The sequence below is a fragment of the Protopterus annectens genome, chromosome 9.part0, assembly GCF_019279795.1.
Source record: "Protopterus annectens isolate FY-2018-M chromosome 9.part0, PAN1.0, whole genome shotgun sequence".
In the NCBI taxonomy this organism is placed as follows: domain Eukaryota; kingdom Metazoa; phylum Chordata; order Ceratodontiformes; family Protopteridae; genus Protopterus; species Protopterus annectens.
In genome coordinates this window covers 1,489,678,230-1,489,750,318 of record NC_056743.1, presented here as the reverse complement: position 1 = coordinate 1,489,750,318, position 72,089 = coordinate 1,489,678,230, and positions in this window count along the sequence as shown.

Below are 72,089 nucleotides of genomic sequence, written 5' to 3'. Positions count from 1 at the left end.
TGCTCATATAGTGCTTTGGTGTAGTTTTAGATATTGGTGCCAGTTTCTATAGAGAGGGAGGGGGCTGTGAAGCTGTTTATACCATCCCTCATGAGGCTGTAATCAGTTTTGGAGAAGTTTTTATGTCTGTTCCTAGGCAGAGAGGCGGGTAGGGGGAGATGCTGACTACGAAAGTGATCACATTATGGTTGGATCTTACAAGGGAGGACGATACTATAGGGATGCTGCAGTGGTTACTCATGTTGGTTAATACCAAGTCCAAGATATTACCACCTCTTGTGGGGGGGTATCGATTAGCTGTTCAAAGGCATTTGCATTGACAAAATCGAGGAATCTCTGGGCATTTGTGTTCTGGCATGAGTAGTTTTCCCAATCCATGTTTGGGAAGTTAAAGTCACCGAGGATCAAGGTAAAGGGTTGAATCTTGATAGATTCGAACAGGTCCTAATAGGCAGATTGGATATATTGAGTCAGATTTGGGGGCCGGTAGCTAGCTATGATTTACAAAGGACTTATTTTGATTGCAACATGAAATTTGACATTCACATCTCTCAGACTATAAAAAAGTGTATAAAAAACTGGGAATGCTCTACAGAAAGAAACAATTCTTCACTACCCAGGCTAAGTCTACTATTGTACACACACACCTTATATCCATCCTCCTGTATGCCTCTCCAATTCTCACAAATATCAGAAAGTCTGAAATAGCAAAACTTGACTCTTGTTATACTAAAATAGCAAAATTTGCCTCTGATGCCCCTTTCAGGTCCCATCATTGTTCAGCTCTGAAAAAACTGAACTGGCTCAGACTTCCCAATCTCTTTCTCTATAACCAACTCACTTTTGCACACAAAGTCTTACAATAACCTGATAAAAACCCTGGCTCTACAAAATCTAATATTCCCACTCTCACATAACAGGCCCCTTCGCTCATGCAATAAATTACTATTACAGACCACAAATGCTACCAACATAGCTGGTGAATCACTTTTCTCTAACTACATAGCCAAAATATGCAACACACTACCCAACAATATAGTATCCCAGCTCTCCTTACCTTAGTTTAAACAAATGCTGACAGCGTATCTATTAAACTCATGGCTATGCTCCTGCTCTAGTCCAGGGTAATTCAACAAAACTATTGTGTCTACTCAACTTTTTCCTCAACCACACTCTCAGTAACAGATCTCCAGTCTCTTCTCTTCTCTTCTCTTAGCAAACAATAACAATATTAATTTCCTTCTGCTCTTCACCTTTTATTGACTCATGCTAACATTATCAACCATATTAAGGATTCAAATCATAGAAATTATAACTGATGTATCCATTTAATTGTTTTATTTAACATCCAAGGCTCATTCTTAAACATCTGAACCTTTGGACTTTGAAAAGTGGTCAGAACCCATGGACTTTTACTTTTGTATTGCTATTTCTGTCTACTGTGTATTATTCATTGCTTAAACCAAAACACAAGCACCCTGGTAGTCAGGCTCCTAGTCCGCTTATTGTATAAAAAATCAGTTAAGCGCTTTCATCAAACACAGTTGACTTCATCAGAACAAAGGACTTTTCTTAAAAAGCAATTTAAATAGGTTTAAAACAACCATGATTGGTAAAAAAAAAAACATCCAATAAAAGCCATTAAATTAACATAAACCATGAATATTAATGTTTAAAATAATCAGAGTAGGAAAAACCACTAGGTCAATATTGTTCACTGTCATAGTAATAAATAAAAAAATAAATGAAGGGACTTAGACTTGTCCTGCTTTTTCTTTTAATACTGGCAGGATAGTCAAATAATCATTTAACCCTGGATGTACATTTGCAGCCGACCTTAACTGCCACAACAACTCTTTTTTACACAATACATTTTGCCACCCCACCCTCTCTGGAATCTACTTGCACAATATCCAGAATAGCAAACTTAAACTCAGAAAAACCTTCACACTGTAAACTATGTCTAAACAGGGCATTATTTTTTCTTTTATTTTTTACATCATATAGATGCTCATATATTCTGGATTTGAGAAGCCTCTCAGTTTTTCCAACATAAAATGAAATGCATGCATTACATTTCGCAAGGTATACTAGTTTGCTGGAAAAACAATCACCTTTCTTGAAAAACAAGGTATTACCATTTTTATTAGCCAAGGTAATAGAGGTACCCTGTAGAATATAATGGCAATAAGAACATCTACCACAGAGTCTGGTACCATTTAGGTTGCTGTTAACTCCGCCATTACTAACTTTCTTAAGACCAATTATAAATTTGGTCCTATCTTGGTAGAAAAAGTGGGTTTTTCACCCAAATCTTGATACACCTCATTGTTGGTTTTAAAAATACTCCAGTTTTTATTAACAATATTTTTAACCCCATTGTGTAGGGGACTATATTGAATCACACAGGCTTGTTGAAAATCAATATTTGTCCTACCATCTACAGCTACACCTACCTAGGGGGGGGGGTTGTTAACCCCCTACCTAAAAGCAGTGTATATTTTTTACCCCATTCATCCAAAACTTCACTCAGAATGGCATCAATAAATTCACCAAGATAACCTTTATCTAAAAATATTATCTTCAGATGTACAAATTCCTTTGTTACATCCTCGTTTTGGGAAGTCATCCTGGCTATCCTGATAGTCTGACCTTTAATGATGCCTTTCTTCTGAAACAGTGGGTGATGGCTGTTATAATGTAAATAACTATTGCAGAAGGTTTTCTTATGATATACTCGAGAAATAAAACCTTCTTTTCCTTTTACTATCTTTGTCTCCAGATAATTTATTTCCTCATCATGACATTCAAAGGTAAATCTTAAAAAAGTGGTGGTGTTATTCAGGTAATCAATGAAAGCAGGTATATAATCTTTTTTACCTCTCGATAAAATAAAAATATCATCCAAAACCTATTATAAGAAAGAATCTCTGAAAAATGTTCACTTTTGAAAACATGTTCCCTTTCCCAACCCAATAAAACAAGGTTAGCATAAACGAGGGCTCAAGCGGCCCCCATAGCTGCACCATTTACCTGCTGAAAATATTGCCCCTCAAAAACAAATGTAGTTATTTTCAAGAATGAGGGCCAGGATTTCACATAGCATGGTAACTTGATCATGTTGTAGGTGGGAACAGGTAAAAAGTACATCCTCAAATATTGCTAAACCTTCTTGTTTAGGAATACAGGAAAAAAAATCCTGGACATCAATGGTCAAAAAAATAACTCCTGAGGTCCATAATTCAGGTTTTAATTGCCCCAGGAAGTCCCATGACTCTTTAACCAAATGTGGTACCCCTTCCACAATATGCTTGATCATTCTGTCTATATATACAGCTAAACTGTGTGTTTTAGAACCTCCAGCTGCCACTATTGGCTTAAATGGAGGGGCCACAATGCTTTTGTGTACTTTTGGTATCCCAAACATAACTGGTACATTGGGATGTGAATTAGAAAGAAAAATCATAATCCTTTGATCTAATACATATTCATATAAAAATCGATCAATAATTTGATAAGAAATGTGTATTTGGTTTTTGGAAACTTAAGAATAATTATCGACATTAAACAAAATTTCCTGCATGACAATGGTATAGTCCTCAGAACTGAAAACTATAATACCCCCACCTTTGCCTGGGGTCATAATTAGAACACTTTTGTTTTCTCTTAGTTCTTGAATAAGCCTCCTTTCCTTGGAGTTAAGGTTGAACCCCCCCCCCCCACATCTTGTAAAGATCATCTCTAACAACTTTCTCAAAAATGGCTACCAAGGGATGCAGGGGCAGATTGAATACACTACTTTTCTTAAAAACATTTTTCTTTTCTTTGGATTTGTTGCCCCCATCTTTTTTCCAAAATAAAACTTTCAAGTTTAATTTCCTTAAATACAGCTGTACATCTATTAATACCCCTGCAATGTCGGGACTTTTGGTGGGGTCAGACTTAAACCCTTTAGAAAATAATGTAAAAAATTAATCTGTGATAATCCTGTCAGTGTAGTTGTAAATAACACCATGACAGGTATGAAGAATATCCTGCCCTTCGTTCCCTAATATTGATACCTCCCTGTCTGCCACTTGGGGAAACCTTTCTGGTATTCTGGCACTTTGCTGTATGCAGTTTGTCTCCCTTGCTTCTTCTTTGCCATTCTTTTGGAGCACCTTAAAACTGGAAAATCCTGTTGCTCAGGACAATCCACCATCTCTTCTTCTGTTCTCATCGTCCCCTTCTACACCAGACATGGTCCTGTTATTACCGTCAAATTGGGAATGAAACCCACTTTGATTGGAATCTATATGTCTAAAAACAAGGTAAAAAAGAGTTGTTGTGGCAGTTAAGGTTGGCTGCAAATGTACACCCAGGGTTAAATGATTATTTGACTATCCTGCCAGTATTAAAAGAAAAAGCAGGACAAGTCTAAGTCCCTTCATTTATTTTATTATTTATTACTATGACAGTGAACAATATTGACCTAGTGGTTTTTCCTACTCTGATTATTTTAAACATTAATATTCATGACTTATGTTAATTTAATGGTTTATATTGGATTTTTTTTACCAATCATGGTTGTTTTAAATCTATTTAAATAGCTTTTTAAGAAAAGTCCTTTGTTCTGATGAAGTCAACTGTGTTTGATGAAAGCGCTTAACTGATTTTTTTATACAATAAATGGACTAGGTGACTGACTACCAGGGTGCTTATTTTTTGGTTTATTTGTTTTTTGGTAAGCACTTTTACACCACTCCATTGGTTTTATTATTCATTGTTTCCCAACACCTAAGGCTCTATTTTACAATACATCCAATCCTGTAATTTTTTTTATTTTTGTCAAAATAGAAGTTTTACAAGTATTTCTATTCTATACTTAGTTGTTGTGTCTTTCGGCTTTTCCCTGTTAGGGGTCGCCACAGCAGAACTCCGGTCCGCTAATGATTGGTAGTTGATTTTTACGTGCCGAGTTACCAGCCCTGATGCACAACTTTCAACAAAGGTACGCCCATTCATGCACGTCTCCACGCAGAAGATGCTCTAGCTGAGAATCGAACCGTACAGCGTCTTACTGTGAGGCGATAACGCTACCGCAGCACCACCACCGCGGGTCTATTCTTGGGAGCTTTTCTCTCTGGGCCTTAGCTGAAAAAGGACCTGTGTCCAGTCAGAGTTTCCCAGTTAACAAATATAAGTAGATAAAATAATAAATAATAAAAATTTTCAGTTTTACTTTTCTACTTATTTACAGATACATGTTGCTTAGAATCTTTAAGTATTAGACGTTTTTGTCTTACATTAACTGAAATTGGGTTAGAACTCTAACGAGACACTGTTTCTTGCTCTTTAACTACATTGGGAAAATCATTTCTTATTTCTGTATTTCTCCTTCTTAATACCCATTTGCAGATTAAAATTTTCTTTTTATAGGACTTTCTATTTTAGCTTGATAGAAAGTTTAAAATGTAGCTTATGTGGTTATTTCCATACTGACTCACTTTATTGCTGAGCAGCCAATTGCTCGAGATTATGCAAAACGCTCGACATTTGACCATAAGTGAACCCACTGTTGCACTGTTCTGCATTGAACAGCTTTGGCTCCACTACACAGCTTTTGATTGGTTTGTATACTGCAATTACTTCCAACTGGCATCACAGTATACAAACCAATCAAATAGCTATTCCGCTGTTCCGCATTGAACAGCATTGGCTGTGCTACACAGTTTTTGATTGGCTTGTGTTATGCAATTGCAGCCAATTGCCATTGCAGTATGCAAACCAATCAAATAACTGTTCCTGATGACCAGAGCCAATGACCACTCACAAGTACGTGACCATTCATGCAGAGAAATGGTTATGGAAAATCGTGTTTAAAGAGCGGGAGAAAAAATAATACAGAAGCAAAACAATACCAAAGTAAATAACTGCAATACCAGCATTTAAAAGGAATCCTTTTTACTGCTGGTATTGCAGTTATTTACTTTGATACTGTTTTGCTTCTATTTTATTTTTTTCACTCTTTAAATGGATACCTCTCAACCTCCTAGAGTAAGACATCTGGACAAAGCCAATAGCCAAACCACATAAATAGGGACAATTTTTAGATATTGCTCTTGTAAACTTAGCAAGGTGCTAGAATAGCAGGTTTTGTGTTACCATACATGATGTGAAGGATATGATGTCTGGAACTCAAATTTCTGTCATTATTTTATTTCCCTTCCTCTGTGATTTGCCAGAAAACTATGTATTTTATGAGGAACAGACCAAAATATGAGGCACAATTTTTGGGCATTCTGCAAAATTCTGGGCAGTTGAGGGTGAATGCATGTGTGTCCGTGCATACATTTTGGTTGAAAGGCCATGGTCAAGGCACGGTTTTTGCGCAGTGTGAATATAGGGTGTTCTACATTTTCACTGTTTGTCACACATTGCTATGGTCTGTGTTCCACTTTGGCCTCTTAGTAGCTTGAGACCTATGCTTTACTGCCTTAGAATACATCCTTTCAGTCAGTACTTTCTTCTCTTTAGTTTTGCAAGTTACTACAACTCTCTGCATTACAGCATCTTATGGCTGCAATGACACTTCTATTCTCAGTTTCTAAACTGCAATATTTTAATCTGCAAGTCAGTTCCTTCTGCTGGTTCTGTTATTGCATGCTGCTCTGTCAAGGGTGTACTGTAACGTATGTAACAACTTGAAGAACAGCAGCAAGAAGAAATCCACAACTGGCCACAGCACAAACACAGGTTTAATAAAAAAACTCAAAACTCTAGCACCTCGGCTTACAGCTTTCCAGGAGTAATCTCTGTATTGTAATGTATGTCTTTAACAGGTGTAAACTCTTTTTGCTTAGTATCATTAGCCATCTTTTTGTGCATTTAGCGCTTTCTAGTACTATGCTTTGGTCTTTGTTGGATTCATACAATTGAAAAAAAATGCATAAGGTAGTTTCTCCCCCTTATTTCTGGGTAAGGCAGAGGCACATCTGTAGGCGTATTCACCTAGTGCTTCCCCTCTCCACACTGCTAAAGTGGTCTGTCAAAAGAAGTTCCCTTCTTCTCATTGGCTCCACAACTCTGTGAAGTGGGAGATATTACCCTTTTATCATGTCATGCATTAAACTAGGAACAGCATAAATTAGATGAACTGCCTCTTTAAATCCAGTTTGTTATTCTACCTGATTAATAAGATACTTTTCCTTATTAACATGCATGCGTACAATTTCTACTGGTTTTGCTAGTAATGTTTTTTTCTTACGTATATATACTATCCTTTTATAAGCGTTACTATACTGCCTGAGCATTGGCTGTGCTACACAGTTTTTGATTGGCTTGTATTATGCAATTACAGCCAATTGCCATTGCAGTATGCAAACAATCAAATAACTGTTCCTGATGAGCGGAGCCAATGACCACTCACAAGTACGTGACCATTCATGTAAAGAAATGATTATGGAAAATCGTGTTTAAAGAGAGGGAGAAAAAATAATACAGAGGCAAAACAATACCAAAGTAAATAACTGCAATACCAGCAGTTAAAAGGAATCCTTTTCACTGCTGGTATTGCAGTTATTTACTTTGATACTATTTTGCTTCTATTTTATTTTTTTCACTCTTTAAACGGATACCTCTCAACCTCCTAGAGTAAGACATCTGGGCAAAGCCAATAGCCAAAGGTCATAAATAGGGACAATTTTTAGATATTGCTTTTGTAAACTTAGCAAGGTGCTAGAATAGCAGGTTTTTGTTACCATACATGATCTGAAGGATATGATGTCTGAAACTCAAATTTCTGACATTGTGTTATTTCATTCCTCTGTGATTTGCCAGAAAACTATGTATTTTATGAGGAACAGACCAAAATATGAGGCACAATTTTTGGGCATTCTGCAAAATTCTGGGCAGTTGAGGGTGAATGCATGTGTGTCCGTGCATATATTTTGGTTGAAAGGCCATGGTCAAGGCACGGTTTTTGCGCAGTGTGAAAATAGGGTGTTCTACATTTTCACTGTTTGTCACACATTGCTATGGTCTGTGTTCCACTTTGGCCTCTTAGGAGCTTGAGACCTATGCTTTACTGCCTTAGAATACATCCTTTCAGTCAGTACTTTCTTCTGTTTACTTTTGCTAGTTACTACATCTCTCTGCATTACAGCATTTTATGGCTGCAATGACACTTCTATTCTCAGTTTCTGCAATATTTTAATCTGTAAGTCAATTCCTTCTGCTGGTTCTGTTATTGCATGCTGCTCTGTCAAGGGTGTATTGTAACGTATGTAACAACTTGAATAACAGCAGCAAGAAGAAATCCACAACTGGCCACAGCACAAACACAGGTTTAAATAAAAAACTCAGAACTCTAGCACCTCAGCTTCCAGCTTCCAGGAGTAATCTCTGTATTGTAAGGCTTATTCACCTAGTGTTTCCCCTCCCCACACTGCTAGAATGGTCTGTCAAAAGAAGTTCCCTTCTTCTCATTGGCTCCATAACTCTGTGAAGTGGGAAATATTTTAGCAATAACCCACGCCTGGGTGTGGGTAATGCTGGATTTACCCACGGTTGGTGTGGTTTGGTCACGAGGGCGAAGCCCGAGTGGCCAAACAAAGACAACCGTGGGTAAAACCAGTATTACCCACACCCAGATGTGGGTTATTGCTATTATACAATGACATTATTTAAGGAAAAAAATACTTACTTTTCTTAAATAATGGCATTGTATAATGCCTCCGTGCTGCCCTTCCACAGCTGTCTGGTATTCTGCGGCAGTTCTGATGTACTGCACATGCGTACGCTTACGCAGTACATCAGAGCTGTGGGTGGAAGCAATGGAGAAAGCAAGATATCCATTGCTTTATTCCAAGTGTCTCGCTATGTTAAAGGAGTTTAACATAGCGAGACAGCTTTAAAAAAAAAGCAACGGAGAAAGGAAGATCTCTGTTACTTTTTTAAAGCTGTCTCGCTATGTTAAACTCCTTTAACATAGAGAGACAGTTTCTAAAAAGCAACAGAGATCTTGCATTCTCTGTTGCTGTAAAAAAAAAAGACTTATACAAATGGAAAAAAGTCTGGGACCTTTTTCCATTAGTATAAGTCTGATTTACAATGTGCACGCTGACCAATCAGCGTGCACGTTTTGGAATATTAATGGGAGGGTTGTTGTATAATTCCTTTTTATCATGTCATGTATTAAACTAGGAACAGTATAAATTAAATGAATTTCCTCTTTAAATCCAGTTTGTTATTCTGCCCGATTAATAATATACTTTTCCTTATTAACATACATGCATACAATTTCTACTGCTTTTGCTAGTAATGCTTTTTTTCTTATGTATATATACTGTCCTTTTATAAGCGTTACTATACTGCTTGAGTATATCTGCTATCAATGAAGTCATTGCTTTAATTAACTTGACAGTTGCACAGCAGCAGAATGCAGCCTTAATCATTCTAGAAGGTAATGTATCATATTCTAGACTCAGATATCACTATTATTAGCATCCTTTACAGAGGTTATGTTTTTTCACAGTTTGAGAGTGACACTTTTCTTGCGGTAGCCACCAAGTTAGTGACTGTGACTATCCCTTTGGCTGCAGAAAATATGATCTGTAGTAAGTGATCTACTGTCATAATCTTAGTGATCCATACAGAGATACACTCAAATAACTTGCTAGCATACCACAACACCATGACTATGTCTCTCCTTTTGAGGAAACTGCATTCACTTTGGCAGCAATATTTCTCATGTGTTTTGTATTAATAATAACAACGGGAGGCCAGCAGAAAAATGTGTCAGATAAGGAAGAAAAACACTAAGAATGATACATACATATCAGACTATAGATAACTTTATTATGCAGACCGGTTTCTGCAAAACAATGCCTTCTTCAGTGTAGAAAACAATTTAAAGTGCAACAGTAAACCACGTGAATATTTATAGACCACCCCCACCAATGAGATCCAAAGTATGTTCCCACAAGTGCTGATACATACAGGAAAATTAAAAGAAAAAAACACAAGACATGTATAAAATACAAAAATGATTATAAAATGACCATTTGGGAACAAGAATGCCAAATTACCCTCCTGTCTAGCCAAATACAAAAATGTTCTAGCACAACAGACAGATATAACCTGATCATGATACCAAAAGCAGACACTTAAGTAGAACAAAACCATAAAAACAGAGAGAAATAACTGTTCAAAGTAAAAATATCAACCCAGGAGAAAAACATATGTATATGCACTGCAAATGTATAAAAATATCCTCCAGAACAATGATTTCCCCAGGAATAACATGTATACAGTATTAATGGGCAAACAATAAATCAAGACATTGCCCAAATACTATGCCAAAAAATGAATAGGCAACAGAAAAATGTTCCATTCGTAATAAATTGTGGTTATAAATGGTCATTAAGACCTGATGAAAATAACAATATTACATGTATACACTATTAATGGGCAAGCAATAAATAAAACCGAATCAATCAAGACATAAATTAGCAACAGAAAAATGTTCCATTCATAATAAATTGTGGTTATAGATGGTCATTAAGACCTGGTGAAAATAATGCACCCAATGTGATGATCCAGTATTTTTCCTTGTGATTAAGTATATTGTGCCATCCCTGAGGATTGCTACGATCACCAATGATCCTGTCTATAACCATGAAGGTAAATTGTGCATAGGGATGTTTCAATGTATGGCGATACAATGCATCGGTTTCCTTCTGGGTTTTAATATCCGATCAGTGTTCATTAATTCGTGTTCTGAGTGGTCTAGAAGTTTGGCCTACATAAAAGGCTTGACACCGACAGGTTGCCAAATAGACCACCCAGCTACTACTGCAGTTAGCAAACATTTTACAGTGATATACTCTGCTAGTATTGCGACTAGTGAACTGTTTGAGTTTACTAACTTGTTTACATGAGCCACAATGACCACAGGGGAATGTACCCACTAGTTCATTACCAGACATGGTCAACTGTTTATATATGGCTCCCCCACTTTCTATGCATTTGAAATGAGAATATATGGAACTCAATGTTTTGCCTCTTCTAAATGAAAATCTACACTGTGGACCCAGTAAGGACCTCAAGTATTCATTGGCCATAAGAATGTTCCAATGTCTGTTGACAATTCCCCTAATGGCATTTAAATTTCTGCCAAAAGTGGTAACAAACCTGACCATAGAGTCCGGGGTGTCACTGTCCTGTATTTTATATTGTAGTAGAGTATTTCTGTCGATGTTGGTAGTCCAGGTCCAAGCCCTAGTAATATCCAAGTGTCTGTATCCTCTGTTAGCAAATCTATGATAAATATCTGAACTGGCACAATCATAATGCAATCGTGCGGAACTTAAACGTTTCATACGCATAAATTGTGACTTTGGGATGTTGCGGATGGTGTGGCGTGGGTGCATGCTAGAAGCATGCAATATGGTGTTATATTGAGGATATTTACAGTAAATCTTGGTGTTCAATGTATGATCCTGATTCCTAATGACTGTAACATCCAAAAAATTGATGCTTTCTAGATCAAATGTAACCATAAACTCAATCCTCCAGATATTATGATTGAGGTATTCAACAAATTCCCGCAGATCCCTAGCATCTGCCCGCCACACCATCCAACAATCATCCAGGTATCTGCGCCAAATATCAATTTCCACAAAATAGATATTGTGTAATGGATCATAGATCATGCATTCCTCAAAGAATGCCATAAACAGATCAGCATATATGGGGGCAAATGATGCTCCCATAGCCGTACCCTGGAGTTGCCAAAAACATTGTCCTTGGAAGTAAAAGACATTCTTGTTGAGAACGTGTTCCGTCATACAAATAAGTAGGGTATTGAACCCAGGTGAGTACAGGGCAGCTCTGTCTAACCAATACTTTAAGGCCTGTAAACTAGCCCAATGAGGAATGCTGGTGTACAAGGCCTTAACATCCAAAGAACACATAAGCCATCCAGGCTCAAGTTGGCTATCCTGAATAATCTGTACAAATTGGGTCGTGTCCTGCAGTCTGGCCCGGACCAAGCCCAAGAGGGGTTTAAGATATTATGTAAGGAAGGCAGATAATGGTTCTGTCAAGGAACCAATACCTGATACAATTGGTGTACCCAGAGGATTTGTAATAGATTTATGTATCTTTGGAAGCAAGTAGAGGATTTGTTTCTGAGGATCTTTGACAGTAAGTTGCGAGACACAATTCTTGCTTATGATACCTTCCTCAAGGGCCAGATTCAGGAACAAATCTATTTCTTGCTTGAAATTCTTAGTGGGATCAACGGCCATGTTCATATAACATCTGTTGTCAGACAGTTGTGAATTGCCCTCACTCAAATATGCACTCATATTCATAACCACCACCGCCCCACCCTTATCAGCAGGTAGGATAGCAATATTGTGATTGTCACGTAGTTCCTGCAGAGCTGAAATGTCTTGTGGTGTTAGATTATGTCTCAATATATCATACTCTCTGTGTTCAAAGTGTAAATCCCTAAGTACAGATTGCATGAAAATTGAAACGTGTCTGTTCATTGGAGGTGAAAAATCCGATTTGTAGAATCTGAAGTCATTGGATCTTTGAGACTCCCTATCTGCAAAAAACAGTTTCAGATTCAAATTGCGACAGAAATTCATGACATCAGTGACAATGTGATACTCATTGCAAAAAAACCCCGGTACAAAACTTAATCCTTTATTTAAAAGATGTTGTTGTGAAGTCAGAGTTAAATTAGACAAATTCAAAACATTCTGAAAAGCCTCATTATTATCATTGGTTATGTGAGAAAATTCTGAATCACTCCTTCCAAGGAGTTTGGCACATTGACCACGTTTGTGTTTGCATCCACCCCGACGCCTGGGGCCATATCTAAAGGGATTCTATTATTATATATTCTAGAAGATAATGTATCATATTCTAGACTCAGATATCACTATTATTAGCATCCTTTACAGAGGTTATGTTTTTTCACAGTTTGAGAGTGACACTTTTCTTGCAGTAGCCACCAAGTTAGTGACTGTGACTATCCCTTTGGCTGCAGAAGATATGATTTGTAGTAAGTGATCTACTGTCATAATCTTAGTGATCCATACAGAGACACACTAAAATAACTTGCTAGCATACCACAACACCATGACTATGTCTCTCCTTTTGAAGAAACTGCATTCACTTTGGCAGCAATATTTCTCATGTGTTTTGTATTAATAACCCTTGTCAAAATTCCCACATCAATATACCAGAGTGGAAGATTACAGCAGCTGAGACCATCACTGTTTCTAAACATAATGCAGTTTATTATTTACCAATGAAAACAGGTTGTTCCAAGCAAAACAAGTTTTGTGGTTTAACTAACTCCAAGATAAGTACCTCGAACTCGTTGCACTGCTGGAAAGCAGCTCTCCATGTAGCACTTCCTCTCTCTTGCTCTGTCTCTCTGCCTTTCTTTCAACGGATTCCTTTGATAGGAACAATTCACATCTTCTTCCCCTTGACATTAAAAAGTAAGAGAAAATTCTAGCCAAGCTAGAATTTCCACTGAGTGAACCCTCAGACCTCTTGTATTAGAGGCACATGGGATATATGCAAATAACCCTTATGAACATCAGGTGTTTCAGCTATATGGCAATTCTGAATGCCCATAATGTTTTTTTCTTTTTTAAGTCATTTGATGGACCAATTCAAGCCAAAAAAGCCAAACCCCTCTAGCTGTGGACATGCATGTTTTGGCCTTGTTATGGCCTCATGTCCACAGATAGTGGGGCTTGGCTTTATTGGCCTGAATTTGTCCATCAAACGACTTAAAAAGAAAAAAGTCATGGGCATTCAGATTTGCCATATAGCTGAAACACCCAATGTTCATAAGGGTAATTTCCTATATCCCATGTGCCTCTAATACAAAAGGTTTGAGGGGTCACTTAGTGGAAATTCTAGCTTCGCTAGAAGTTTCTCTTACTTTTTACTGATTGTTTTTCTGTGCGACCTTTTCACTCATTGTTTCCCCTTGACATTAAGGAAACATTACTTTATTTACAATGGGCCATTCCCTTCCTAACAGTGCTATAAACAGTATTCACTCAACTATAATTAGCATGTTTATTGTGTGTATTTAATGTAACACATTTTTGAGTCACTTACATTCTTCCATTCAGGCCGGCCTAAAGCTGATTGGGCCAGTTTGGATGTAATAGGGCCCTCTGGTGACAGGGTCCTTGAACATTTCACTGCTCTAACAAATTTATTCTACCTTCCAGCCCACCAAATTAGCATCTTGCATGTCTAGCAAGATATTTATTTAGTTCCAGTGGCAAAAAAATTGAAATTAGTGGAGCAAAGCTTTTTTGTATATGTAGTTTTGCTCCCCTATGTCGACATTAATCTCATTAGTGGAGGAAACTACATATCCCTAAATCTCTTGTGCCTCCTGTTACTTTTCTTATAGGCCTTTTAGTTTTTTTTTTCTTTTGTAGTATGTATTTATTTCAGGTGTTAGTGTATGTGTACAGTACTGAATGACTGGAGAGATGCTAGCTGCTACATGTGAGTGCAATGCAGATGTGAGATTAAAATCTTTTTTCTTCTGAAGAACCTGTCCTGGGACGTACTAGGTACTAGCTACCTCACAGCTTATTATAAGGTTAAAGTAATGGTGTCAATGACCTTTTTCAAAGAAAACTTTGAAAAAGTACTATCAAAATGTACTATCAGAATTGATATAATAATGTACCGATTTTTCCAGTACATTTTCAGGAAATCAATCGCACACTCTTTTTCTTTCTATGTGTTAGAGCAAAGACAAAAATAAGGGGAGTGGGAAAGGCAAGGTCCAGAAGCTGTGAACTGGCTCTAGTTTCACCTTTGGGAAGGGGCTGCTTCTTATAGAGGGTTGGGGGTGGGCTGCAGGTTTATCACAGTGCTACAGTATCTCACATCGCTCACAGCCACCCTCTCCAAATGAGGAACATGTCACTCACAAGTCATTACCTCTCATAATGTGGAGTAAACAGTCACAATGTACAATGCCCACCAACAATTTATAGGTTCATAGGTAGGTACTAGACTATCTGCCTGAGGGAATTTATAGGTTTAGCCAGAGTATGTCGGCTTTCGCTGCCCCATTGATTAATTAACTGATCCTCTGTCAAGCAGAGCCAATGAAGTGATCCCAGGGGTGTATTTTCTGCTACCCATCCACTCGTCAAGGTTTCTCTTGAAGAGTGTTAGTGAGGGGCTCTGCCTGATGTAATTTGAAATTTTGTTCCAAAGCATGGGGAGTCTCTGTGACAGGAATCTATCCCTCCAGCATGTTCTATTTATTGTTGTGGTAAGGTTTAGCTCACTAGAGCACTTGGCTTGCAGTGACTTGGATTTCTTTAGATGGAGCATGTCCATCAATTCTGAGTTGGACATGGCTTTGTAAGTCAGGCAGAGATCACCTCTGAGTAAGCGATGTGCCACTGAGTACAGCCGGAGTTTTTTCAGTTGGGCTGCATATGACATATGTTTGAGACCAATAATCCTCTTGGTGAGGTACTTTTGTGGTCTTTCCAGCTTTTGGAAGTGTTTTGTGAGGTACATCCTAAATGGGGCATTGTACTCTATGATGGGTCTAATGAGTGATGAGTAGAGGGGCACTATAACCTCTTTATTTCTAGATGTGAACCCTTTAGTAATTAGATGGGCCACATAGAAGGATTTCCTAACTACTTTGGCAATATGATTGTCAAAAGAGAGATTACTATCTACCTGGGTCTCCAGATCTCTTATTACCTCTTCTGTATTAAGGGGGCTGCCACCTATGTGGTAATTCGTGGGTGTTTTGTTTTTCCCAAATGGGATGACCATGCATTTTTTGGCATTTAGCTTGAGGCTGTGACTTTAACACCAGGTTTCTGTCTCAGTAAGGCCCTTTTGGAGGGTGTCCGTGTCAGCCGGAGAGTCAATTATGGGTCCCAGTTTGCAGTAATCGGCGAACTTGGTTGGCCATTGTCCTCCTGTGTTTGGCTGTACTTCTGAGAAGTATATGCCGGACAGTAGGGGTTCTAGAACCTAGCCTTGCGGGACACCACTTGTGACTGGTTTAGAGTCGGACCTGGAGCCCACTATTCTTACCGTGTGAGTTCTGTTTGTAAGCCAGTTGGCAACCCATCTCGTGATGTAGGAGTTTATGTTCAAACTGGAGAGTTTTTCTGTAATACCCGAGTGGGGAATGGTGTTGAAAGCCTTGGCAAGGTCAAGGTAGGCTGTGTGAACCACCTTTCCCTCGTCTATGGCCTTGGTGACTGGGAAGCACTGAACGGTACTTACTTAAAATGTTCTACTTTATACTTTAATGTCATTTTTTTCAGTCCTGGCACCAGTGCGCCTACCAGGATTGGGCAGATTTTTATCCTGGGTCTTGTGTGCTCAGCTATCTTTTATATTTTTTAACCTACTTCTGTCCATGATATATGTTATATAAAATACAAGCTATATATCAGTGCTGTCTTGGTGAGATTTTGTGAGAAACAGGGTCCACCTTGTGAAGGTACTCACCAAGACTTGAGGATGAATTAAATTCCAGCAATACTACTCTCCTTTGCTTGCTGATGTAATATCTCTCCATTTGGACCCCTTGAGAGATAACTGATGTTATTAAAGATTTAACAAATATTACATCATAGCAGATATATTATAGCAGATATATTATAGCAGATATGCTGTGCCACTTATTTGCTCTTAAGTGTAAGGATTTCTAATTGGTGTAATATATGTTCAGTCTTCAGGTAATTTATCTGCCAGTACATGCGTAGCTGTAGTGTATAATGACATTTTTGTACAGTTTGTGTTTTAAGAAAGATATTATGTTGACAAAATATCTTTGTCTCTGAGCAGACGAATACTGAATAGTTGTGTGTGTGTTTGTGTGTGTGTGTGTGTGTGTGTGTGTGTGTGTGTGTGTGTGTGTGTGTGTGTGTGTGTGTGTGTGTGTGTGTGTGTGTGTGTGTGTGTGTGTGTGTGTGTGTGTGTGTGTGTGTGTGTGTGTGTGTGTGTGTGTAATGTATGTAAATGTACAAGTGCATGATTTCTCTGATACTTTGAGCTACATTATTGGTAGTTTCCTAGTACAGTTGTGAAGCTGTTGTCTTTACATTTGCCATAAAATATTATAGTGTACATTTTAAAAGTTTGGTTTCGTTTTCTCAAGTTATATCTCTAACTTTTCTAAAACAACTATCATGTTATTTCAACAGATACTGCATCAGTGGCAAAGATTTCAGACTCACAGCTTTGGAGTTCAGACTTGACCTCCAGTCCCTGCCTGTGTGGAGTTTGCATATTTACGCTGTGTCTATATTTATGTGTGAGTGTCTGTGTTATTTAGGTATTCCAGTCCAAATTAAAAAGGATACATAATTACCAATTCACATACCCAGTTAAAAAAATAATAAATTAAAATTAAATATAGTTTGGAGTCATAAAAATTTCCTGATAATGAAGACCTGCAACTGTTTTCAGGATTACATCATCAAAATCACAAGGTAAAATGTAAAGCCTACTTTTAGCTAAGAACATGTACCTTATTTATGTGTTTATATTCGGTTGCTGAAAATCATTACTTAGAGTGTGGTAAGCAATTTCACCATATTTATCAGTAAAAGTTCTTCAAAGATAAAAACAGACATAGAAAGTATTCAGTGTCCGGAATGCTGAAGTATTTTTCAATACATTATACCATTAGACAAATGTTTAAAAAGTCCAAATGCACAAAAAAACAGCAAAGGTATGGCTCCAGATTCAGAAGTAGCAGCAGTAATAAAATCCAAAAAACCAAGAACTCAAGATAAATCCAGATAAATCCAGGTCAGCTCAGCTTTATTCACACAAGCTCTTTCACATATAGCTTCATCAGGTGTTTGAAATAAACCGAAATACTACACCTTTATATATATACCTTTACAATCATGTGATACTTATACAATACAAATTTAAAGACATAGATCACATAAAAAAACATGGTTTTCCACCTAAAACACATATGCATAAGAAATATACATTAAACTTCATTAATAAGACATAAACATAAAAAATGTATATGTAAAATAAGCATAAAAACAAGCATATCATTTTTTCCTTAAAGGTCTACTTTGTAACACTGGTTTAATTGGAATATGATCATTAAGTCCATGACCATAATTTGCCCTGAGCCTAGCTATCCAGCAAGCTTTGAGCTCTTCTGTTCTATGTCTGATATTACCACGTCTCACATTCTCATGGGTAATACCCAAAACTAAAAACTTGAACTCATGTCTTATATCTGTATTAACTACATGTTTAGCTAGTGCATTTGTGAGATTCTTTTTATTTATACTATACAGATGTTCCCTAATTCTCTCTTTCAAACAACGATCCGTTTTGCCCACATAATATTTGTTACATAATCTGCATACAGCTAAGTAAACTGCATGCATAGTGTTATATGTGGCTGTAACTTTAACATAAAAAAGTTGACCGTATCTGGATGCTTAAAGATAGTGTCAGTTAAAATATAAGCACAATAATTGTATTTGCCACATGGCTTAGTTCCAAAAACTGAAACAGTGGAATTACTAAATAATTGTTTGTCACATAACCTATTCCTGAGTGACCTCTTATTTTTAAAAGTAAACTGTGGTTTCATACCTACTAATGATTTAATATATTCATCTGTCATTAGAACATTCCAATGAGAACCAATGACATCTATATACTTACTAATATCCCTGGTATAATGTAAAGACATTCTTAATTTGTTATCATTTGTTCTCTTTCTCTTACTCAATGTGTCAGAAAAATATGGTTTAGCAGTGGTGGACCTTAAAACATCCACTTCATCTGAGATGTCTTGTACCATCTGATTATTATATCCTCTCTCAAGTAATTCATTCACTGTCATAGATCTACATCTTAAATAATCTTCTTCATTAACATTGAGCCTAGAGGCTCTAAAAAATTGATTTCTAGCTACACTCCCAAATACAAACTTTGGATGCATACTTTGTCTATTCAATAATTGGTTAGCATGACAATGCTTCCTATACATACTACCTTTCAAGCCACCATTTAAATCTCTACTCACAGTTGTGTCCAAAAAATTAATATGTGTAGTTGAAAAATTCAAAGTGAAGGACAAAGAAGGTGGTAGAGTTATTAATATAACTCATAAACTCATCCAATTGTTGTTTGCTACCTCTCCATATCAAAAAGAGGTCATCTACAAACCTTTTATAAAAGATAATATATGTTGAAAATGGACAATTGATTAAGTTTTCTGTTTCCCAAACACTCATAACTGCATTTGCATAACTATTAGAACAAGAGCTGCCCATAGCAACCCCGTTCTTTTGCCAATATATTTTCTGATTAAACACACATATATTATTATGCAAAACTAGGTTCAACAGTGTTTGTATCACATATAATTCATCTTCCCTATATTCGCTTGATTTTGTCAAAAGTTGCATGACTGAATCAATGCCTATATCATTCAGTATCTTGGTGAATAGTGAAACGACATCTAAAGTCACAAACATAAATTCATCAAAACTCAAAACATTTTTAGAGAATTCATATAGTTCAGATAGAAAATGTTCAGTGTCTCTCAAAATTATGTTTGACTTATCTACTATAGGTCTAATACGTTTCTCAATATATATAGACATTGGTTCTGTACACCAATTACTACCTGCAACTATAGGTCTCATAGGTGGCTTAACTCTATCCTTATATATTTTTGGAAGTCCATGTATTATGGGAATGGTGGGTTTAGAAATACACAAATACTTAGCTAAACCATGATCAATAACAGTAGAGAGTTCTAGCCATTCTATAGAATTCTGAACAGCCCTAATCATGGAATCTACACGTGTTGTGTTAATAGGTTCATAAAAGCTTATATCAGATAACATTACTAACATTGCCTTATCATAATCAGGTTTGTCCATCAAAACAATCTGTCCACCCTTATCAGCTTGTCGAATAACCAAATTCGAATTTCTTTGCATTGATAAAAAAGCTTCATGTTCCTGTCTTGTTAGATTATACCTTCTATTGCTTTTCTTGCCTAACTGCTCTTTATTATAAACTTCATATATACTAGATATACATAACTGTTCAAATGCACTCACTAACGAATCTAGTTTCGGAACAAAAATACTAGGTCTTCTAAATTCATTCATTCCATCTGTCTGAGCTTCATTGAACATACATTTAAGCGTGAGATTTCGTGTAAACATTTTAATATCAAATACAATATCAGTAATTTGCGTATCCGTAGTAGGTATAAAAGACAACCCCTTACTTAAAACATTAATTTCATGCTGAGTTAGACAATAAGTAGATAAATTATAGATCAATGTCTCACATTTTGAAAAGCCTTCTTTATCGTTAATGGGCTCATATGTCCTTCTCCCGTCTTTCATTTGTACCTTGTTATACTCCTTCCTCTTTGCTGTACATTCTGTTGACCTTTCCTTACCCGACTGACAGACCTCTCTCTTATCGGGAGCGGAAAGGTAAGGCCCTTCGTGTTTAAACAGCATGGAATATCATTATTATTAACAGCATTGTCAGTTAACACATTGCTTTGCTCATATGGGGATGCCAAAGATGGAAATGCAGCGTCCTCCGGTTTATGCACATCAGCCGTTGTAATTAAAACTGTTTTAGTTGAAGCAACATTGTCTGCTAATCTTGATACATCAAGAATTGTGTTAGACAAAGTATCTGTTAATAAATTTGTACTTACAGATGATAAATGGCTATTTGTTGCACTTTCACTCATAGTATCTATTCGCTCTTCAGCTCGCTTCAAATTCGTTGTAGTACGCTGCTGCAATTGCATGCTGCATGATTGGTCGATATTATCACGTGGCCATGTAAAGATACTGCCTGTTAAGAAATCTTTACGATCACGAATTACTTTATTCATTTTGGTCTGCAACAATTTCCTGCCATAAGCCAGAACATTGTCAAGTGTATCAGTTAATGGTTTGCTCAAAACTGATGAGCAATACTTAGAACAAAAAGATAACTATCTAGATTTAATTTTGTCTAACATATCAGTTTCATTCCTAGTCACTGAGGAAATTAAAAGTCTCAAATAGCTCATACTGGTGGATATATTCAGCTGTTGCCATTCAGTTAAAAAAATCGAATCACAGTCTGTCTGAGCTGGCATTTTCAAAATCCTCAGTCCACGAGGCACAATTTGTTCTTTCAAACAAAGCTGTAGATGAAACGTCTCATATTGTAGCCTTTTTAATTTACACAAATCTTTCTCCAACATTAAATGATCACTCTTCAGTGCTAAGAAATCAAGGGAAACTTCTTCATCACCCAGAACAGGTATAAACTCAGTCAAAAGAGGATTATCTTTAAGCATAATCCGAGAAATTAATGTATTCACATTCTTCTCTGTCCAATTAGATAGTTCTATAATTTCAGCCATTTCTATAACATCAGCAAATTCATTACTCGCAGCCATGACAATGTGATTGTTTGGTGTAAAAAAAGCACACCAGCAAAAACAACAAAAACACCAAACAAACTGCTATTACCTTTGCTATAAAATAATAGTCCAAATGCACAAAAAAACAGCAACCATAGTTTTCTGACACATTGAGTAGGAGAAAGAGAACACATGATAACAAATTAAGAGTGTCTTTACATTATACCAGGGATATTAGTAAGTATATAGATGTAATTGGTTCTCATTGGAATGTTCTAATGACAGATGAATATATTAAATCATTAGTAGGTATGAAACCACAGTTTACTTTTAAAAATAAGAGGTCACTCAGGAATAGGTTATGTGACAAACAATTATTTAGTAATTCCACTGTTTCAGTTTTTGGAACTAAGCCATGTGGCAAATGCAATTATTGTGCTTATATTTTAACTGACACTATCTTTAAGCATCCAGATACGGGTCAACTTTTTTATGTTAAGGTTACAGCCACATGTAACACTATGCATGCAGTTTACTTAGCTGTATGCAGATTATGTAACAAATATTATGTGGGCAAAACGGACCGTTGTTTGAAAGAGAGAATTAGGGAACATCTGTATGGTATAAATAGAAAGAATCTCACAAATGCACTAGCTAAACATGTAGTTAATACAGATATAAGACATGAGTTCAAGTTTTTAGTTTTGGGTATTACCCATGAGAATGTGAGACGTGGTAATATCAGACATAAAACAGAAGAGCTCGAAGCTTGCTGGATAGGTAGGCTCAGGGCAAATTATGGTCATGGACTTAATGATCATATTCCAATTAAACCAGTGTTACAAAGTAGACATTTAAGGAAGAAATGATATGCTTGTTTTTATGCTTATTTTACATATACATTTTTCATTTTTTATGTTTATGTCTTATTAATGAAGTTTAATGCATATTTCTTATGTATATGTGTTTTAGGTGGAAAACCATGTTTTTTTATGTGATCTATGTCTTTAAATTTGTATTGTATAAGTATCACATAATTGTAAAGGTATATATATATAAAGGTGTAGTATTTCCGTTTATTTCAAACACCTGATGAAGCTATATGTGAAAGCGCTTGTGTGAATAAAGCGGAGCTGACCTGGATTTATCTGGATTTATCTTGAGTTCTTGGTTTTTTGGATTTTATTACTGCTGCTACTTCTGAATCTGGAGCCATACCTTTGCTGGTTTTTTGTGCATTTGGACTATTATTTTATAGCAAAGGTAATAGTTTGTTTGGTGTTTTTGTTGTTTTTGCTGAAATGTTTAAAAAGCACAATTGCAGCATTTGTTTTAAAATTGCTTGCAGTATTAGTTATTCTGAATTTATAACCATGTTTTATGAGATTTTGTTCTTTTATTTTATATATAGATGGTTACATGAAAAGCATAGTAGGTCTGGCATTTCTTGACCTTGTATTTGTTATATGAAGTTGGATATAACTAGGATCTTTTTAGTTAAGATAAGATGTACTTAAAATAAAATTAAAAATAGTTTCTCCTGGTACAGGATTTATACCCTAGTCCATCCACTTTTACTATTTCAAGTTTATTGCATTGCACTTTCTAAGAGGTTTGCAATCAGTCTTCATTTGAAAATGTGAATCTCTGAGGAAACTCTATCCTGTCACATCCCTAGGGTCAGGTCTCAAGACTCTTTTCAGTCTTTGCATATCGATGCTTCATATCGCACAGTGACGCAGACGCATATGCAGCAGGATTCTACTGCTGCCCCTTTGTGTTTTGAAGTAGGATAACCCCAAGTCTATATCAGAATACATAGCCATTTTCAACTGATTATTTGAGTCATACAAATTCAGAATTGGAGTATATGAAACAGCCTACTTCAGTTGGGTCGAACAGTTTCTACTTTGTGCTACCCAGCACCAATGGTTCTTCTTAGATGGCAGGGCTCTCAGTGACTGGTCTTTTTGTAGTAACAGGGAATGTATTTCCCCAGCTGGTTAACTATTCCAAATAAGTTCCAAACTTCAGTAACACTCGATGGCTCATTTATCTTCAGGACTGCATTGTTTTTTTTTTTTTTTTGGGGGGGGGGGCTGGTTTTATACTGATAGCAGATAGGATGTGACCAAATCCTGTATTTTCTTGTGTTCACACGTTTTCAGGTTCAAGTGAGATACTTAATTACTTGACCCTGTTCAGCACACTGCATAGTCTAGCATAATGCTCTAACCTTATTTTTTTCAGATAAAAATATCATCGTATGGCAAATGCTACCAAGGCATCCAACTAAGATAACTGATCTGTACTTTTGGAAATACTCTGGAGTAGAAGTAATTCCAAAACATTAGCACTTTGAAGAGAAAATTCCAAAATTACTAAATTAAAGTGGTCTGTTTGCATGACTCTTTGTTGAACAGTTGTGCATCAATTAGCCTTCCCAGTGTTTGCACTACAGATGGCAAAATTTGTTTTGTCTGCAAGCAGCTTCATTACATATTGTTAGATCAACACAGTTATGCAAGTGTGCCATTTTTCTTGGATGTAGGTACCATACTCAAATCAGCAGGCTATGGGCTCTTTGGTTTAAGTTATGACTCCTGGGCAAAGCCTGTTTGATTTTACCTAGCAAAGTTATTGCATCTCACCTATGTATGGTAGTTTGGGTCTGAAGTTAAGTTTTCTAGTATCTTTCAAAGTAAAGTATCAGGTCATTTTGCCTTCTTCCAATTGTTGTACCGTCTTTTATGCCTCCTTTAAAGAGGCTGCTTTTCCTATTGAATATTCTAATTTTGGATTTCCGGAGCTATTCAGACTATTTCTGCAGCCCTTTCATACTTTCTTCTAATTTTGGATTTCCGGAGCTACTCAGACTGCTTCTGCAGCCCTTTCATGCTTTCTATATTTTTGTTAATCGTTCATTCTCTTTATACAGAGAGCCCAATTCCTGTTTTAACACAACTGCTGTTGTATGCTTATGCAGTCACTGTGCTAAGAATTTTCAAGATTAGTATTATGTTTTACTGTTCAAACTTGTACAAAAAGTTTAGAGAATATTTTGAGCAGCCCAACAAATTATTTTATTTCAATATTTCCTTTACTTGTCAGGGCCAGCCAACATTCTTTTTAAAACTTTCTGTCATTTTGTTTTCATGTTTAGAAAGCATCTGCTTCAATTTTGCAATAGTTTCTGTCCACTTAGGTACAGTGATGCTTGCCTGCTACCTTACTTCTAACCTCTCATGTAATGCCTTAACGTCTGTGCGCAGAGCTGTAAAACCTTAAGACAGCATTCTATTTTCTTTCTTTTGCTGAAGGTGGTCCTACGTTATATAGCTAGGTTTTGTAAAAAGCCTTCAGTTTTCAGTTATCTTTTCTATAAATCCTTGTTTCTTAATAACACTTTCTCCTCAAATATTTTTTTTATTTTCAATTAAAATAACATTTACATAATATTTTAAATATCATTTTAAACAACTATATATAATATTTACAATAGCCTGACTTTTCATTATATACAAGCTGTATGTTATTAAATATAAAATTAACAGATCAGTTACCAGAGATACAATATTAATTATTGCAGAGTGTTCAACAAAGGTATAACTTTCTTCCAAGGATTATTTACCAATGGCCTGGGATAGATTCGTAAATCTTTGATTTTTATTTCCATCAATGCAGTTGTCTTCAGTAAAGTGTAGAATTCTTCCAAGGTCTGGGATGTATTTGAATTCCACCTACTGGTTACGCATTTCCTAGATATAGCAAGTATTATCCATAACAAGTACATATTTGTCTTATTCAGGTAGGGACCTACATTTACATTTAGTATAATCAATACTTTAGTTAAGGTAAAGGATTCATTAAATAAAACATGTAAAAAAGTTTTGATTCCATTCCAATATGATTTAATTTTATTACATTCATAAAAATATGAATCCAGTCTGCTTTATTTGACTTTTCACACCTCCAGCAAAAAAACATTTGTAGGAGTACTGATCTTTTTGATTCTATCTGGTGTTAAAATGCTCTATGTAAGTATTTCCAGTTAAATATTTTCCAGTACTGTGTGTTAGAGGTGTAATTAACTGATAGTAAGATGTTAGTTTTAATTTCTTCTGTTAACTGCAATGGCTGACCTTTTGTTAAGAACTGTCAGTATGATGGTTTGGGAATTATTTTATATGTTATTAGCTCTTTATATAGATATGAAATGGAATTTTTCTTTTCACAACTATTATATATAAATTCATACAGAAAACTTATTAGATTTGGAATATATTTATATGAGGAATTATTAATTAATCTGCATAAATCTTGAGTGTACATTAGAATGCTTTGTAAGGTTAACCAGTCCTGTGTTGGAATATTGTAAGCAGTTTTTATCATATGTATATCTAAAACATTTAATTTATTTACACATTGAAACCATCATAAGAATCCATTTTGTTCCCAGGAGGTTATTGTTTCCTTATATATTTTGTGAGGAAAGTTCTTAGTGATGGTAAATGGGATTAAAAGGTCAAACCAAAGTTTAAGATCTATGTTTGCATTGATAAGTTTCCTAAAGGAATTGATGTAATGATTAATCAGTGTTGTTTTAGAAAGTTTTGGTATATTATATTGTATACTTACGCATAGTATGTACCAGGGTTTGTTTGATTTGTCTGCTATTAAAAATGTTTTAACATATTAAATTCATTTGTTAATATAGCCATTGTTAATTCTTTCCAGTTGGCAAAATAATTTGGGTTTATCCAGTCTATTGTAGTTTTAAGCAAAGATGCTTTTATATATGTTTCTATTTCAGGGAAGTTCAATCCTCCTTGTTTCCAGGGTCTAATGTGATGAGTTAGAGCTACTCTATTCTTTTTGGGATACCATAAAAATTTTATTAAACGTGAGTTTATTTCTTTAAGAATGCATCTTTCAGGAATTAACTGTATTGCTAATGCTACATATAGTATTTTTGGCAATAAGATCATTTTTATTAATTGCAATCTGTCTTCAAAAGTTAATATAATTTATTTCTACTTTTCTATATATATTTTTATTGTTTCAATAATGTTTTTATAAATTATTAATATTGTTTTGTTTATATATTTGCATAACACTATTCCTAAATAATTTAGCATGAGTTTTTGTTTTCCTATGATGGATTTATCTGTAACTTGTAGTTCTTTTTTCTTATTTAAAAATAGAAATTTTGATTTTGATCTATTAAAGTGTAGACCTGAAATCTTATAAAATTTCTCCATTACTACTTCTAGCTATCCTAATGACTCTCTGGAATTTGATAGGGTTAATAAAATATTTTCAGCAAAAATCATTATTTTAGATATGTACTGGTCATAGACTTCTATTCCTTTTATTCTTGGATTATTGCATATTATTTCTCAAGTATTTCTATAGCCAAAGCAAATAAAATAGGAGAAAGGGGGCATTCTTGTTTAGTACCTTTCGTTATATGGAAACATTTTGAAGTGAAAGGACCTAATTTAATGTTGGCTAAGTTATTAATATATATGTTTTTTAGTAATAAGAGAAGGGAAAAGGAAATTCAAATAATGCTAAAGTTTTAAATAGATATTCCCAGTTGAGGGAATCACAGGCGTTTTCTATGTCTAATCCGATTACAAGTGTTTCTCTATCTTCTTTATTCACATAATTTATAAGAGTAAGTATTCTTTTAATATTATCATATGTGTGCCTGTTATATAAAAATCCAATTTGATCATTATTAATTGTCTTTGAAAGTGGGATTTTTATTATGTTAGCTAGGATTGACATTAATATTTTGTAATCATTATTGAGTAATGATATAGGTCTGTATGAGGTACAAAGGTCTGATGGTTTATTATCTTTTAGAATTTGTGTGATTAGAGAATATTTCAAAGAGGGTGGTATTTTTGATTCTGACTGGACTTCTAGCAAAGTTTTATGAAAAAGGGAGATTACTGTTGAAGGGAAGAGTTTGTAAATTTCCATAATTATACCATATATACCTGGAGCTTTGTTAGATTTACTTTCATTTATCTTGTCAACAATTTCTTTGTAGGATATAGGTTTTTGTAGGTCTAGTTTTAAGTTTTCAGGATTTTTTTTTTATATTGATAAGGTTTCTACCTAAGTTTATTTGGTTGGTATCTAAATATTCTTTTTTGAGGTGTTCCATATAATGGAACCAAAGTGCTTCAAGGATGTCTCCTATATCTGATACTTTTTTCTTTTCTTTTCATGATATATACTACTAATGTTATTTGCTTTAGATTGTATTTTAATTCTTGTAGATAAGTTATGTAGATATCTGGAGGTGACTAATGAGTTTATTTTTAATGTTTCCAAGGCTAGACAAGTTTTGTGTTTTAGAATTTCATTATATTTTGTATTTAATTACTATATTTCTTTTTGGACTTCTGGACAATTCTGATTTTCTTTTAGATTTTGCTGTCAAGAGTCTGGTTTGCAAATCTAATGATTCAGATTCCCACTCTCTGACTTTGTTTTTGTACCAGCTAAGGGTCTTACCAAATAAATAAGCTTTTAATGAGTCCCAAACCATGACTCTACTGATTTCTGTTGTATTATTAATTTCAAGAAATAATTATAGCTTTGACAACATCCAGGGTCTGAATTATTTAATTTTTGTGATATATGATGGAATACTAGTTGAGAGGATTAAAGGTTTAAACTCTATTTGGAGCTTCATTATCAGGGCATGGAACTATTGAGAAGCTGAGGATTTTTCTTTGTAAATCTTGAACTATGAACAATTTTTCTATTCTGGTCTGTGTTCCAATTCTATGATCTTTATGGGAAAATAATAAAGATTTATCATCTTTTATTTTAAAAGTGTCTATTAAATGAAATGAATCAATCCATCTTTTTAAGAATTTTGAAATAGCTGCTATGTGAAAAGACTTCTTGGTGGTTTCAGAAGCTTCTAATGTACAACTAAAGTCTCCTCCCAGTATAAGATTTCCTTTATAATTGTTGGAAATAAAATCTAGGTGTTTTTAACCATTTCTGCACCAATTCATGGGGACCAATATAGATTAGCTAAGGTCCATATACTGTATTAAATTTAATTATAACAAATGCTAGTAGATCGTCTTTGTCTTCATATTTGTAAAAAACTTTTGGAGTGTTTGTGTTTTTCTTCCAGAGAACTGATACTCCTTTTGTCTTTGTTCTATTGGAGGATTGAGCTAAGACTGAATAGTCCCAAGGGTTCCAAATAAAGCTATCATTAGTCTTAAAATGCATTTCCTAAAGAAATACTACTTGTGCCTTATTTAGATTTAAATATTTAAGTAAGTTTGATCTTTTATTTGCATTATTTAAGCCATTAGTGTTTAATGATAAGAATGTTAAATCCATTTCAAGTTATTGTTGGAAGAAACTTTTTGCTTCTTTTTTTATTTTGATTATAGTAGTTATACTATATTCTCTGATAACATTGAATGTTATTTTGTGTGTGTGTAAACCTGGGAGTATAATTTAATGTTCTTTCTTCTTTAAATACAAGTAGGGTAAAATTCTGGTCAGGCTTTAAAAAAGTACTTCTATAAAACATTAATTCTAAAGTATCAAATACAAGTAAATATGAATTTCCCATTAAACATGGAATGAAAGTCATTCCTAATCCAGTAGATAAAGATAGATCTATTGGATTATCGCTCATACCTTTAACCAACAATATCAACTGAGCTCCACATGTTAAATTATTATATGGAGAATTTTCTTAAAAGCGATATGAAATTCTATATTATTCTGTTATTGTTCTCTAGTATTTTATATATCAGGATGGAATGTTAGTAGTGTAAACAATTATTAAGTTGACTTAGAAAGTATCCAGTATTTAGTTACCCTTAAGAGATCCAAAATATGTCAGATATGTCATTTTGGATAAATTAAATGCAACAGAGGAGCATACACTAAATAAGCCAACAACAAATAGATTATTACTGAAATAATTTGACTAAAAGGACTGTACAGGAGACAATGAGTGATTACCAATGAAATATGAATTTACTGTAGGTGTACTGTCTTCCTTTACTTTCCCAGTCTTCAGCTCACCAACTTCAACTTACGCTTATGAAAAGACATGGCTTATCAGTGGTATCCTGACTCTGAGTAGAGGCGCCCTACATTCTAGTGTGCAGTGCTTTTACATATAGATTTACAAAGCAGAGTCTAAGAATGAACTATGATCACCCTGACAGTTCCCATCCTGCATAGGGCACCTCCTGCTTCCAGAATGGGTAATCACATCAGGTCTATAATGAATGTGAAGGTACCTATATGGTAATCAAGACTTACTTTAGGTAAATATTAATCAAATAGTATTTAGAGCATCTTAGAGAGTTCTCGGGGCAGTTAGAATACTCTTAAGCCTCTCCTCCCTTGACCAAAAACAGATATTTCCCTTCCCTTTCTTTCCTTTGTTTTAAATCAGTACTAATAAAAGAAATTCAGCAAACATAGGTAAACAGAAGTAGCATTCAGTAGTCCGTCTTGTACATGACTCACAATCCATTAAACAAGTCAGTGGCTAACATCACTTTAGTAAACATTATAAAGATAATTTAAAAATAATTTCCTAGCTCTTTATATTTTCTGATAAAGCAAAAAGTTAACAATAAGCTATTTTAACTAGTATAAAGCATTTAAATTTTTCCTTGCATGTATACATTTCTACTTATATTGTAGTGTCAATAGCTGTCTTTGAAATCTGTACAATACTTCACTTCTTCAAATCATTCCTTTTTCAATTCAGGTTTTGTTTTGTCAAAATGGCAACGACATTTCAAGGGCACAATTAATATTTAGACTTATGTTTCAAATAAATAACTTGTCAGTTGCCAATTGAGTTATTTTAGAATGTATGGTTAGTGCAAATATAGCATGTTGCAAAAATATTATATATTTTTGGTACTTACGTATTATCACAACCACATTTGTAGCCCCGTGTACTTCCTGATGTTATCGGCAACCGACTTTATAGTGAAGTAAAAAGGGGTGTGTGAAGTCCCAAACAGCTTTACATCACCTTGTTTCTGAAAGAGGAACTGCAATAACAGGCACATTCCTCTTCACTGGTAGCATCGGTTACCACCGTAACTTCATGTAAAACGAAATGAACAGGGAATAACAAGTAATGCAACTGTTAGTACTTCAAGAAGCCCTGATTCTTCCACAGTAAAATCTAATTATTGTGATTAGTGTTACTGAATACTCATTTAAGGAAAGCGATTACCAGCCAAATACAAACCATTCAAAGGCATACTCTGTGTTGAGCCAAAGCATGTTACGCAGGCTCGCAGTGCTATACCTAACCAAATACAATTTAAAAAGAACATAACACTGCCAGTCCAAAAAATTACCAATTGCACAGCTATACATGACAAGACACAACTTAAAAAGAACACATGACTGCACGTCCAAAAAAAAGTAACCAATTGCACCCCTTACGTCAGTCCTCCATGAAGTCAGAGCAAAACAAAATGGTTAGAAATGTACATGTGAAAAAGCACCTTAATCAGAAGCCTGAATAGCTGCTGTGAGTGGCAGGCTGCTACTGTATGCCTTAACGAACTTTTCCATTCAGTCATGGCGCTAAATGACGGTACCCAGGAAGACAAATGTTCTCATTACTCCTTGTCCTGTTTCAGAAGCAATGGGATAAAAAAGCAATTTGAAGTTTACACATCCCATTTCACTGTAGCATCAAGTAGATTTGGTATGACTTTAACCAGTTAGAGTGACTTCCAAATGTGGTTGTGATAATACGTAAGTACCGTATTTTTTCATGTGCTCTAGAGCCTGTCATATGCAAGTGACATATATAATGTAGCATATATAGAGCAGATAGCTTATGGATTCAGGTTGTTAAAGTAAGTTATACTTATTAATCAGGCAGTTTCATTTAAATTCACAAGTAATTTGGGGACATTTCAGTTGAGAATTTGTAGTCCAATGTGAGTAATTGAGTCCAATTTTCCTCATAAACATATGTCCCAATTCATTAAACTAAGTAGAGTCTAACATCTGTCTAATAATCATTATAAAGACAAGGAATAGTAATTTCCTAGCTCTTCAAACTTTCTGATATCGCAAAATGTTGACAGTAAGCTATTTTAACTGGAAGACTAATACATTTCAGTACTTCCTTGTGAATATATATTTTTACTTTTACTGCAGTGTCAAGAACTGTCTTTGAACTCTATGCATTACTTCACTTCTTTCAAGTCATTCATTTTACAGTTCAGATTATATTTTGTCAAAATGTCAATAACATTTCAAGGGCACATTTAATATTTAAACTGATATTTTAAATGCATAGCTATCAGTTACCAAGTTAGTTTGTACAGAGTGTGAGGTAACTGCAAAGATAACATGTTGCAAAAAGTAATATGTATATTTCCATGTGCTCTAGAGACTGTCAATTTCAAATAACATATAAAATGTAACTTTTACAGTACAGGCAGCTTGTGGAATCAGCATGTTAAACTGAGTAATACTTTTTAATCAAGCAGCTACATTTAAGTGCACATGTAGTTTGGGAACATTTCAGTTGTGTTTCCAGGAATATGTAATCCTATGAGGATAAATCATAAAATATTTACAAATAGTCCTATTATGAATTTATTTTACCTTGCTTAGGTTGTTTTTCATTTTAATAACTAAACATTACTTTTTCTTATTGTTTGTTATCTGTGAGGCTAAATGCACTTCACAGGTTCACAGTGTCCTTAGAAACTGTAGCAATTGTTTACTGTTGCTAAGGCAAGGCAAATAGAATGTGAAGAAATCTTCACTTCTCTTAACCAACAGTATATTTTTCCCTCCTTTTTTTTATGTATCTGTTAATACTAAAAGGAAATAATTCAAAGGATATATGCAGATGAATGGAGCATTTCGAGTTAATCACGAACATGCCCCCAATCCCAATAAGCATAACAGTGACCATCATTTATCTAATAAATATTGTAATAACAATTAAGTTCACTATTCCAGTTAGTCTACCTTAAAACTAGATTATTTTAGACTATTATTTATCTATGTATAGATAGTGAGTTATAAAATATATACAGACTATATTAGTATAGTAAATAGGAGAGAATTTAGAAAGGGAGACAAGATGCAGTTAAAATAAATAATGAGAGAAGAGAGAAAGAAAAGAGAAAATTAAGAGAAAATACACATATACTATGCATGTTGATTTACAGTATAAATATTTTATGTGCTATATAACCGTCCTTCTGTGAAAGAAAAGTACCCTGTTTTACATACCTGAGGTAATGTGAAAACTCTTGAGTCATCTATTTTCAAAAAATATAGATAAAGATTTCAGTAGTTAGTTACCTTTGTTTTAAAATTCCAAGCAGTAAAATTGGTCCTTTAAAGTAATGTTAAAACAATTCATATCATAGTAGATGCTTTGAGAGATTTGGCTGTAACAGTATCAGTCTTTTGTTTCTTCTTTTTGACATCTGTCCAGACATGTGTTTCTTTTGTTCTCTTGAGAGAAGGTGACATCCAATCCATATCTTCTGGTAAAGTAATCACATTATTAGTTTTAATAAATGAAGAGGCTTCCTCTAAATCAGTAAAAGTCCTCATCTCGTTGGCATACATTATGCTTATCTTAGCTGGATATGAAAGTTGTGCCTTGATGTTATTTTGTTTCAGGAACTTTACCATTGGCCACACTTTTTTCCTTTGTTCCATTATTCTAGATGAATAGTCATTATCAAATCTTATCAGGCTCTGTTTATATTTTAGAGGTGCCTTCCTCCAAGCAGATCTTAAAATCAGTTTGTTGTCCAAGTATGAAAGAAATTTGATAATTATTGACCTAGGATGAGAGCTTGCATTAGTGGCAGGTTTCCCAAGAGTTCTGTGTGCCCTTTCAATGCCAAACAAAAGTCCTTCTTTTACATTTAAAAAGTCAGGGATCCAGCTTGATAAAAAGGAAATAATATCCTCACCTTCTGTGTTTTCAGGTAACCCGAAAATCCTGATGTTATTTCTTTCTGTGTTTCCACTTCCTTAAGTCTGCTTTCTAAGTCATCTAGAGAAACCTCTATTCCTGTTATCCTTGTCTGGTGTTGTAGCATTTCCTTGAGGGTGTCAGCCTGTTTCTGACTGCTTGTTTTAAGATTTTGTAGGTTCTCTTTAAAATCATCCATCTTCAAAGACAACTCCTGCAGGGTAGATGCCATCTGTTGTAGTTCCTCCTTTAAGGCAGCATCCTGATGAGAATTATTTTGAGTTGCTCATTTTAACAAGTGAATATATCTCCAAGCTTTTTGACAGGAAATTATTTGTAAAACTTCACCAAAGTTTCTAATTATGTAAATGAGTTCTTTGTCTATAAGATTTTATACTTTGAAGAAAAAAAAATATTTTTCCTGTCTTATTTAACTAGTTATATGGAGCTTTAAAATACTGCTGATTCCAGTTAGCCATTCAGGCTCTGTCACTTAATAATACTTTCTAATGTAAAACCCTAGTTCTGTTCTTCAACTTTATTTATTCCAGCTGTCATAGAACATTTGGAATTAGAGTTCTCACTCTGAAATATGGTTTCTCTTTCTACATTTGTAGCATTTGATGGCAAAACAGCATTTGCTTCTACCTTTCAGAGGAAGTTTGATGCAAAGCATTGCAATTCTACTGCATCACATGTCTTCCTCTCTAACCATGGGTCTCTAAATCTCAGCATAGCATGAAACCTATTTACTTTCCATGAAAGCAACTTAACTTTCAAAACATTTATTGTTTTTCTGTGACTGCTTCTATTCCCTCTCATTTTTCATTATAGGCAAATTTCAACTTCACAATAACTGCATTAGGTTTCCACACATTTTTTTGGCAGTATCCAACAATTAACTCATTTTCAATGTGAGAAGATTTAAGTTTTTAGTGGTAGCATCTCATAGAAATTTGAGTTTCACAATCTGTCTCCATAATAAAGGTAGATAACCTTTTAATTTGTGAGTTTCTAGACTATAACATCAACAGCTATGTTTCTTTTCTAGGTAACCCTTTTACTATCATGGAGAATATTTTTTATTGGTAAACAATTCTCTGTATGAACACAGAGTAATTATCTTTTGTTTTATAGGTATGTCATTTCCTCAGTATCAACATTTCAAAGTGCAGGGTGGACCCTGCATGCTTCCCACAAGATTCTCATTGCTGTGGACTGTCATATCTGGTAGAAAGATAAATTGTGTTTTCTTAACTAAAACAGCAATTAAGAAAATAATGAAAATTTGTATCTCTGAAGAAAATTGTGGTTTCTATGCTATGATTTGTGGTATAAGTTTTCAGTGCTCAACACCTCTGCAGCATACTTTGTCAGTTTCATGCTGTCCTTCTCTCCAGACTGTTTAATCTTCTTCTTGACACAAGCCCCCTAAAATGGTTCAAAACCTATAACTCTAATCAAACTTGCCCAGGGATTGACTAAAGGGCCTGTCATTTGTTGTACAGTTCATGCTAAACAAGCCATACTGTTATAATGAGGTAATTTACAATTCAGAGACATGTTAGCCACTCCAATATAAGACCTCATTATCAGCTAATTTTCATCTCTCTGAATCACAGTTACTATCAGAATATGTACTTGTCACAAAAGTAAACTGCTGCTTCTTTAGACATTGACATTCAGTCCAACAGATAGTCTCTCGCACACAAGTACACATTCAAACACAAATGCACACAAACCACAGTCCTTGTACATGTACCCCATCTTGTTTTCCATTCTGCAGTTCCCTCTAACCATAATCACCATAAAAGTTTAAATGCTGTTATGGCACACTTGTAGTCCCCTGGCAGCTAGCCTGCCCCCAACCCCCTTGCACCATAATAGTTTATGTGCTGTTATGATACTTTTGTAAAATCCATGTTGCCTAGTGATTTCCTGCCCCAACCCCTTATCCCCACAGAGATGTTGATGCCTTTAAGGCAGTTAAGTATATTGCATCTCTGGGATCTAGTGATTTTCTCCATCCTCCGGTACCCATAGTGCTATTAATGCCATTAAAGCAATTAAGTATATTGTATTCCTTGTGGATAGTGATTCTCCCATCCCCTAATCCCCATATTGATGCTGATACAATTAAGGCACTTCATTTATGTGTTGTCCCTAGCATCTTGTGGCTTCGTCCAACCTCTGACCTCTGTACTGTGGTCATGGTAGGTAGCTGAACATGGCCTTTTGGTCATGTTCAATACAGCAATATGGTGGGGCTAGTCATGCTCATCTATATGACTGAGCACTTTCTTGAATCATTCAACATGTTGATTCCTTCCTAGAGGTGGCTCCAGGAGAGAGACTGCATGGTTAATTAGCATATGCCACTCTCCCAGTCTGCCTCATTAGCACACAGCATGGCCGCTGGGCCAGCCCTACATGGCGCTGCATATATTCATGCTAGAGCACCATGCAGCACCATGTTAGGGGAGTTGCAAATACCAAAAAGGTACAATGACATGTGTACATGTCATGGTACTGTCATAAATCCCCTTCCCCTTTGTTTTTCCACTGGTTGTACACTCTCTCAACTCCCAGACCTATCAAACAGTAGGATATATTCAAAAATGGATAGATACAGGTGAAAGTAATAAAAACAGAGATGGCAATATAATTAGATGTGCTTTCAATGTGGAATATGTAGAACTTGAGGTGTGTAATGTGTGTACATTTCTAATGCTATAGTGCAGGGAGGAGTCTACTCTTCAATTTTTCCCTTGGAACTAGACAAACTTTCAACGTAAGCACACAAACCATTCACTTCTCATCCCGGCACTTGCTCAAAACTCATAACAAGTACTAATAAACCTTAGCACTAGACCCCCCCATTACTGTTTTGAAGGACAAGGCTCTCTATTCGACCTTACCAGCCAATCAGTAAAACAGTTCACTGTACTTATCCAAGCATATCCAAAGGGCAGTCTCAGGTGTACTCTCTGGTCCAACTGGTGAATCTGGACATTTTGAGACAAAGTTACAACTGCCTCATGTACACAGACAACCCTCTCCTCCTTCCACCAAACACTAATACATGCGAGAGATGCAATTATACAGCCAAACTGGAAGCTAAGCTCTCTCAACCCAAGACTGGACCAGGCAGTCAAGAGGAGAAGGGAATTACTTGCATCATACCACCAGTCTCACATAGATCTATAAAACCAGCACCGGCAAAAACTACACATAAATACACAAAAACATACCCGTAGGCTCTAAATAAAAATCTGCAAAAGCAACAGAGGCCTCCAAAACAGACATCCAAACAACCTTCACCCCCCAACATAAACCATGAAACACATACTTCAGAAAACCTGTGTGCCACGCAATCACAGCCCTTAAGGCAAAATAACATACCCAACACACTAGTAATAGGTGACTCTATAGTCAGGCACACTGACGTCCCACTCACTAGGCTGAACAAGGAGAAGGTTACTGTTAGCTGCCTGTCAGGTGCCAGGATCTGCCACATAACATAAGCACTCGGGTCACTCCAGAATAAGTACAAATGTGACTCTGTCATTGTACATGTTGGTGTGAATGACCTGAGCCATACCTCTCTGGACTACATGAAAAGAGACATGGAGGAACTCTATGATCACGTAGCCTAGGCCAGTATGACCCTGATCCTGAGCAGCATCCTGCACTCACCAAGAATGATACCATGGTAGAGAAAAAATTATCAATTTCAACAATTGGCTAAGCTTCTGGTGTCATTGAAAGGGGGTCCAGTATCTGTCAGCCTGGGATGACATGCTCGACAAACCATGTTGCTTCTCTAGAGACGGCTTGCACCTGTCACCCTTAGGCTTTCTAATACTGTACAAGACTCTTGCCACCCCCATAGTGCCTTTTTTAGGCAAGGCTCAAAAGACAAACCCACTGCTGTAAATAGCACAAATAACAAAAAACTGAGGGTAATGCTACTCAGTGCCAGAAGTCTAAACCTCAAAACGCACGCACTTGAGACACTCCTCAGTATGGAGAAAATCGATATATGTGCAGTAACAGAAAACTGGTTTAAGGCTCCAGAGAGCACCCCAACACTATCAGCCTACAATTCATACCATACATTTTGGCTACAAAACCTAGACCAAAATACAAAAGGCGGGGGAGTATCCATATTCATCAAGGATACCCACAGCTCCAGGTTAGTGGCACAGCACGTGCAACTAACAATGGGCAAAATCACTATTCAAATTGTAGCTTGCTACAGATCACCCACCATGTCCCAGGCCCCCCACTCCTCATTCCTGGAAACACTGGAAAACATAAAGGTCCTACCAATCACCCTGATAATGGGTGATTTCAATTACCCAAACATTAACTGGGAGAACTACTCAAGTACAAACTCCCTTGTCCAACATTTCCTAGAATTTATAAACTCACATGCCCTGGATCAACTGGTCAACACCCCTACCAGAGGTGACAACATATTGGACCTGGTCATCACCAAAATGGGTGACCGGTGTCCCACACCGGAGGTCAACCACTCTCTGGTTAGATCTGACCATAAACTAATCAGTCTGGATATCCACATTCCACCACCTCCCCCGATCAAAGAAACCACTGTGAAAAACTTTTCAAAAGCAAACCTCACATTACTTAAGTCCAAAGTGGGAAGTTTCAAAGCCCCCATGCTAAAGGATACCACTGTCCAAGCTGCAAAATCCTTTACTCTGCAGTCTACAGGCACCTACAAAAATGCATGGATCGTGCTATCCCAAACAAAACCAAGATTCACACCTCCAAGAAAAGGAAACCAGTCTGGTGGACCCCTGCCATAAACAGGCTATACAATAGAAGGAGGAAACTAGTACAGAAAAGAGTAAAATCCCAAGAAGGGAAGACATCCCTGATCGGTATCAGCAAGAAACTCCATTCCCTCATAAAATCATCCAAGGCTAGCTTCGAAAGAAAAATTGCCATGGACTACAAAGATAACCACAAGGCATTCTTTAGCTATGTCAAGAATCTAAGTGGCAATTCTCAGATCTGCTCGGAGTTAGTGCAGAATGGCACAAAATACATTGAACCGACTGATATGGCCAACATCCTGGCTGACAGGTTCAGTGCAAACTTCACCCCCATCTCACCCCCAAAAGGGCTCATGACTATACCAGAAGAATGTAGTGCCCTTAAATCACAGACACTCAGGTTAAAACAGCCCTCTCCAGAGCCAAAAACACAGCATCAGTGGTGTCCCAGTCTGCGTCCTACACGAGCTCAAAGATGAAGTAACCCCTCACCTAAACACACTGTTTAAACTCAGCCTCTACACAGGCTACATGCCCACAGAGTGGAGCACAGTAACTGTTATTCCACTCCACAAAGGTGGAGCCACAATAGACCCCAGGAATTATCACCCTATTAGCCTGACTAGCTTGGTCTGCAAAGCTATGGAGTGCATCATTATGGATCTCATTAACAGAGACATTGGGAACCACCAAACACTGGACCCTACCCAGTTTGGCTTTGTTAATTGCAGATCATGCCTCCTAAACCTGGTGGACATCTTTGAGACACTTACCAACACTATAGACGAGGGAAAGGGGGTCCACACAGCCTACCTATACCTTGCAAAGGTCTTCAACACCATTCCATACTCAGGTATTATAGACAAGCTCACCAGCCTGAACATAAACCCCTAAGTCCCGAGGTGGGTTGCCAACTGGCACACGGACAGAACCCACATGGTAAATGTTGTGGGAGCTAGGTCTGACTCAAAACCTGTTACAAGTGGCATTCCCCAGGGCTCAGTCCTAGGACTCCTCCTGTTCGGCATATACTTTTCAGAGGTACAGGCAAGCACAGGAGGACTATGGCTGACCAAGTTCGCAGACGGCTGCAAACTAGGGGCTATAATTAACTCTCCAGCTGACACAGACATCCTCCAAAAGGGTCTCACTGAGACAGATACCTGGTGTCAAAACCATGGCCTCAAGCTAAATGCCAAAAAGTGCATAGTCATCCCCTTTGGAAAAAACAAAGTACCCACAAACTACCACATAGGTGGTAGCCCCCTAAATACAGAAGACGTAATAAGGGATCTGGGGACCCAAGTAGATAGTAACCTCTCCTTTGATAATCACATTGCCAAAGTGGTTAGAAAATCCTTCTATGTGGCCCACCTAATCAAAAAAGGGTTTGCATCCAGATCAAAAGAGGTCATTGGGCCCCTCTACGTATCACTCATCAGACCCATCATAGAGTACAATTCCCCATTTGGGATGTACCTTACAAGACACCTGCAATAACAAGTACCTCACCAAGAGGATCACTGGTCTCAAGCAGATGCCCTATGCAGTTTGACCCCACTCGGGCATCATAGAAAAGCTCACCAGCTTAGATGTAAACCCATATGTCACAAGATGGGTTGCAAACTGGCTCAAGGACAGAACACACAGGGTTAGAGTTGCTGGTGCCATGTCAGACTCTAAGCCGGTCACGAGCGGTGTCCCACAGGGCTCAGTCCTGGGCCCCCTCTTGTTCGGCATTTATTTTTCTGAAGTGCAGGCAAACATAGGGGGATTGTGGCTGACAAAATTTGCAGATGACTGCAAACTGGGCACCATAATTGACACTCCACCAGACACAGACATCCTCCAGAAATGTCTCATAGAAATGGATAACTGGTGCCAGAGCCATGGCCTTAAGCTAAATGCCAAAAAATGTATAGTCATACCCTTTGGGAAAAACAAGGTAACCCCTAATTACCACATAGGTGGTAATCCATTAAACACGGAAGAAGTTATCAGGGACCTGGGGACCCAAGTTGACAGTAACCTCTCTTTTGACACTCACATTGCCAAAGTGGTTAGGAAGACCTTCTACATTGCCCACCTGATCATGAAGGGATTCACATCCAGATCAGGAGAGGTCATTGTACCCCTGTACTCTTCACTTATCAGACCAATGATTGAGTACAATGCCCCATTCGGAATGTACCTTACCCGACACCTGCAGCAGTTGGAAAGACCCCAAAAGTTCCTCACCAAAAGGATAAAGGGGCTCAAACATATGTCATACGATGCCCGACTGAAGAAACTCCAGCTCTATTCAGTCGCATACCGTCTGCTCAGAGGTGATCTGTGCCTGACATACAAGGCCATGTCCAACCCGGAATTAATGGACATGCTCCACCTCAAAAAATTTAAAAATCCACCAGAGCCACGAGAGCAAGAGACTTAAACCTCAACATGGATATAAATAGGACGTGCTGGAGGGACAGATTCATCACCCAGAGACTCCCTACACTATGGAACAGAATCCCAGTCCATGTGAGGCAGAGCCCCTCACTGACTCTGTTCAAGAGAAATCTTGACGAGTGGATGGGAGATTGTAGGTTTACCCCGGGAATCATCTCTGTATCACTGCTGGACAGAGGCACAGCAAACTAATGGGTATAGTATTCTCATCCTAAGGGGTGGTGAAAGCCGCACACACTCTGGCTAGGCTTTTAAATGCCCTAGGGCAGATAGCCTAGTATGAACCTATGAACCTATGAAGAAACTCCAGCTGTTGCATACCGCTTACTCAGAGGTGATCACTGTCTGACATACAAGACCATGTCCAACCCAGAATTCATGGACATGCTCCACTTAAAGAAAACCATATCCCCTCAAGCCACACGCTCCAGGGATCTAAACCTCACCACAACAATAAATAGGACATTCTGGAGGGATAGATTCCTGTCCCAGAGACTTCCCATGTTCTGGAACAAGATTCCAATCTACATTAGGCAGAGTTCCTCGCTAACCCTCTTCAAGAGAAACCTTGACGAGTGGATGGGAAACAGAAAGTTTACCCTGGGGATCACTTCAATGGCTCTACTGGACAGAGGCACAGGGAACTAATTTAAGGGGGTTGGCGAAAGACAACACATTTCAGCTAGGCATATAAATGTCTTTGGGCAGATATCCTAGTACCTACCTATGAACCTATGAAGCTATGAACAAGTTTCATGACAAGTGGCAAAGCGACAAATCTTATGATGAATTTCCTATTCCTACATACCAGAAATAATGTATGTTGCATATCTTGCCAAACATATTCTGTTATTTGTTGTCATTAATTGAATTACTATTTGCTTGCTACTTTAATACTTGCTCATACTCCGGCAGTGTGGTCACGTTTGTTTAGCGTCATTAAAATCAGCATATATTTGTATGAAGGGACATTGATGTATTTAGATACAGAGTTCAGCAAGATAAGTATTATTTTTCAATTTTTACTTTCATTATTACTATTTTACTTTTTTGTGATTATATTTTTGTTCATTTTTTTGTCAAGTGTTTGGCTATGATATTTTTTGCATTCCTGATGTAGTTTTGTTTTTGTTATTTTGATTGCCTGAAAGTGTGGTATAGTTGAAGAGAGTGTGCACTTTCATCTTTTGTGTTATTTTCTTCAAAACTGTCTTTGCAGCCTGTGAATACATATGGGTTAGGAGAACTTAGACCTAGTTATTAGTTTTTCTGCGTCTATATTAGATAAATGAAAGTTTATCTTACCGAACGTTAACATGAGCGAAAATCCCTGAACCCGAAACCGGAATTGTGAGATTGCAGTACAGTGAAGATGGGAATATTTGTCCTTTCCTCACTGTAGTGCAATCTCGGAGTTGGAATATATATTTAGCGGGGGGTGTGGAGGGTGCAGCCCCCCACAATTGATGTTTCGAGTTCCGGGATTTTAGATAATGTCAGCGTTCGGTGAGATAAACTTTTGTTTATCTATATAGACCCGTTTTTCTTATTCATCAAGTGTTTTGATTTATTATTATTATTAGCAGTAGTAATTTTGTACAGCACTTGGGATCAGTGGAGCAAAGGGGTTGTAGCTATGCTTTCTGACATGGGAAACTGTTAGTCTTTGGAAGAAAGTAAGCCAGATCAGAAGATGGTACTTAATGTTAAAGATGGTCAGTGGGTGATACTAAAGATGCAGTAATAAAATACTACATCAGAGTGATCCAATAAAGCCTAGATAGTCATTTTTCAGTGCCACAGACAGTTTTAGATTCAGTAAGTGCCATGTGGAGGTGCTCACCACTCAGCAAACAAGGTAAACACTGTGGGATGCTAATTACAGCATAAGCAGCTGAATTGCATGCTAATCAGCCAATTCAAGATGGTGAAGTTATTCAACAAGCTATAAAGCATCAGTGTGGAGTCCGTGCTGGTTTTGAATTCCAAAACCTTTGGAATACAGCCATGGAAAGGAGTCTACACGGACAGAATGCTAGGGGCTGCTGCTGCTTTAATTCATTTGTATGTGCTACACGCTGAAGCCAATGCTGCTGCTGCCAATAGGCCTAGAGTGAGAAGGAGAAGAGCTTTCAAGCCCTTTGTAACTAATAACAACCTACATGATGTGAAAATTGTAGAGTTCTACAGGGTGGACAGGGACACACTACAGGGACATTGTGACCTCTGTTATCCTCAACTCAGAGCAAAAGCCAACTGAGAGGAACCCATCCCCATGGAGACAATGGTATGTGTAGCCCTTAGAATCATAGCTATAGGTACCTTTGAGAGACCAACAGGGGGCATGCTGGAGGTGTCACAGGCATCAGCATCCAGGATACTCTACCAATTCCTGAATGCTATGTTCCAACTGCCAGTGACCACATATATTTTCCCCATAGTTCTGAGGAGAAGGCCAGAAATATGCAGGAGTTCTACTGTGTAGCACACTACCCTGAAGTACTGGGTGCAATAGATTGCACACATATAGAAATGAAGGCACCAACCAGGGAACAGGGTAGACTCTACATAAACAGAAAAGGCTAAAAGTCTGTCAACTGCCGGATTGTGTGCAATGCCAAGGGAATAATCTTGAATATGTGTGCTGGCAACCCTGGCAGTTACAATGATTCACATATTTGGCACACCTCCCAACTGTACCAGATGTTTGCTAGGGTGGATATCCCACAGTGTCATTTACTGGGGATGCAGGCTATGCAGTGGAACTGTGGCTAACACCCATCAGAAATGTACACACATCCATAGAAGAATGCCATAATGAGGAACAAGCTTAAAGCAGAGATATCATAGAGCATGTGTTTGGGATGCTGAAGTTATGGTTCTGGTACCAAGACACATCTAGGGCAGCCCTGCAGTATAATCCACGGACATGTACTGAAGTATTCACAGTATGTGCCATGTGGCACACCTTCATTCTGAGAAAACATCTTCAGCAGGATCAAGAAGGGGAAGGATCACACACCCCACTGTGGTCACCACAGCCACAGGCAGATGAGGAGTTAGAGGGGGAACTACCAGCTGCTATGGGTGTAGGCAGATGTAGGCATGCTCAGTATGCCCTTGCATTGGCTAAGAGACAATGCATAATGCACTCACTCACTCACCAGCTAGGGGCCTAAAACCTTCCTTCTACTCACATGCATATAATAACATTGATTCCAGGCAACTCACGTAACCTTTATCTCCACATGTATTGGCTGTGTACTGCTTGCATCAGACAGAGTCATCCCTGAACTCAAACTGTGGCAACTGCTGCATTTACAAGATAAGTCCTGAACCTGGAGTGTATTGTTTAATAATATGAATGTGTGGCATATCCTTGCATTTCATTAATTGGTCTGGTCAGCAAGTTAAATGTGGGAGATTTGTACAGAAAGTACATTAACATGACAGCAGAGACTTGTTTGACTTATATGTCTTATATATGTATGTATATATATGTGTATATATATATATATATATATATATATATATATATATATATATATCCATATATATATTTATATATATTTTATATATATATATATATGTATATATATGTATATATATATATATATATATATATATATATATATATATATATATGACTTATATCATTGGACCCTGCAAGGAAAACAAAAAACTTAAGTTGAAACTAGTGCATACCACTCGTGACCACTCTTTTCAAAAAGACTTCCCCCCTTCCACCAATAAAATAAGTAGATAAAAGAAGCCAGCCAGCAAAATCATTTGACCTTGCAAGGAAAACAAAAAACTAAGTTGAAACTAGTGGATGCCACTCATGGCCACACTTTTCAAAAAGACTTCCCCCTTTCCATCAATGAAATAAGCAGATAAAAGAAGCCAGCCAACAAAATAATTGGACCCTGCAAGGCAAACAAAAAAAAAAAAAAAAACAAGTTGAAACTAGTGCATCTATGTTACAAATCTCAAACATATGTACCTAATATAGTGACATCTGTTGTTGTTTAAACTACTGTAGTGGATCTTTAGAGTGTTTTAACGCTGCAGCATGGTAAACTGGCAAGTGTCTCCTCCCATATTTACTAACTTACAAAAGTTTAATACACCTCTTCCGCTGAGTGTACCTTCCACCTCTTGCTTCCCTCCCTGACCAGACACCAACTTCCTGAACCAAAAACACTATTATTTAAAGATCTGTAACTGACATGTCTCTTCCTGTTGTATGAACCTCAAATGTATCCTTTCTTTCTCTTGCTAATTACCCCATTTCTCTTCCTGCTGTATAATCTGCAACTTTCTCGATTCTATTCTCCTGTTAAATGGTCCATACATTTTACCACCACAGGCTGCAACTTTCTCGATTTTCTTCTCCTGTTAAATAGTCCATAAATTTTACCTGCACAGGCTGTAACTTTAAAGCAGTTGGCTGTTCTTCTCCTACCACTGATAGTCTCACAACCACTCCAGTGTCTTGTACTCCTGGCTCTGCCTACTCCATTCGCTACCCTCACTCTGCTCCCCTACCCTACCCCCATTCCCACCCACCCCATATCAATTACGTTTCTACTTACAGACCACACTCGTCATCAAATCCCAATCTCTCAATCACCTCTTTCACCACCCTTCACATCTCCATAGCTATCTACACACTTCACTCAACCACTACCACTTCACCTCTACTAAAACATCCAACAACAGATAACACCCTTACACTCACCCCACTCTGTCTAAAGCCTAACAAGATGAACTGCACACAACAACCCATACTACCAAAAGTTGTACTGCACTCATTAACAATCTTCTCTCTTTCCCTACTTTCCTTCCTCTCACCTTACCACACCCAACTTCATATCATTGTCCTACCCCAATGGCAAACTGAGGCTATGTCCAATACCTTAAAACTAAACAACTTCCCTATATCACCCTGTGACCTTAACTCTACCCAGTCTTTCTTTTACTTACACAAAGAACTAGCAGTCAAAGCTAACCCTTACACTTCTGTAAAACAAACTAACATGATATACAAACTATCTAAACTATACCTTTACCTACTCACAAAACACACCTGCTGTGGTGACATACACCCCAATCCAGGAACCATTGCATCAACCAACACTAACCCAATTCAGGTAAATCCCCTTTACCACAGCCCTACTTCATCTCTCCTCATACTTAACATAAATCCAAGAAGTATAATTAACAAAATTCAAGACCTACATGCCCTACTAACTCTATATAAACCATAAATAACAGTACTAACAGAAACTTGATTTAAATCAGAACACCACAGTAATGAAATTACACCTCCAGTCTATAATATTATATGCACAGATAGACTAGAGAAAAAGGGAGGTGGCATAGCAATATTATTCCAAAAACACCTCACCTTAGAACAATTGGATTACAACTGCCATGAAGTCAAACATATGGAACTAATTCTTGCCAAACTAAAACTTAACTCCAACAGACATATAATTATTGCAGGTGGCTATTTCCCACCAGGCAATAACATTACAATTATGGAAAGCCTACTTAACTGGATCTCTAACTCCTTACCGCAAGAAACCATACTGTTAGTAGACTTTTACATTGACTGGCTTAACTGCTCTGACCATATTCCATCCACCTACATTAACCTCCACAGATTTACACAAATTATATCTACCCCAACCAGAACAGGCAAAACTTCCAAACATAAATCCATCCTAGACTGGATACTGTTATCTGACCCCACTCTAGCACAACTATCAGGATGTCTCCCTGATAGTCTAAGTGACTACCAACCAACCTTCCTAATTAGAAATAGACCCAACACATTAACCAACCCATCCTCAGAGTTGTTCGCAATAAAAAGACCTTTATAACTACTAACTCCAAAAATGCACTAAAAAGCTGCAATTGGACCGCCCCCAAGACAACTTCCTCTAGATGAGGCCATAAATTACTTTAACTCTACCTTCCTAAAAATCTTAAATCATCATGCTCCCACCCGAACCATAAGAATAAAAACAAATTATGCCCCATGGCTAACTAAAGATACCAAAATTACAATGAAAGAAAGAGATAAAGCTTGGACCCAATCACAGACAAATATATCTAGAATTCTGTAATAAGGCTAAAAAACAAATTAAATTAGATAAAATCAACTACTACAAAACCATGCAAGAAAAACATGCTCACAACTCTAAAACATTCTAGGCCATAATAAATGGTATAATGCATTCAGGAAAACCCTTAACTCCAACCCCGGTGCTACCAAAAAACCAGGACAACATTCCCACTCAATTTAACAAATTCTTTACCAAAACAGTTCAAACTCTTATAAAAATCCAAAACACAACTAGCAGCCCCACAACAGCATGTTCCCCTACTCAACCAAATACAAAACAAAATAATGATATATCCAGCTTTTCCCTACACCCTGTATCCACAAAAGTAATCCTTAAACTCCTAAAAAAACTCAAACCAACCACACTAGCAGCTGACAACCTACCTGCAGATTTCCTTCAAATAGCAGCAGAACAAATAGCCCATTCTCATAAATAGATCACTAGCAGAATACAATGTACACACCTTATGGAAAACATCACATATTATTCCACTACACAAAGGAGGTAAATCCTTAGAACTCACCAACTATCACCCTATCGCAATCCTATCACCTTTATCAAAAATATTAGAAAAAGTTGTTCACTACCAGCTACTGCATTACTTCCTAGAAAATTACCTACTCTCCAAATCTCAGCACAGCTTTAGGTTCTCACACAGCACTACCACAGCACTGCTATCATTCACTGATATAGTTAACCACCATAGAAACAAGGGACTATTCGTATCTTTCATATTCTTAGACTTATCAAAAGCCTTTGACATGGTAAACCACAGCTTTCTACTTGAAACTCTTTCTAACCTAAACTTAAGCTCCTCCTCTATATCTTGGTATACTAGCTACTTATCAGACCATCAGCAAGAAGTCCTTTGGCAAGACCAGCTGTCCTCTCTACTACCAGTATCCGCATGAGTCCCCCAAGGGTCTATCCTAGGCCCACTGCTGTTCTCACTATTTACCAACCAAATCTTTTCTTCCTCACCTACCACATCCATTGTACAATATGCAGATGACACAACCCTTATATCTGCTGCCCCCACCTTAAAAGAACTCCAAACCCTAACCCAAAATAGCTTTACTCTAACCGAAACATGGTTCACCAACATTAAACTTATTCTTAATCCCAAAAAAACAAAACTAATTATTTTCGGTCCCGGGCGACCCCCCTCCCATAAACAGTAATTTTACTATTAACTCTAAGGACAACATCCAAATCACTCCTACTACCCACACTAAACTATTAGGTGTTGAGATAGACAATAACCTAAAATTTGACATCCATATAGCTCAAACCATCAAGAAAGTAAACAAAAAGCTAGGGATCCTGTACAGGAATAAACAGTTTATGACCAAGCAATCCAAAGCAACCATCGCAAGGACACATCTCTTGTCCATCCTTCTCTATGCCTCCCCTGTCCTTACAAATCTCTGCCAAAATGATCTAAGCAAAATGGAATCTTGTTACAACAAGATTGGCAAGTTTGCTACTGAAGCCTCTTACAGATCCCACCACTTTCTTGCCCTTAAGCAGCTCAACAGGCTTGAACTACCTCAGCTACTTCTACTCAATCAACTCTCTGTAGCCCACCAGCTCTACTACCTTCCAAAAAATACCCCAGCACTCCAGTATCTAATCCAGCCTCACACTTTGATGAGAGCTTTCAGATCCAGTAGCTAAAAACTCATAAATGTCATTAAACATAAAAATGATGCTGGTAAAGCTCTCTTTGCTTGCACTATTGCCAGGACCTGGAACTCAGTACCAAGCCAAATAACCTTGACTACATCTACTACTCAATTCAAAAAGCTCCTGAAAACCCACTACTTAAATAACTGGCTTTGCCCATGCTACTCCCCTGGTTAACTCTTACCATTACACTGTTCAAATAATCTAACTTAGGGTCTAGACCTTAAATTTTCCCTGGAAATTCTGATAAACATCTCCCCTGAAAAGCTAAACATTAGATAATTAACCATTACTATAAAAAAATTGTTGTCTTAATGCCTAATATTATTGACCTATGTCCTTTATTTTTCTTAATAACTTGTAAAACTGCACATTACAGTATTGAAAGTTGGGACATTGCTATGTGTTTATTAGATGTCTACAGCTGTTTATATATGTATAATTTCCTTGTATATAATGTTCTTGGAGCTTTTCTTCCTGGGTCTCCGCTTGCTATGTGCTAGTTAGATGTCTAGAGCTGTTTATGTATGTAAAATGTCCTTGTATTTAATGTTCTTGAAGCTTTTCTCCCCAGGCCTCCACTGAAAATGGATCTGTGTCCAGTTGGATTTTCCCGGTTAACAAATGTAGAATAAAATAAAATAAATAAAATGTGTGCATTACTAAGTAGTAGGCCTCAGGCATTAAAGATTCACACAGTCATACCTCTCAAAGGTACTGATGATCACTGCAAGCCCTTAGTTTAGCACCAAACCTTTGTACTGGAAAATCATTAAAGAGGGAAGTTAGAAAGTAATGATACACATTGCAGTTTCTGACTTCACAACCCTCACAAGATTATTCACTATAAAGTTGTTACTATCAACTGTCTAATTTTCCAAGGCTAATATATATCAAGGGAACAAAACAGGGATATGGCACAGTTATCATCACTTGCACAGGGTGTTGTGGGGGGGGGGTGGCAGGAAGCCTAGGCTGACACAAAAGTTCAGTGAGTGTATGTGTGAGTAAGAAAGAGAAGTAAGCAGACACTTGGATACACCAACAAATGGCTATTGAGGCAAAATGAGTAACTATGTGTGTGTCTGTAGAGGTCCTCCAGACAAAATTGATGTGGGAGTGTCTGCATTAACACAACCAAGCTCTGTGCTGGCTCTACATCTTGATATGTCAGACAGGAGTGAGCCTTGCATGTTTTAGGTGGCAGTTCATCGTTGATGTCCCTGAACATGAGAACAGGCTCTGACAGGAGTAGCACTGGCAAGTCCCTGCCCACGGTTAGATGCAGTGCTGCTACCTAAATGTAACTGATGTCTGCTTGATGAGCTCCTTTCACAGGGATGCCCAGTGCCATGACCTCATGGCCCGCCACATCTGGGTGAGGACAACAGACTTACTGATGGAGCAGTGGAAGTACTGCCACTATCAGAGCGTGATCTAGCATGCCAAATTAGGTGACAGCAGATGATGCGGCTGACCTATGCCCATGCGGATGCCGTTCCCCTCCCAGCAGACATTTCATCACAGACACTGCTCATTCCAACATGTCATTCATCCAGTCCATTGAATCGTCAACACTGTGGATGTAGTCACTCATGTCAGTGTGCCACATCTACAACTTTGAGCATTTGTCTGGAGCAGCTATGGAATTGTGCTTGTGTCTCCATGACAGCCATGAACATATGTTCAGTGTCACAGGATGAGACACCTGTACCAAGTGGAGGAGGCACAGTAGGCCTCCTCCAAGCACCCATATCATCTTGCCTGCTTGGTACCTCACCTACACTTTGGCTATGGGCAGACACAACAGGTACTGAAGCCACAGTAGCCACACTTCCCTGATCAACGGCCTCAACCTTCACCTGTCCAATATATGTGGTATCATTGGAATGGGTAGGCATAGGAGTACTGGCTGTGTCCGATGGAATTGCATGGGATGGTTGTGTGTCAACCTCAGTGTCAGATTTATTCTCTGCATTCCCTGACTGCGCCTCAGTTTGGTCACCATCATCTTCAGAGTCTGCTGATACAATGACATTAGGTGGCAGAGGGCCCACACTCCTACTGTCATGATAACCAGTGATAAAAAGCAACAAACACATAAATACATTAATACCTACACTACTATACTGCAATATATGCTGACAAAGTAACAGTGCTGCCACTATTGCAGACAGTACAGCAATATACACAGCAGGCCTAACAATAGCACACAGTAAAATATTTCTTTAATTGCTCAGCAGTGCTGACATACAAATGTTTGGCTTACCATCTGCAGAAGAGATTCTCCTCTGTAATCCAGATGGTCCTGAAATAAGTTAAGCAGGAGGTAAGAACAACATCATTACAATTAACAGTAACATGGGGATAATGCTTTTACCCCTTTATATGTCCATTAAGTATGCTTTCAACAAGAATGTAGCTGTCAACTCATACGTAAGCAATCTTTACCCCCCCCCCAAAAAAAAATATATATATATATATGTGACACAGAAGTAACATATTGATTTCAGTTGTTTTAGTATGCAACAGTATTCATCTGCTGAGATATCAAAGCCTATCTGGAAGCTCCTCCTGGGATGTGCTTGCTGTCTCTGACATTGTTGCTCCCACTTCTAGGGCATGCTGTACTGCACGCTCCTGTGAGCTGTCTGGATCCTTGATATTGGCCAGGATCTATTCACTGAATGTTAGTGGTGGTTCCCTGGCAGGCCCTCCCAACTACCTATCTGGTCACTGCCTATTGCAGCTGCTCTTCTCCATGCAGATGTGAGCATGTCAGTGCCCCTGTGGTGTATCTCCTCATATGCCCTGCAGTGGTCACCCACAACATTGAAATCAGCAACTATCTATTGCCAAATTTGCATCTTGCATGCCATATGTCCTCATCCTCTTTTCAGCAGAAAAGCACCATGTTGCCTAAAGGCATCCACTATGACCTGGTTCTCATAATCAGTGAAGGGGGGGGGGTCTCCGAGGATTGACATGCCTGGGTGGCATACTCCTAGGTGACCTAAAAGACAACAGAAGGATGATACACATAAGTATCACATAAGTACAGAATAATTGATTTCAGATAAAACAGAAAAGGTAGCCACTCAGTATTACCCCCTGTAAAAACATACATCAGTTTACAGATGTGAAATACAAACAGGATGCAAAACAAGGAGACTAACAACAGCAACGTATCCTTGTTTATGCCATAAAAGTAACTCACCCCCACAAAAGGAAAGCCTATCCTTGTTTGTGCCATAACAGTAACCTTTGCCTCACCCCCAAAAAAAAGATCAGGACAGTGACACATTTTGCTAACAAACCATCTTTGAAATTCTAAAAGTGCTATCAAAGGAACTCTCCCTGAAGCATTTATACATATTTATCACACAGGATTCAATTTTAATGTATTGGCAATCCTGTGTACCTCTGAAATGGCTTGTAAAACATGCCCATGCCATCAGTACACTTCTGAATAATGCATATAGATAAAAATGTAAAGGTCTTGGCTCCAGATTTTTCTTAAATACATTTCAGCATATGCAGTATGTAGCTGGCCAAATGGAAGTATACCTTCTGAAGTTCGGTACTCCTCTGTACAGATATATCCTGAAGAAATAGTGTTATGTGCAGTTTTCCCGACATAAACAAGTCTCCTCACCATCAGTTTGCCTAGCTACACAGTTGCCTTTTTATATGGTATAGAGTCAGGGATGTTAGCATGGTGAAGATGCAAATGAGGTGTGAACTCATTAGAATTTCTGAATTCCCAAAAATTGGATCTGTGTAGGAAATGTAAACATAGTGAAGGCACTCCCTCAGTGTTTGTTTTAATGGATTGCAACTGTGAATGATTAGTGGTTGGGAGAAGGAAAGCATATTAGTACTGCAGGTGGGTCTATATCAGAACATTGAAGTTTTAAAACTTTGAACGTTCTAATACTGACCTGTTTTAATTGAATGCTAAACATAGCGAAGCTGCAGAACCCCAAATTCTTTCCTAGGGAAAGAATTTGGTTGGCTGGTTCTGTGGCTTCTCTATTTTCAGCGCTGTGGTGGAAATTTACGGGTCAGGTTCAGGTAAGTGTGTGATTGTATGGTTGTTAGGATTAGGGCATGGGTTAGGTGAGTTAGGGTTAGGGCGCAGGTTAGGTGAATTAGGTTTAGGGACATGTTAAGAGAGTTAGGGTTAGGATGCGGGTTAGGTGAGTGTGCAATAGTGACGGACCTTAAAGTTAGGGTTTGGGTAAAGGTAAGTGGATAGATAGTAGTGTATGTATAGTTTAGTGTAGGGTTAGTTGTAGGATTATAAGTGTATGTGTGTGTGTATTGATGTTTTTTTCAGTGTGCTTGTGTTGTGTGTATGTGTTTCGGAATAGCAATTTTTTTCCGAAGGAAAAGATTCGCTGTTCTGAATGTTCAATATTATGTGGTTTAGATATTTTAGGTTCGATGAAATAGCGTTCACTATTTTCATCTTTTGATAATGTGGTACAAGCCCCTGCAGGCTGCCTTACTTCCACTGGGTATATAAGGTTAGATCTACAAAGCATTAGATGTAAGGTTGGACATGTAAGTAAGTAGCATACAAGTCACAGGTTGTGTTCTGTAGCACCCAACCTGCCCTTTATTTATTGGCAACTGCATGTGATATTATTTCCACTTAATGTCTTCACACATTTTAAGGCCAGTGGTATAGAATGGCTTACACAGTGCATATCTCAGATTACTACTCAGATAAATGAAGAATGGCCAACAAACACAGAAATGTAAGGCAGAGTTGTATATTTGCAAGCAGTAATCATGACAGGTTGTGAGATCAGTAGGTTCACTACATCCAAAACTAATACATGTACAAATAACACTTGTATTGTTTGATATCAGTGTAGGTGCTGTTGCAGTTGGTTGAGTACATATTGATTTACATTCTTTGCCGCAAGGCTGTTTGGGTGGCAAAGAGGGATAAGGCACCCATCTTGTGTTCTGAGGTTGTATTGGAGTGAGAGTTCAAATCCAGACCTATGTAGAACTATTTTATGTATACTAACATTTTCTAGTGTGTATGTCATATATTATTTTTCCTCATTTCAACTACCTCTCCCTTTTCTTTCTTTTTCCTTTTTGTTTTTCATTGGCCAGTGTTTGCCAGATGTGGTGCTTAACACAAACATGGAAGATAGAGAAAAATGAATGTCAGGTTTGGCTATGCTTATTTAGTTTGCACAAAGCATGGCAGTGCACAAACTGGACAAATGACCCACCCAGGAAGCAGACAAGACCCAGACAGCCAAAAATAGAAACCAGATGCATTCAATTAATACTACCGGGCATTGCACAAACCTGCTAATTGATATTGCACTGTGGTTAACAGCAAGACTTTAAGAATGATTAGTAAAATAGGGAATGTCATGTAACTATTCCTGTGGCAGCAGGTGGAAGTCTAGGGCTGGAGTACAGATGGTCCTGGGTTCTAGGACAGGGTGTGCAACCTTTGTTTTAGTGTTGTGACATTGCAGTTTATAGCAATGAACTGCAACATAGACAACTGCATTTACAACCTTCTTGTGGCAACAGGTATAAGTGTAGGACTGCCATACACATGGTCCTGCATTCGAATGCAGCATATTCCATGCACTTTTACTGTTGTTCCACTTTCCATTATATTCACTCTCACTTGCAACAATGGGCATAATGGAGCTGATAGGAATTATATGTATGAGGGCTGACACATTAGTATTGTGTCAGTTATTCCTGTATATATCTTAGTATTATCACGTTTATTATCAGATGTATGACTGTGGGTATATTGTGTACTATATTCCTGTAAGTATATTTCTGCTATCTGGACTGGCATGGCCTTCACATTTGCCTAGCACACATACACAACCTCCTGTATATCCAATAGCCTTGAAATTGCAATTGCAATTATGTAATGTCTCACTGCTTGGCACTGTTGATCTCTGCCTACCATTGCACAGACATGTTTCTCAGAGGTGCTCAAGGCTGAGCACCATGTTTGAGCAATAGCAAGTAGATTGCAACAGTTTCTAACAGTGTGCAAACTCCCAATAAACAAGATAACTGAAACTGGTGGGAAAGCATCTCTAATGGTCTTGATCCATGGTAGACATGGCAGACATTTGTGGAGAAGGTGTCAGGTTTAGGGCACAGATGTGGGGTGTCCAGGATTCCAAGATTTTTATTGGACTCCTAGTTAAGAACCACAGTGCCAGGCTTCTGCAGGGGGAGAATTCTGGCTCCCAGTATAAGTCAGAAGCTTGAGATTGCTTATCCTGGGCTGTATCAAGTACCACTGCTATCCTGCACACTGGTGAACAATGTAGGCATCATTTCAATGACCTGCAGCAGAGAAAAAAGGATACCCTTATAGGTTCATAGGTTCATAGGTTCATACTAGGCTATCTGCCCTAGGGCATTTATAAGCCTAGCCAGAGTGTGTTTGGCTTTCGCCACCCATTTTAAATTAATTTTGCTATGCTCTTTTTTGAGGTTAGTATACTGTGCCTCTGTCTAACAGTGACACAGAAGTGATACCCAGGGTAAACCTACGATCTCCCATCCACTCATCAAGATTCCTCTTGAAGAGAGTCAATGAGGGACTCTGCCTAACCTGGACTGTGATTTTATTCCAGATTGAAGGGAGCCTCTGGGTTATGAATCTGTCCCTCCAGCATGTCCTATTTATTTCAGTGCTGAGGTTCAAGTCTCTTGAGCGCGTAGCTCGATGGGATTTGGATTTTCTGAGGTGCAGCATGTCCATTAATTCCGGGTTGGACATGGCTTTATACGTCAGGCACAGATCGCCTCTGAGCAGGCAGTATGCCACTGAGTAGAGCTGGAGTTTCTTTAACCGGGCAGCATATGGCATCTGTTTGAGCCCTTTGACCTTCTTGGTGAGGTACTTTTGGGGTCTTTCCAGTTGCTGCAGGTGTCTGGTAAGGTACATCCCAAAAGGGGCATTGTACTCAATTATGGGCCTGATGAGGGATGAGTAAAGAGGCACGATGACCTCCCCTGATCTAGATGTGAATCCCTTCATGATTAGGTTGGCTATATAAAATGTTCTTCTAACCACTTTGGCCACGTGGTTGTCAAATGAGAGATTGCTATCAACTTGGGTCCCCAGGTCCCTAATTACTTCTTCTGTACTTAATGGATTACCACCTATGTGGTAATTTGTGGGCACTTTGTTTTTGTCAAAGGGGATGACTATACACCTTTTGGCGTTTAGCTTGAGGCCATGGCTCTGGCACCAGTTGTCTGTTTTTATGAGGCCCTTTTGGAGGATGCTTGTGTCGGCTGGAGAGTCGATTATGGCTCCCAGTTTGCAGTCATCTGTGAACTTGGTCAGCCACAGTCCTTCCGTGTTGGCCAGTACCTCTGAGAAATATATACCGAACAAGAGAGGTCCCAGGACTGAGCCTTGTGGGATGCCACTTGTAACTGGTTTGGAGTCTGACATGGCTCCAGCAATTCTAACCATGTGGGTTCTGTCCTTGAGCCAGTTTGCAACCCATCTAGTGACATAGTGGTTTATATTTAAGCTGGTGAGCTTATCTATAATGCCCGAGTGGGGTATTGTATCGACGGGTTTTGCGAGGTTCAGGTAGGCTGTGTGGACCACCTTCCCCTCGTCAATGGCCTTGGTGACTGTTTCAAAGAAATCGACCAGGTTTAAGAGGCAGGATCTGCCCTTAACAAAGCCGAACTGGGTAGGATCCAGTGTCTGTAGGTCCCCAATATCTTTATTTATGAGGTCCATGATGATCCTTTCCATAGCTTTGCAGACCAAGCTAGTCAGGCTTATGGGTCGATAGTTTCCAGGATCCGTTGAGGCACCACCTTTGTGGAGAGGGACCACTGTTGCTCTACGCCACTCTTTGGGTACATATCCTGTAGTAAGGCTGAGATTGAACAGTAGTTTTATGTTTGGGTTTAGCTCTTCTTGGAGTTCATGTAGGACACAGCCTGGGACACCGTCTGGTCCCATTGATGCTGTGTTTTTTGCTTTGGAGAGGGCGGCTCTTACCTGAGCATCTGAGATGTCAGGGGGGCAGCACTCTGCTGGGATAGATATTTGTCCTTTTGGTGGGGAGGGGGGGAGAAGTTTGCGCTGAACCTGTCAGCTAGGATGTTGGCAATGTCTGTGGGTTCGGTGTATTTTTTGTCATTTTGGACTAATTCTGAGCATATCTGGGAATTCCCACCCAGGTTCCTAACATAACTAAAGAAAGCCTTGTAATTATCCTTACTGTCCTGTGCAATTTTTCTCTCGAAGCTGGCCTTAGACGATTTTATGAGTGCCCGTAGTTTTTTGCTAATACTGATCAGAGATGCCTTCCCTTTTTGGTATTTTGCTCTATCATTTAGTAGCTTCCTCCTTCTATTGTATAGTTTGTTTATGGCTGGGGTCCACCAGACAGGACGTCTGCCTTTGGAGGATTGGGTCTTGGTTTTATTTGGGATTGCAAGATCCATGCATTCCTGAAGGTGTTCATAGAATGCGTTTATAAAGGATTCTGCATTCTGGGCCGTATTTTCCACAGGCCCGGGGGCTTTAAAGGATTCCACCTTGGTTTTTAGGAGTGTGAAATTTGCTTTAGAGATGTTTTTTACTGTGGTTTTCTGGGCAGGGGGTGGGGTCGGGATGTGAATATCCAGTGAGATTAGTTTATGGTCTGATCTTACCAGTGAGGGATACACTTCTGGTCTGGAGCATAGAGTCCCCATGTTGGTGATGATCAGGTCCAGTGTGTTTTCCCCTCTTGTGGGAGTGGTAACAAGTTATTCCATAGCATTTGAGTTTATAAATTCTAGGAACCTTTGGGCTAGGGAGTTGGAGCTAGAGTAATGCTCCCAGTCTATGTTTGGGTAGTTGAAGTCGCCCAATATAATGGTGTTTGGAGAGACTGTCATATTTTCCAGTGTTCTCAGGAAGGCCGAGCGGGGTTCCTGGGTTTGGGAGGGTGGTCTGTAGCAGGCTATAAACTGGAAGGCAGTTTTACCCACTGTTAGTTGCACATGGATAGTCTCTGATGCTTCGTGCTGTGCCACCAACCTGGTGGTGTGGTTATCTTTGACGAATATTGATACTCCCCCTCCTTTTGTGGTTTGGTCCAAGTTTTGGGGCCGAAAAGCATGGTATGAGGTATAACCTGGTAGTGCTGGGGTGCTCTCAGGAGCCTTGAACCAGGTTTCTGTTACTGCACAGATATCGATGTTCTCCATGCTAAGGAGAGTTTTGAGTGCGTACATCTTGAGGTTTAGACTTCTGGCGTTAAGTAGCATTACTCTTAGTTTCTTATCCCTTGTGATACCTATGGAGGTGGGTTTGTCTTTTGAGCCTTGCCTAAAAAAGGCACTATGGGGGTAGCAAGAGCCTTTGCCAATATCCGAAAGCCCAGGGGTGACAGGTGCAAGCCGTCCCTAACGAAGCATCGTGGCTTGTCGAGCATGTCATCCCAGGCTGACAGACACTGGATCCCCTTTGAATGACGCCAATTGTTAAAATTGATCATTTTGTCTTTATACTGTGGCATCATTCTTGGTGAGGGTAAGATGCTACTCAAGGTCAGGGTCATACCGGCCTGGGCTACATGATCAGAGAGCTCCTCTATGTCTCTTTTCATGTAGTCCAGGGAGGTACGTCTCACGTCATTCACACCAGCATGAACAATGACTGAGCCATATTTGTACTTGCCTTGGAGTGACCTGAGTGCTTGCATTATGTGGCGGATCCTAGCGCCCGACAGGCAGCTCACCATGACCTTCTCCTTGTTCAGCCTGGTGAGCGGGACATCAATGTGCCTGACGATAGAGTCACCTATTACGAGTGTATCAGGTGTGTTGTTTAGCCTTAAGGGCTGTGACTGTTCAGCACACTGGCTTTGTGAGCTATGTGTTGCACGTGTTTGGTTTTGAGGTAGCAGTTGCTTGGGTGTCTGCTTTGGTGGTCTCTGCTGCTTAGGCAGATTTTTATTTAGAGCCTCCGAGTATGTTTTTGTGAGTTTATGTGTTTGGTTTGCTGTCATGGTAGGTCTATGTGAGACTGGAATTGTAGTGAGTGCGGTTTCCTTCTCCTCCTGACTGGTTACGCCAGTACTGAGTTGAGAGAGCTTAGCCCCCAGTTTGGCTATATGGTTGCATCTCTCACATGTGTTGGAATTTGTTGGGAGGAGGAGAGGGTTGTCTGTGTACATGAGGCAGTTGTAACATTGCCTCAAGATTCCCAGATTCACCAGCTGGACCGGAGAGGAGATTGACAACTGACCTTTGGACATGCTAGAATAGTATTGGGAATTCCTTTATAATTGAAAAAAAGGGCCAATGGGGAACAAGGTACTCAAGGGGAGTTTGTGAGGGTGTAGTGCTTTTAAATTTTTAGTGCTGACTTAGTGAGCAAGTGCCAGGTAACTTAAATGCAATGTGTTACAGGTAACTTAAATGCAAAACGACAAACAGTAACTTTCTTTCAAGTGAAATAAGGAAATAAGTACAGTAAGCAATGCAGATATCACTAGGGATCCACAGAAGTGCTGCAAAGCCGCGTTTTAGGTGAAATTAGCGTTTCAGGGAAATAAGCAAACAAACAACAAGCATACAAACAAAGCTAGATTCAGCAGGCCTAGATCTAGTGTATGCTACAGCAAACAACATACTTGATGCTTGGATAGAGGAATTTAGGACTGCAGAAATCCTACACCTGTGTAAGTATAAACTGCAGAGAGTAGTTGTAAGACTTAAAAGCTGAATATAGGCAAGACTGGTATTAATAATAGTATCCTGTTCTGTGTTTTCCACAGCTGCCAGGGACTGGGAGGTATGTTTTTTCCTGTCTCCTTGCTGCACATTCCTGCCGTGCTTTCCCTTTGTTCTTCCCCCTGCTTGGTCCCCATTTCACCACAAGACCAATGGAGCTAGATTGGAGAGGATGAGGATGAGGATGAGGGAAGCATGTGGTATGTATGCAGCAGAAGTGTAGTATTATTGTAGCATTAAAAGTTAAAGATAGCTTTTTTTGGTATTTTATTGAGTTGTATCAAATTGAGCATGCATATCTCAATTGTAATAACACATATGCATGCATTAGTCTGTACCACAAACCAAGAGTACAATATTAGACTTTTGTCAGAGGTTCTGGGTTCAAATACCCCACTGCCCAACTATAGAATACTGTCAATTCTTCAATTATATTTAAATTAAATTAAAACCTCTATACCAGTGTCCCAAATGCCCTGCTATAAACTCTAATCTGTATAACTGGAACACGCATATCTGCAATATATGCACATGTCAAGGAGCACTTGCTACAATCTGTAGTATAGTGTGCATATGTTAGGAGCTGGTAGTCTTAAAAGAAAAAGTTGGAAAAGTAAAACAATGGAAATTGATGGTGTAATGATGAATGTTGTTAGTGCATATGCTCCACAAGTTGGGTGTGCAATGGATGAGAAAGAAAAATTTTGGAGTGAGTTGGATGAAGTGGTGATGACTGGTTATTGGAGCAGATTTCAATGGGCATTTTGGTGAAGGGAACGGTGGGGATGAGGAAATGATGGGTAGGTATGGTGTTAAGCAAAGGAATGCAGAATGTTAGATGGTAGTGGATTTTGTGAAAAGGATGGACATGGCTGTGAAGAATACATATTTTAACAAGAGGGAGGAGCATAGGGTGACATACAAGAGTGGAGGAAGATGCACACAGGTGGATTATATGTTATGTAGAAGGGCCAGTCTGAAGGAGATTGGAGACTGTAAAGTGGTGGCAGGGGAAAGTGTAGTTAGGCAGCATAGGATGGTGGTTTGTAGGATGACATTGGTGATCAAGAAGAGGAGGATGAGTGTGAGGGCAGCACCAAGGATCAAATGGTGGAAATTGAAAGGGTTATTTTGAGGTGATGTTCAGGGAAGAGTTAAGACAGGCACTGGGTGGCAGTGAAAAGTTACCGAATAGCTGGGTAACTACAGCAGAGCTAGTAAGAGAGATGGCTAAAAAGGTGCTTGGTGTGACATCTGGAAAGAGGAAGGAGGACAAGGAGACCTGGTGGTGGTATGAAGAAGTACAGGAGAGTATACAGAGAAAGAGGTTGGCAAAGAAGAAGTGGGATTGTCAAAGAGATGAAGAAAGTAGACAAGAGTATAAGGAGATGAGGTGCATGGCAAAGAGAGAGGTGGTGAAGGCTAAGGATAAGGCGTATGAAGAGTTGTAAAAAAGGTTGGACACTAAGGAGGGGGAAAAGGACCTGTACAGATTGGCTAGACAGAGGGACCGAGCTAGTAAAGATGTGCAGCAGGTAAGGGTGATAAAGGATAATGAGAGAAAAGTACTCACAAGTGAGAAGAGTGTGTTGAGCAGATGGAAAGAGTACTTTGAGGGGTTGATGAATGAAGAGAATGAGAGGGAGAGAAGGTTGGATGATGTGTAGATAGTGAAGCATGAAGTGCTGTGGATTAGCAAGGAGGAAGTAAGGATAGCTATGAAGAGGATGAAGAACAGAAAGGCTGTTGGTCCAGATGACATACCTGTGGAAGCATGGAGGTGTTCAGGTGAAATGGCAGTGGATTTTTTAACTAGATTGTTTAATGAAATCTTAGAAAGTGAGAGGATTCCTGAGAAATGGAGATAAAATGTTTTTGTACAGCTTTCTAAGAATAAGGGTGATGTGCAGAGCTGTAGTAACTACGGAGGGATTAAACTGTCACAGCATGAAGTTATGGGAAAGAGTAGTGCAAGCTAGGTTAAGAAGGGAGGTGATGATTAGTGATCAAAAGTATGGTTTCATGCCAGGAAAGAGCACTACAGATGTGATGTTTGCTCTGAGAGTGTTGATGGAGAAGTAAAGAGAAGGTTAGAAGGAGTTGCATTGTGTCTTTGTGGATTTAGATAATGCATATGACAGGGTGCCTAGAGAAGAATTGTGGTATTGTATGAGGAAGTTGGAGTGTCAGAGAAGTATGTAAGAGTGGTGCAGGATATGTACAAGGGTAGTGTGACAGCAGTGAGGTCTGCGGTGAGAGTAACGGATGCGTTTAAGGTGGAGGTGGGATTACATTAAGGATCAGCTCTGAGCCCTTTCTTATTTGCAATGGTGATGGACAGGTTAACAGATGAGATCAGACAGGAGTCCCCGTGGACTATGATGTTTGCAGATGACATTGTGATCTGTAGTGAGAGTAGGGAACAGGTGGAGGAGACCCTGGAGAGGTGGAGATATGCTCTAGAGAGAAGAGGAATGAAGGTCAGCAGGACTAAGAGAGAATATATGTGTGTGAATGAGAGGGAGGATAGAGGAATGGTGAGGATGCAGGGAGTAGAGGTGGCGAAGGTGGTTGAATTTAAGTACTTGGGATCAACAGTTCAGAGTAATGGTGAGTGTGGAAGAGAGGTGAAGAAGAGAGTACAGGCAGGATGGAGTCGGTGACAAGTGTGTCAGGAGTGATTTGTGACAGACGAGTACCAGTAAGAGTGAAAGGGAAGGTCTACAAGAGGGTAGTGAAACCAGCTATGTTATATGGGTTGGAGACAGTGGTATTGACAAAAAGGCAGGAGTCAGAGCTTGACGTGGCAGAGTTGAAGATATTAAGATTTGCATTGGGTGTGACAAGGATGGACAGGATTAGGAATAAGTATATTAGAGGGTCAGCCCAGGTTGGAAGGTTTAGAGATAAAGCCAGAGAGGCAAGATTATGTTGGTTTAGACATGTGCTGAGGAGGGATGCAGAGTATATTGGGAAAAAGATGCTAAGCATGAAGCTGCCAGGTAACAGGAAAAGAGGAAGGCCTAAGATAAGGTTTATGGATGTGGTGAGAAAGGACATGCAGGTGGTTGGTGTGACAGAGCAAGATGCGGAGGACAGGAAGAAATGGAAACAGTTGATCTGCTGTGGTGACCCCTAATGGGAGCAGACGAACGAAGAAGAAGAAGTCTTAAAAGTAAAAGTTATCTTTTAGGAGGTGGTGGTCTTAAAAGTAAAAGTTAAGATAATTGTATTATTACATTGTATGTCACATCTGAAAGTACTAATCTTATTTCTTTCTTTCTTTCACTCACCCTGACCCTTCTTTGTTTTGTATTGTATTTTGTTTTGTTTTATTTTATTTTTTTAATGTATTATGTGTCATCAAAATGTGTCTATGCCATCCATGTGTACCACTTCACTAAATGCTCCACAGCACAGCAAGGTAGGGTCTGCCTGACTCCCCTTCACCAGCTCGAGTACCATGGCCCAGCACATCTGGGAGCCAACCCAGTAGCACAGCATCTGCTGCCCCTGCACTACCTGCCCCCTTAGGTAGTCCTGCCCTGGAGGCTGGTCCAGTGGTTCCCTCCAGGAGCAGTGGCAGAGGTGGTGATTTTAATACCAACACTGAGTTGCCCGGGATGGTGTTTAGGGTTGTGCATCTCACTGTTGGTGCACAACTATGCAGGCTAGACAGGCTGCTCTCCCTCATTTTATATAGTACCAGGAGGAGTAAAATGAGACATCAAACAATCCAGTCAGCGGTGGAGTGAAGGGACAGTGATGACAATCCAGTGGGTGAGGTCTTGCTTCTCACTGTCACCCAGCTCGATGACCATGGATTCAGGATGTCCCCAGCCTCACCCAAATCATTGTCCCCCAACCTTTTGTGTCCATCACCATCCATGTATCTTGACTGTCTGCAATTGCTTCTTTACCTACCCAACTTACCTGCCCCAGGCATTCTTACATCCCTTCCCCAACATTCCTCTCTCTCTCTCTCTCTCCAAAATAAAAATGTGCATGTGTCCCACAACAAAAAAAATGCATACATAGCTCTCTATTTTGCACATGGGTCTTCTTGACACACTTTATTTAGTCCAGCTGGCTATACAGCATGATTGGGTTGCAGTCACCCCTCTCTGTCCGGAGGTGACAGTTCAAATTCAGTTAATATTTTCCACACATGTTCACTTTACTCTGTTAAAGAAATGGATTGCTGTTTTTTTTTCGTATCTCCCTGCTGCACATTCCTGTCCTGCTTTCCCTTTGTTCTTCTCCCTGCTTGGTCCCCATTTTACCACTGTCCTGTCTACCCATTTCAACTCTTTAAGCCATTTTTGTGTGAAAGTGTGCATCGCACACCAACACGCAGCAACGGGGAACAGTGGCTATGTATTTACATGTATTTAAAGGTATTAGATATGGAGGCAATGTATTTAAATGTATTATATACACCTGTATTCAAACTCAGTATCTTCTGGCCCCAACAAAGAATGTATCAATGTATTAACACGTGCTGCCATAGAGTCAGTTAAGCAGCAGATGTATTTCATAGACTCAGTAGTAACTGTCAGACTTTAACAATGCAGATCACATTTGCACAGTATTTACCTACATGTGTATCTCACATGCATATGCATTTTGCTAACCTTCAAGCAAACTTACTACTCATCATGCTATGGAAATTTACTTATTATGCTGTATTACTGCTGCTTACTGTCCATTCTCTGTCTGTATGACATGAAATTACATGTGTAAACATTACAGACTGAGGGCCCTAACAATATGTCACATATTTACAATGTATCCATCAGTTGCCACTCCCCAAGCATGCAACTCTGGTGTTTCAGTATTTTGTCCATACATATATCAACCACAGTACAAAATGTAATATCAAATGTTGTTGTGTGCTGTGCAATGCACATCAATCTGGTAACATGCAGAATAACAACTTTCGACCCATATGCTTAAAAACTCTTATCTTTATGGCTAGGGAAGAAATCAGCATGGAACATATTGACAGGGACATAGGTGACCTTCAACACACTTGACCCTACCCATGTTGCTTTTGTCAAGGGTAGATCTTGATTATTGAACCTTGAGGACTTCTTGGATACTGACCCAACACACCTAGATGAGGGATAACAGGACAAACCACCTATGTTGACCTATCTAAGGCCTTTGACGCTGTCTCTTATTTATGTGTCATAGTGAAGATCTTCCATGTGGGAATTAAGTCATACAGTAGTAAAGGGATAGGAAACTGGCACAGACATAGCACACACACACTCACAAAGTTGGGGACTGCACCTCCACCAGTTGCCAATTACTATTAGAATACCACAAGGATATGTGCTAAGCCCTCAACTGTTTGCAAGCTACTTCCCTGAAGTGCAGACAGTGGTAGGTGGCCTGCAGTTTACCAAGTTTGCAGGTAACTGAAAACAGTACTATAGAGTCCCCCCATGATAGTCACATATTATGGAAGGAGCTGCCACACACAAATGATTGGTGCAAAACTCATGGACTGAACCTTAAAGCATACAATGGCTCATTGTGCCATTTGGCAATAAAGTACCCCTGCTAATTATGATATACATAGTACCCCTCTAAGCTTAAACACAGTGTTGTGATAACTGGGAACACATTTTGATAATTTACACTTTCATCAGTATGAGTCCATAGTGGTGACACATACTTTGTGCATTTCACGCATCATACATATGGACATCACATCCAAGTCCAGGGTGGTCATACCTCTGCTGTACTCTACCCTTATCAGTACACTAATTGAGTACAATTCTTCCTTCTGTTTGTACCTCACCAGACACCTGCAGCAATTGGAGAAAACACAGGGATGTGCCTGGGAGACTCTAGGGCCTCCAAACATGACATACATGGAAAGACTGAAAGACCTGTCAGTGTACTCAGTATCATGCAGGCTGTTAAGAGGTGACCTATACCTGCCTTACAGAGCAGTCTCAGACTCTGCCCTACTGGAAATGCTGTAATTCCACAAATCAAATGAGACAATAATAACTTGGCCCAGGGTTCTCAACCTAGTATATGACATAAACAGAACATTCTGGAGAGAAAGATATATCCTCCAATGACTAATACACCTCTGTAATTGGCTCCCACTGTATGTGAATCAGTGCTCCTCAATGACCCTGTTCAAGTAAACCTTGACTACTGGTTGAATGATTGGAAAGTCACCTCTGGGAAGGCACCTATGTCCATCATGGACAGGGCCATTTGGTGTTGCACATAAAATTGCTTTGTTAACAATGACTATCCAACTATGCTCAATAAAGGTACTTGTGTTTTTACACAGCTAGGCTTATAAACATTGTAGGGTTATTAAGCTAGTAGCCTCCTATGTACATATGAAGCTATGAGCCTATGCTGGTCTCCCAACATTTTGTCTCCCACATGGCCTGCTGATGTCATCTACTATAAGTTCACCTGCAGTCTTGTAAAAGTTAGATTTGTGCTGTGGCACTTGCATAATGTACTGTGTTCTGTAGTTTGTTTACTTTGATAGGTAGGGGTTCTGTTCTCACTGCAGTCAGTGGTGTGTGTGTCTAGCCAAAAGAGTAGAAGTGGGTATCCTGCAGTTACTGCACCAGTCCCATGAATTGACAGTATTTTGATACTTGCACATTCCTACTAAACCATTTCATGCAGGCCTCCCAACTTCTTCGCTCCAACATGCAGTGCTGATGTCATCCACTATAAGTTGGCCTGCAGCCATGTAAAAGTCAGACTTGTGCCATGATGCTTGCATAAAGTGCTGTGTTCTGTAGACTGTGTACTTAGATAGATAGGGTTTCTATTCTCACTGAAGTCAACTGTGTGCATGAGAGCTGTTGCTTGACATTACAGAGAGCATTTTAAACCAGCATTTGGGACACTGTTGTATTATCCACAACAGACACTGCTGATATCATCAGCTATAAAGTGTTATCTGAGACACTATAAGTCAGGCTTGAGCTGTGACACTTGCATTAAGTACTGGGTTTTGTAGTCTGTGTACTTAGAGTTTCCATTCTCACTGCAGTCATGTGTGTGTGTGTGTGTGTGTGTGTGTGTGTGTGTGTGTGTGTGTGTGCATGTGCGTGTGCATGTGTGTGTGTGTGTGTGTGTGTATGTGTGTGTGTGTGTGTGTGTGTGAACTGTTGCTTGATATTACAGAGATCATTTTACACCAGCATGTGGGACACTGTTATGCTCTCAACAGACACTGCTGGTGTCATCAGGTATAAAGTGTTGTCTGAGACGCTTCAAATTGGATTTCAGCTGTGGCTCTTGTGTAAAGTATTGTGTTCTGTAGTCCATGTACCTAGATGTCATCAGCTATATCAGATCTTTGAATATGTAGTACTGCCACAAGGGCAGGCTGAGAGACTGACCTGGAGGACAGGCAGAAGTCACCTTATCCTATACAATAAAAATTATGGTGACATGGCTTTTAATCTAGCGGAATATATCATGGCATGTTTTTAGGTCCTGTGTTAACTTGTTGAGAAAGCCCTGCATTCTCTCCAGCTGCTTTTCTGGTGAGGTACATGAAAATGAAAGCATTATACTCTATTAGTGATGTGATCTCAGTATGATGGCGTGACTTATGATGTGCATAACATATGCTTTCAGTACCAGTGTGGACATTTGGTGGTCAACATTCAGAGTGCTATGGATTTTTGCTGTCATGTGTTCCCAGTGCTTGCATTACTTGGTTTCTGCTTGCAATACTTGGTTTCTGCATAGTAGAACTGTTGAAAATGCTGAGATTAACATGAAATTCTACTTTTCAGATGGACAACATTACAAACACACATTTCTGCATTTATTTCTAGATCTTGTGCCTTTGTCACCATTCAGTTATGTGTGTTAGTTCCTCCTGTACTATATTATCACCATTGGTGGGCTTATTGATTGCACACTATGCAAGAATTAGCAAACTTGGTAAGCCAAAGGTATTATTCTGATATTGTCCATGATTTTGGTTGGTTCTTGTAAATTTTCCATGATCTTTTACCTGTGGCCAACTTGCTGGAGACCTCTGCTGAGAGTACACTCATATTCAGGCACATCTGTTTGCATAGCTTCACAATATGCACCCTACCACAATTGCATGGCAGATCCCTGACAGATGTTCTCTGAATTATTCATGTAAGGATGTTTATCTCACACATACATCCTCCCCATTGTTATATAACCTTGTGCGACAGTCACAGACAGTCACAGACAACAACTTTTCGCTGTACAGTCCATATTGTACCATATAGATATGTGCTTGGTGTTGCTGCAATAAACATCTTCCATTGACATGCTTTCCACTGCTGTACATGAGGGAGTTTCACCTGTCCTCTTTCCCTGTGTTCATTCCTACACTTCATCTGTGTGTCCCTATTCAAATCACACACTTCTCCTGAGTGATCATTTTACATGGCAGTTTATGTCCTGTTACAGATCATTAATGCAACTTCAGTACAGAATGCCAGGAATGGGATAAAACAATGCTCTGCACTATAGGTACACTGTCTTGTACTGTGTTTGGACCATATACTTCACATTCATATTTCTCAACTGTCCAGATATTCCTAAGATGTCTAGATGCTTTCCTTATCAAATTTGTGGCTTTCTACCATATCACTGGGATGATCTCTGTACTCATGTGACTCAGTATTACATACATTTGAGTGCATACCCATCAACTGTCCTGATTTTTGCAAAATGTCCAGTTTTTGTCACATAGTTGTGATCTTTTCCTCATAATATTTTTGTTTTCTGGCAAATCATTGGCATGTCATTGCGGAGTGAAGTCAGAAACTGATGACTGACATTTGAGTTTCAAACTTCATGCTATTCAGAAAGTTCATGCTAATGTACAACCTATTTATTCTATGTACTTTCTATGTTTGGAAGTGCAATATTAAAAATCTGTCCCTATTTTGCCCCTTTGTCCCCCATTATGTATGCCTTTGTCCACATATCTTATTCAAAGAGGATGACAGGTATGCTTGATTTTGATTCTACCACATGTCTAGACGATATCTATGGCAAATATGTCCCTGTTTCTGGTTAATTGCCCCCATATTATGTCAGCCTTTGTGGAGATATGTTGCACTAACAGATTCACAGCTGTCTATGAAGCCCTGGTGGTCATTGTGGCTTTCTGTGCAAATCCATGGACTGTAGGTGCTCTGTTTTAAACATAATTTGTATCTACATTCACTTACATGGTTTCCTGACTACATAACCTAACTTAGGCATGCAGTGTGTCATTGATATGCATTATGTGCTACCACTCAGACATGTAAACTCCATGTAGGGTCTGCGTGAAGCCTAGACAGAGTTTATTGAATCCTGGGTCATGTTTAAAGTTGGTCTGCTCTGCAAATGTGGAAAATGTGTGTGTGTGTGTGTGTGTGTGTGTGTGTGTGTGTGTGTGTGTGTGTGTGTGTGTGTGTGTGTGTGTATGTGTGTGTGTGTGTACATTTTTGGTTCCGGGTGACATTCTATGCTCGAGTAAAGGGCTGGACAGGAACATTTTAATGTAAGGATATTCTTCCAGGTTTCTTCATTTCACTTTAGCAGTTTCAGTCTGCTTTTGGGGTTTGCCTTGGAGGCCTTTCCCCTTTACATCATTAATCTTTTTGTTACAATGAATTATCTGTTATTTTCTATGTGAAATGAGATATATTTCAGGTTTGGAAAATATATACTTGGCATGACTTTTTACTGGCCTTAGATAAGCATGTTTTACATTAATTATTAATTTAATTTTAAAATTGCTTTAATGATTGTTTATTATACATGTTTTTAAACATGTTAGGATAAAGGCTGCATGTTGTATTTTGTATTATTCTGATTTTGTAATGGGATTTTTGTAGTTAAGGGTTCTATTGATTTAATATACAGTTTTTATTTTTACACTGTGTATTGTTGAGTGCAGTATTACGTGTTTGAGTTAGAGTAATGCTTTAGTGTAGTTACTGTACTGCACTTAGGTTTACAATCTGTGTAAAAATGTTTAGCCATGCTAATGTCTGATTTTAATAAAATTAATAACTTCCACCTAATTCATAATGTGGAGAAAATGATACTACTCAAAGATTTAGGTGAATATGGCAGTATATTAGCTTTTTATGGGATACACATATTTTTGTGTGTCTCTTCCTAATACATCCCATCATGATGCCATTGCCATGACAGACTGTAGGTTGCCTTCTATTTTTTGTACAACCAGGAGAATCTCACACATTCAGTCGACCAACCCATTCCCCTAGTGCAGAGAAAAACTTACCCTGCTCATATTCCAGTTGTTCAACTCCCCAAGTAAGTTCCTTTTGGTCACCCACAGAGTACCCAAGTGTAAAGTCACAAAACTCTGGTATTTTAAGAAGACTGTCCTGGGGATTCATTAATAGCAGTGTATGGCTCACACTACAAAGACCCTACTGCCAGGATGTAGCATTTTGCTCTTCAGAGACATGTTAGCATGATGACGAAAGACTTAATTACTGGCTAATTTGCATATCTATAAATCACAGTCAAATACTGCAAAGTGCAGAGCATAGTCCTCCAAAAAATCTGTGTCAAGACAAAGTCTGTGTATTCAGAACCAGTTATGCAACAAATGTGCTCAAAAATGTTTGCAATGGCTTTCTGAGAAAATAAGTCAGACAATTTTGAATTGCATGCATGGGAAATGTACAATTTTTGACCTAAATTAAAGCCTATGTGTAATGTGGTGATAACTCAGTAACTAGAAGTTTCACAGCACTGTGCTTCTGAAAAAGTTCAAGAGTTTTACACTTGTAACTAATGCCAATAGTATTATGGGAAGTTTTGTGGCATTTAGTCAAACTGTAATGGAAAAAGGGACCCAAGCAAATGAAAGCCCTTGCAGTGAAAGACAAATTGAGGAGCACATTATTGGGTACAAAGTGAATACCTTTATAATATGCAGAGCAGAGTCTTAAGCTGCTGAAAGTAAAGTGTGGTATGTTGTGGCAGCGAAAAGGAAATGATACTGCTTACGTGAACCGGTTATCATTTCTTTTACTTTTTGAATTACCCTGTTTTGCAGCAAATGAAATCTGCTATCTATTAAAAAATCAGTAAATGCTTTTTACTTCCTGTACTTACAAATCCTGCACTTCACAAATAATGAACTTTTCAGTCATCCAGCAGAGTGAATAATAATAATTATAATGAGAATCATAATAATAATAACAATTATTATTATAGCAACAATAATAACATAGTTGCTAGTTAGCAATAAAAGCATGAAAAAAAAAAAGATAAGCCTAATCAGTGTAGCCATGATACATTGGCTGTTACCCACAGCAATGCATTGTGCACTGAAACACAGATCAGGGAGTTACAAACAAGAAAAACCCTCCAGTTTTTTCCCAGACGTTTAAACTACAGCCCCCTCCCCAACACACACACACACAAAGCTCATGAGCTGCATTTGGCATTATATTTAAAGCCATCTCATCACATATCTGAAGACACCAAACATATAAAAAATGCATGCATGTGTTATACATTTTAGCTCAGTACAGGCTGCACACTTCCACAATGGCATAAAAGAGCAACTTAAGGATATATAATGCCACCTGAAATCTTAGATTTCAGTACAAATCCAGATTATATTATGCAATTTAATTACAATTTATTAAAAAAAAATAAGTTAAAGAAAAAGAAAATTAGAATGTAACACAATCTTGCTTACTAATCAAAACGTTCTTCCATTATGGCTATATGCTAAATACTATAGGCAACCAGCATACTGTATAGGTGTCATTACATTAAATGCTGTGCAATTTCTAACATGCCCCTAAACAATCAGATCAATGAGAAGAAAGACTGAGGAAATTAAGGTCTGTAATGCACTGGCATTATTTAAAAAGGTGAGGCAGTTAAGTAACATAATTATATTATAGCAATATATCATATATGGTTTGGGAAATGCAAGTTTACCCATTGTTGGCATCATATGGTCACTTGGATTCCAGCCCCATGATAAAACTACACCAGCTATGGGTAAACCCTGCACCCATACTCTTAAATGCTTTAGAGAGTGAGCAATGTGTGGATTTCAGTCTAATCAGAGAATGAATGTTCTTCAGCATGGTGCTAATGCTATGAAGCTTTAGTAGAAGAAAAAGCAAACAGACATAATTTTTTATACTTGCAAATGGCTTTCTGTTTGCAAGGATAAAATAAAAAATAAATAAATAAAACAAAAGTCATAAATGTGTGTGTGTGTGTGTGTGTGTGTGTGTGTGTGTGTGTGTGTGTACATCTATGTGTGCCGGGGGAGAAGGAGAGTCTGAGATAGAGACACAGATGTAGACATCACATCCCAACATCATCTGAGTGCAACACGCAGTTCGTCGGTAACCGTTCTTTAAACAATTAGTAGTATGAAACTCCTGGACTGCATCAGCAAAAAGGTCAGGAGGAACAAATCAAATGTGGCAATACATGCAGACTCTGCACAGGGGACTAGAATGCAAAACTGAAGGTAAAAGGAATGAAACTAAGTACAGACAAGACAGTGGGTCATGGAAGAAAATGGGGGAATTAGATGAAGCTGAAAATGAGATAATAGGGATAACAGTAGAAAAGGTTAACTGCTTTAACTATCTAGGAAGCATGGTTGGGGAGATGGAAGACTGAATGATTAGCTCAAAGGTTGAATCACAGGTGTTATTGCCAGATGGAGCAAAGTGTCAGGGGTAGTGCATGACAGAATCAAAAAATGTTCATGAAGTTGA